Below are 72,089 nucleotides of genomic sequence, written 5' to 3' on the forward strand. Positions count from 1 at the left end.
CCTTCATATCTGAATATTGGTGGCTGCCGTGCCGTCGTTATCTACGATGGGCAACCGAAGACCTGCTCTGGTTGTGGGAAGGAGGGACACCTTAGATCCGAATGTATCCAACGTCGCATCACTCAACTGCCGCCGGCTGACGCGGACCCGCCATCGCAGCCGACACTGCTTCCCGTGACTTATGCAACAGCCGGCCGCGGTGGCCGTGCGGTTCTGGCGCTGCAGTCCGGAACCGCTAGGCTGCTACGGTCGCAGGTTCGAATCCTGCCTCGGGCATGGGTGTGTGTGATGTCCTTAGGTTAGTTAGGTTTAAGTAGTTCTAAGTTCTAGGGGACTTATGACCTAAGATGTTGAGTCCCATAGCGCTCAGAGCCATTTTTGAACTTATGCAACAGCCCTCACGACAGCTACCACTTCACCACGACAGCCGACATCCACTGTTGGGTCGCGGCTCCATCCTAGAATACAGGGGAATGACGACACACCCGCTCCCCGGCTACGGATTCAACTCCGGTGCCGCCGCCCCCGTCGACGGATAACAACATACATGACGATAGCATGGTCGTAGACTCGCTTATTGTGCCTACGGCTGCCTTTGTGCCGGAACGTCGTGAATCTTTGCCATCGTCTGACACAGAAGGACACACCAGGAAGCAACGCTCTCCGAAGCGACGGAAGCGGAGGCGTAGAGCAACTTCCGAACGGGAAGCGACACAGCTTCCAGAGGACGACGACTCCACCTTCAATGACGACGCTATCACAGAGGCAGGCGCCATTTGCTGCAGTGTGGCACCACCAAACGGAGCTGAGGACAAACCACACATATTTACAGTGGCAAAATCGGATGCCGATATGCAGGACAGATGCCGCCCACCACCTTCTGGAGTACAAGCACCTATGCCGTGTCCTGAGGAAGCTAGGGAAGCCGATCTTGCTTTGAGGTCCCCGACGTGGGCGGATGACCACGACGACGACGGCACCATGCAAGTTACGCCAACAGGGCCCACGCCATTGGCGCCGGCTCTCTAGACAGGACTGCAGGTGACATTTGGGGGGATGTGGAGGTGTCAATACAGTCAGAAGCGTCATAGGTAATTCCAGTCTTAACGGATAACTTGACACCTGCGGTTCGGCAACAAGCTTATCGTATCGCCACGCTTAACCTCAACACGATACAAACGGCAGTGAAGATCCAGTTGCTGCGTGAGATGCTTCGTTCTTCGGATGTTGACATTGCACTGTTGCAAGAAGTGTATATAGGGGCCCTCCCCGATTTCTACGGTTATGTGACATGTATGTCACCGGCGGACCGAAATGGCAGCGGTACGGCAATACTAGTGCGCGACGGAATTGCCATCGAAGACGTGACTTACCTTCCGTCAGGAAGGGGACTGGCGATCACAGCACTGGGCACGCGCATCATTAACATTTACGCTCCATCAGGAACTGACCAACGCCGCGAACGATCGCTGTTCTACTCGGAGGATATCGCCCCCCCCCCCCTCTTTATCAGCCGCGTCGATCAATATATCTTCGGCGGCGACTTTAACTGTGTGCTCCATCCCAAAGACCAAGTCCCACATTTCTCGACTTGCCAAGAATTTCGGCTCCTGGTTCGAGATCTGCTTCTCACCGACACGTGGGAGACAGTGTACGGTGACCGTCCCGGGCCGACATATCTTACTAGTCACTCAGTCAGTCGCCTATACCGTATTTATGTCTCACGCGCTCTAGCGCCGGGAGTGTTGGACGTCGAACGTTGGCCGCTTGCCTTCTTCGATCATAGCGCTTTCATATGCACACTCACTCTACGGTAGCAGCTGATATGGCGCAGCCGAGGACCCTGGAAGCTGAATGTGGCACATCTTCAAGCCCCGTCAGATTATCGCCAACACATGGCTTGATTGCGAACGTCGTCTTCCCCGATACCCTTCGACTCTAGCATGGTGGGTGGAATATGCAAAACCAGCGTTTCGGCGTGTGCTAACACAATTCGGAAAAGATTTCGCAGCTTGGCGTTGTCACACATTGGACTTTTATTACACGATGCTCCGCGAACACGCCAGCCAACCACCATCTCCAAACCGACAGATGGAAAGCCGCCGAATTAAAGGTAAAATATTGTCTCTTACGAGGAAACGTTTGGAGGGGGTCGTCGTGCGATCGCGACGTCAAGACCGAGCGGAAGGAGAAAACCCGTCTACGCATTACATCGTGCTTGACAGCCGCCGACGCCGACAGCAGCTGATCACGGAACTCGTATTGCCAGGTGGTAGGGTCGTCATGACTCAGGCGGCGGTTACAGAAAAAATGGCTCTGAGCACTATGGGACTTAACATCTATGGTCATCAGTCCCCTAGAACTTAGAACTACTTAAACCTAACTAACCTAAGGACATCACACAACACCCAGCCATCACGAGGCAGAGAAAATCCCTGAACCCGCCGGGAATCGAACCCGGGAACCCGGGCGTGGGAAGCGGTTACAGAAGCCTTTGCGGATCACTATCGCCGGTTTTACGACGAGGTGAATACAGAGGAAGTGGACGATCACGACATACTGCAGCACGTGTCGCACACCCTCGACAATGCAGCAGCGGCGACGCTGTTAGCTGAACTTACACGGGACGACATTGAGGACGCGCTTAACAAGGGAGCCCTCAACAAATCTCCCGGGCCAGACGGACTGCCGCTCGAGTTTTATTGGACTTTCAGCGATCTAATGATGCCCCGATGGATCATCATTTACCAAGAACTGCTGACCCCCGGTTCCCACGTGCCACCAGCATTCGAGGAAGGGCTCCTTATACCGATACACAAGCCTTCCAGAGGTCGGACGGTCGAGGACTACAGGCCAATTACAATGCTAAACTCGGACTATAAAATCTTCGCCCGACTACTCGCCAGCCGCATAAAGAAGGTTCTGCCCCTACTCTTCTGCATGGAGCAAACGACACAGGGCGGAGTGACCAACATGCAAACGGCAACCAGCGAATGCAGAGATTTAATAGCCATCGCCACATCCTGTCGCCTTCGAGCTGCTCTGATCTCCATTGATTTCGACCACGCCTTCGACAGAGTTTGCCACAAGTTCCTTCTGTCCGTTATGGCCTGCATGGGCTTCCCGCCTGACTTTCTCGACATCTTTCAGCGCCTTTTCCATGGAGCTGCATCCCGTGTACTGGTGAATGGACGGATTGCTGGTCCCTTTCCGATCTGACGGTCAGTTCGCCAAGGATGCCCACTCTCCATGATCCTTTACGCTATCGCACTCGAACCACTTGTCGGAGGGTTGAAACACAGGCTCTCGGGCATGTCATTGAGGGATCACACCTTTCGCTGCAGGATATACGCTGATGACCTTCTGTTACTTGTCTGCTCTTGTGACGAGGTACGCTCGGTGATACAATGGATCAATCGCTATGGATTGGAAGCGGGCAGCCTCATGAATGTGGCCAAGTCGGCAGCGATGCCCATTGGGAGAGGTCTACAGGAGGACGTTTTGACTCCCACTAGTCAACAAGATCCGGTTCTTGGGCATAACATTTACACAGGATGTGCGCCGCACGGCTGCCATGAACTATGCACGATTACTACAGGCAATACGCACAGAAGTTCGCCGGAACCTACTTCGACGGATGGACCTCCTACAGCGTGTGGAATACCTCAACCTTCACGTGGCGACTAAGATGATCCACATGGCCCAGGTGTTACCGATATCGACAGCGATGGCCCACAGACTGCAAGCAGCGTTTGGGTATTACCTTACTGCCGGACACCTATTCAAAGTCCGCTACGAAACACTCACCCTCCCTCCGCGTGATGGCGGACTGGGACTTACAAATGTACGAGCGAGAGCTACAGCGTTATACTTGTGCACAATGCTGAAATTGTGGACCCACAAAGATGCTTCCCTTACGGGACGTCTGTTAGAGGAATTGCTGCCGGCGTCTCTTCTGCCACCTGTCACGGTTGCGCACATTACACCCTCACTCTCGCACCTCTCGGCTTTCATTCTTCAATATAGTTACGTGCAGCCAGACCTTCCCAACACTCGCGCTCCCAAGGCGAGAGACGTTTATAGGCTGCTACTGAGGTCCATCCCTCGTAATGTGATTGAGAGGAAAAGCCCTACGACCCTATGGCCTGCAGTGTGGAGAGCGGTCCAGAAGCCGTTTCTCCCCACGCGGGTACGAGCCGCGTGGTACCAGGTGGTGAACGGGAAGGTTGTAACTCGACAAAGGCTGCACGCTATTGGGATGACGGATTCCCCCCTTTCCCCACGTTGCCACCTCGTGGATACTAACGAACACCGTTTAACATGTGGATCGGCGTTAGAGGTATGGCTGCTAGTGCAGAAGATCCTCACCTGCTACCTACGTATCGCGCCTCGCACAATTGAGCCACGGCTCCTCCTTTGTCCAGAGGATACTTATTTCCCACCTGCGAAGACTCACGCTCTCACATGGTTTAAAGGCATGTCCATATACTACCTCTTTCGAGATGACGAGATGGTACTTGATTACTGGGAATTTCTCCAGGACAGTCATAGCACACTTGAGTGTACACCCCGATACCGACAACTATTTGCGAACTATTTGCGCAGTGTCTTCGATAACCCCCCTCACAGTTGGGGGGTACCGGGCAGAGGATAACCGCTGACTAGAGCTCCAAACGCTGCGAAAGGTTGTACCGATTTGGAACATGGAATCTGTACGCAGATGGGCCATACACATGGAAAGGCGTGTGGGATTTGGTTACATTTTTCTTTGTTTATTCTCTATCAACACACTATTGGTTTCAAATTCTATTTCATAGTTGAGGAGGAACTCTTTTTCCGTTGTTGCTACGGATGTACATTCTAATTTTGTTTGTCGTAACTGAAAGACGCCTTTTTCCATATTAAAAAAAAAGTTGGCAGAGAAATAATTTACAATTAAAAAAATAAAAAAACAATAAAAAGAACTAAAAACCAAAAATACAAAAAAAGAAAAAAATGGTCAGCGTGACGAACTGCCGTCCTAAAGGGCCCGGGTTCGATTCCAAACTGTCTCGTGGATTTTCTCCACTGAGGGACTGGGTGTTCTGTCATCTTCATCATCATTTCATCCCCATCCGGCTCACAGGTCGCCCAATGTGGCGTCGAATGTAATAAGACCTGCACCAAGGCGGCCGGACTTGTACCGTAAGAGGCCTCCATGCCATTGACGCCAAACGCCCATTTCCATATGAATGTCAGGGCCATATGTGATCTCTTCGAAGATTTTTGCGAAGGCTGACAGAGCGCTGAAATATTTTTCGTACTCCAGCCACCTCCATACCCCCACTTGGATAACTATAATTTTTTTCAAAAATGGTTCAAATGGCTCCGAGCACCATGGGACTTAACATCTGAGGTCATCAGTCCCGTAGAACTTAAAACTACTTAAACCTAACTAACCTAAGGACATCACACACATCCATGCCCGAGGCAGGATTCGAACCTGCGACTGTAGCAATCGCGCGGTTCCGGACTGAAGCGCTTAGAACCGCTCGCCCAACGCGGCTGGCATAATTTTTTTTTCACAGATGTATTTTGCTCCTGGGTCTTTTTGACGAACTAATCAAAATTTACTCTTCACTTCTACATCTAAAACTTTTCCAGTGTCAAAAGATGTGACAGCAACGATGCCGTTGAGAATCTCAAAAACGTTGGTGTTGAGAATGCTACATCAACGTCGATTGCACCCGTACCATTTTTCTATACACCAGGAGTTGCATGGCAACGACTTTGAACGTCGTGTACGGTACTGACACTGGGCACAAGATAAATTACGGGACGATGACAGATTTTTTGCACGCGTTCTATTTAGCGACGAAGCGTCATTCACCAACAGGAGTAACGTAAACCGGCATAATATGCACTATTGGGCAACGGAAAATCCACGATGGTTGCGACAAGTGGAACATCAGTGACCTTGGCGGGTTAATATATGGTGTGGCCTTATGGCAGGAAGGATAATTGGCCCCATTTTATCAATGGCAATCTACACTCCTGGAAATGGAAAAAAGAACACATTGACACCGGTGTGTCAGACCCACCATACTTGCTCCGGACACTGCGAGAGGGCTGTACAAGCAATGATCACACGCACGGCACAGCGGACACGCCAGGAACCGCGGTGTTGGCCGTCGAATGGCGCTAGCTGCGCAGCATTTGTGCACCGCCGCCGTCAGTGTCAGCCAGTTTGCCGTGGCATACGGAGCTCCATCGCAGTCTTTAACACTGGTAGCATGCCGCGACAGCGTGGACGTGAACCATATGTGCAGTTGACGGACTTTGAGCGAGGGCGTATAGTGGGCATGCGGGAGGCCGGGTGGACGTACCGCCGAATTGCTCAACACGTGGGGCGTGAGGTCTCCACAGTACATCGATGTTGTCGCCAGTGGTCAGCGGAAGGTGCACGTGCCCGTCGACCTGGGACCGGACCGCAGCGACGCACGGATGCACGCCAAGACCGTAGGATCCTACGCAGTGCCGTAGGGGACCGCACCGCCACTTCCCAGCAAATTAGGGACACTGTTGCTCCTGGGGTATCGGCGAGGACCATTCGCAACCGTCTCCATGAAGCTGGGCCACGGTCCCGCACACCGTTAGGCCGTCTTCCGCTCACGCCCCAACATCGTGCAGCCCGCCTCCAGTGGTGTCGCGACAGGCGTGAATGGAGGGACGAATGGAGACGTGTCGTCTTCAGCGATGAGAGTCGCTTCTGCCTTGGTGCCAATGATGGTCGTATGCGTGTTTGGCGCCGTGCAGGTGAGCGCCACAATCAGGACTGCATACGACCGAGGCACACAGGGCCAACACCCGGCATCATGGTGTGGGGAGCGATCTCCTACACTGGCCGTACACCACTGGTGATCGTCGAGGGGACACTGAATAGTGCACAGTACATCCAAACCGTCATCGAACCCATCGTTCTACCATTCCTAGACCGGCAAGGGAACTTGCTGTTCCAACAGGACAATGCACGTCCGCATGTATCCCGTGCCACCCAACGTGCTCTAGAAGGTGTAAGTCAACTACCCTGGCCAGCAAGATCTCCGGATCTGTCCCCCATTGAGCATGTTTGGGACTGGATGAAGCGTCGTCTCACGTGGTCTGCACGTCCAGCACGAACGCTGGTCCAACTGAGGCGCCAGGTGGAAATGGCATGGCAAGCCGTTCCACAGGACTACATCCAGCATCTCTACGATCGTCTCCATGGGAGAATAGCAGCCTGCATTGCTGCGAAAGGTGGATATACACTGTACTAGTGCCGACATTGTGCATGCTCTGTTGCCTGTGTCTATGTGCCTGTGGTTCTGTCAGTGTGATCATGTGATGTATCTGACCCCAGGAATGTGTCAATAAAGTTTCCCCTTCCTGGGACAATGAATTCACGGTGTTCTTATTTCAATTTCCAGGAGTGTAAATGGTGCAATGTATGCTGATTTCCTACGTAATGTTCTACCGATGTTACTACAGGATGTTTCACTGCATGACAGAATGGTGATGCACTTCCAACATGATGGATCTCCGGTACATAGCTCGCGTGCGGTTGAAGCGGTATTGAATAGCATATTTCATGACACGTGGATTGGTCGTCGAAGTACCATACCATGGCCCGCACGTTCACCGTATATGACGTCCCAGGATTTCTTTCTGTGGGGAAAGTTGAAGGATATTTGCTATAGTGATCCACCGACAACGCCTGACAAAATGCGTCAGCGCTTTGTCAATGCATGTGCGAACATTACGAAAGGCGAACTACTCGCTGTTGAAAAGAATGTCGTTACACGTATTGCCAAATTGATAAGTTCACGAAGATACATGTATGACATTAGAACAACAGAAATAAAATGTTCAAGCGGACCTACGTCCTGTATTTTAATTTAAAAAACCTACCTGTTACCAACTGTTCGTCTAAAATTGTGAGCCATATGTTTGTGACTATTACAGCGCCATCTATCACAAAGCGAAAAAAGTGGTTCATATTTTTAAGTACTACACAAATATGTAATAAAAATGGGGGTTCCTATTTTTAAAAAAAACGGAGTTCATATCCGTTTGACCGATGGCAGCGCTATCTAGCTGCCCAACCATAGCGCCATCTGGTTTCCCCCTTCAAGCTAGACAAGTTTCGTTCTTTGTAGTTTTTTCGTTTGACTCTTATTTCGTGAGATATTTGACCCGGTCACGATCAATGGACCACGCAGTATACTTGTTCACTAGCCTACAGCCGTTTGTAACTGAGATTCATAAGTCAGAGTTGACTAATCGAAAAATCACTGTAACCAATCAAATTAACAGTTACTGTGATAAATGGTTTTCGCACTTGAAAAGAAATAATACATTACTGATAATGACGTGATGTGCGAAGGCGTGCGTAAAAGGTATGCCCAAGAACTTTCTATTTTTCCCAATACCGTTTGCTGTATTCCATGCATATTACTCGGTCGACTTTCATGTTTCTCTGACACTAGTTGCAATCAGAGTTCCTTAACTTCATGTACTTCTCTATCTACAAACCTGGTCTTGCTCGTTGGTCTTATTTCTTATATTACTTCCGTCCTTCTTCGATATACTCTGAAGCCAGCAATTTGTTGTTGGTCTTCGACTCTTATTTTTACCTCCTGGCACTTATACATATTATATATTATCCGTCTTTCCGTATAGGGTACCATTATTTTTCTCGTAACCTCCAACATCTGGCACCATCTGATATGTCGAACACATCTTTACCTCGGCAGATCTTGAGAAAGTGTTTTGATTTTTCTGCAGTCTTGCTTCCATTATTAACTGCAACGTCAGGACTGCCTCTCTCACGCTTTTACCTTTCTAAAGCCAAACCGGTCGTCATGTAACACATCCACAATTTTCTTTTCCGTTTTTCTATATATAATTTTTGTCAGCAATTTTGATGCGATAAGCTTTTAGCTGATTGTGCTATTATTCTCGCACTTGGAAACTCTTGCAACCTTCGGCAATGTGTTTATTTTGTTTCCCTGAAAGTCTGATGATATATCGAAAGTCTAAGACATCCTACATTAACATTGACGGTCATCTTGTACCCCCAACGATTTTAGAATGTTATCTATAACTTCTGTCTTGTTTGATTTTAAGCCTTAGAAAGCTGTTTTAAATTCTGATTCCAATACTGGATTCTCTGTCTCTTCTATATCGTCTCCCGTTTCTCCTACTATCACCCCCTTTGACACTTACTCATTTCAGTGTACTCTTTCGACCTATGCGCTTCGACCTCTGCATTTAACAGTTGAATTCCCATTGCACTCGTAACAGTGCCATTCCGTCCGAACTCTCTCCATCCGAACAGGCCTTGCAAGGCCCAACGGTACCGACAGGCCGCGTGTCATCCTCAGCCCACAGGCGTCACTGGATGCGGATGTGGAGGGCACGTGGTCAGCACACAGCTCTCTCGGCCGTATGTCAGTTTACGAGACCGGAACCTCTACTTCTCAATCAAGAAATTCCTCGGATTGTCTCACAAGGGCTGAGTCCACCCTGCCTGCCAACACCACTCGGCACACCGGATGGTCACCCATCCCGGTACTAGACTAGCCCGGCAGCTAAAATCGCCTTGCAAATCAGACTTCCTACGCACCACTATCATATTACCCATTATTTGGCTGTAATATGGGGCGTTACCAGAACACGTCAACGATTTAAAATTACAAGTAGGTAAACAGATACACCGTATCCTGGAAATACAGTGTAGACCATTGCAGCATTAGAGCCTATAATAGCAGAGATATTATTGCTTATCACATCTTTCAAGAAAACGAGGTGTACAACCGGGTCCTGGGTCGGTCCTGTTTCACGACAGACATGTCCATTGTTTTTAGGACCAGGAATCCCCGTAAAATAAATGTGTGAGTCTGTCGCGGTATGATTGAAAGTCCAAAGAAATGGTGAAAAATTAGTGACGGGTGCTGTTGCCTTTCATTATAGAATCTGAAATAAAGTATCTATTCCTTCCTTATATCCCGTGAGATCTCCATGCTTCTGTCTGAGGGTTATTATCCAAGGATTAAAGTGGAAATTGTTTCTTTTCCCTGAGTCCTGCTCCAGGGCTTCTTAAGATTCACCTTTGTGTAGCAGAGCGATTGTCGGAATTGTAAGTTACATCCCAAAAATATATGCAGTTACGACTTCCTCCGCCGCCATTACCACTTAGCCTGATATCTGGCTGCCGACCTTAACATCGTCGTCGTTTCTGACATGAGCAGCACGCCCTAGAGTATGAAATGTGTTCAGAAATATTGGAAACCCCTCTGCATCACTCTCAGTTAAATGCTACTCGCCCGAAAATGTCCGTATTCTCCAGAGGACTGAATCTCTGCCTTTCTGTACCCATCAAGGAAAAAAATAAACCCTATTGAAAACCTGTGTGTTATTATGCCTCTACAAATAACTCTCCTGTACATGAAAAGGGCAGTTCGCATCATTGTTACTTGTTTGGTTTTCTGTAGCAGCGCAACGAACTTAAAGAGAATATGCTTTGGACTTACCGTTTCTCTTGTTAGGATCTTAAACATGTTATACCATGGAGGGATGCAGGAATCGGAGTTGTTCCATTGTCTACATTACGTCCATCACAGCAGTACACATCAGCAAGTCAGTACGGTGGCGCAATCTGCTATCGTGGGGTAGACCTTTAGCCTGCAATTCACTACATCATTTTCCGACGTTTACAGTGCAATGCCAGTGGGACATAGTGGCAATAATCGGTCACCGAGACAAAGCTTAGCAAAAATCTGGTGGCCCTGTATTTAAGGTGCGTTTATTGCACAACAACCAGTCATTTCTAATGAAGATCATAACGTGACATCGAAGATTCCCCAACAGTCCTCGTAACTACATCTCTCAAAATCGCAAAAATTGTCGGCGTCATGACCCATGATTGTCTAATGGACACACGTAACGCTAGAGGGAAAATTCTGGCCCCTCCTCGCCGAGTTCCAGAACGTAGCTTTTAGCGATATGACGTTGGTGGAGATATTTGATTCATTACAGCTACACGTTTCTGACATATTGTGCGAATAACCTTTGGTTCTCTACGTTTAATCAACGGCTATTTAGAAAAGTTTTAATGTCACTCTTATATTTCCTTAATGTTTCTGCACGCTTTGTATGGGCTTCGACGATTTTTAAGCACCCAGCACAACGTTTCTGTATTCTTTTGGTGTCCAGATTCGGATGGGTTCGATAAAAGATCCAAAAACACGCATTGTACTCACGTTAGTTGGACGCGAACTGTATACGACGTTTTTCTCTCAGACTATGCCTTTTTCTCCGAATCTCAAGTAAACATCGAGGACTTGATTACGACTATGTTTCTGGATAGCATGCTATTCCATCGATAACGATTTAAATAAGAAACGTTTTGCATCAAGTTTAAACAAGTGTATTCCAAAACGAAAATACGCCTCTGATCTGGGGGTGGCATCTTGTATTAGTAATCTAAAAGTCGGCCGACCTGGGTTCACTACATGGCAATGTCAAATAAAAAAAAGGAAAGGAAGGAAAACTTTTCCATAATGAAGCGAGAACAACTACAACGGCAATGGTCTTGCTTACCTGGTAAATAGATTCCGGTACAATTAGCGGCGTTGTATCATGTTAGCGCGATTCACGAAGTTATTCATCCATGTTAGCGATCGTGTAGCCTTCCATTTGCTCTATCAAGCGAAATGTCTACTCTCTAGCGTTCTTCGCTTCTAATTCCTGGTTATCAGAAATTATAAAACTCAAATCTCGTCATTTTTAATTCCCAATTGTTTTTCTTTTCTTGTGGCTTGTCGACTTGAGCTCCTCTTATCCAGTTATGTTTGCTTCACTGCGTTCTACTGGGGTTGCGAAGAACCCAATAAATTTACACGGAGTATATTAATAGTATTTTAATGAACTAACATGAAGAGATACGTTCCAACGTAAGTCACCTTTCCAATATCCTAGCTGTTATATTCAAGATAAGAAAAGAAATTGAGATTGGTGTCATATTGACCCCAGTGATCCTCAGGAGAAACACCACTCTTAAATAGTGGTGTGGTGTAAATATAATACTGAACGAAACTTCACTGGAGCTGCGAGAGACAAAGGCATGAGGTTAAAAAATAGTAGGTTTGAAAACAAGTGTGATATGTTTCCAATTGCTTATGCGATCATATTGACACAATGGTCAAGCAGGGTATGCATTTGTTCACCAAATTAATGCTGTTAATAGCGGACATTTTTTATTTATTTATTTCTTTATTGTTCCGTGGGACCAAATTAAGGAGAAGTCTCCATGGTCATGGAACGAGTCAATACATGAAATTATAACACGATATTAGAAACAGACAAAATGAAATATAAAAAAAAAACATATTCAGGTGACAAGTCTTAAGTTTAAATAAAGAAAACCAACAATGTAACACTGGAATTTGCTTAATTTTTTAGCTCTTCCAGGAGCTCCTCGACAGAATAGAAGGAGTGAGCTGTGAGGAAACTCTTCAGTTTAGACATAAAAGAGTTTGGGCTACTGCTAAGATTTTTGAGTTCTTGTGGTAGCTTATTGAAAATGGATGCAGCAGAATACTGCACTCCTTTCTGCACAAGAGTCAAGGAAGTGCATTCCACATGCAGATTGGATTTCTACCTAGTATTAACTGAGTGAAAGCTGCTAACTCTTGGGAATAAGCTAATATTGCTAACAACAAACGACATTAAAGAAAATATATACTGTGAGGGCAATGTCATAATTCCCAGACTATTGAATATGGGTCGTCAAGAGGTTCTCGAACTTACACCACATATATCTCGAACAGCCCGTTTTTGAGCCAAAAATACCCTTTTTGAATCAGAAGAATTACCCCAAAACGTGATACCATACGACATAAGCGTATGAAAATATGAGAAGTAGACTACTTTTCATGTTGAAGTGTCACTTATTTCAGATACTGTTCTAATAGTAAGTAAAGCAGCATTTAGTTTCTGAACAAGATCCTGGACATGGGATTTCCACAACTGCTTACTATCTATCTGAACGCCTAGGAACTTGAACTGTTCCATCTCGCTTATAATATGCCCATTCTGTCTGATCAAAATATCGGTTCTTGTTGAATTGTGAGTTAGAAACTGTAAAAACTGAGTCTTACTGTGATTTAGCATCAAATTATTTTCCACAAGCCACGAACTTATTTCATGAACTACATTATTTGTCACTGTTTCAATATTACACACAAGATTCTTCACTATCAAGCTGGTGTCATCAGCAAACAGAAATATTTTTGAATCACCTGTAATAGTAGAAGGAATATCATTTATATAAATAAGAAACAGCAGTGGCCCCAGCACCGACCCCTGAGGAATGCCCCACTTAACAGTGCCCCATTGGGACTGAACATCACTACCACTCTCAGTATTGCGGAGAATTACCTTCTGCTTTCTATTCTTAAAGTAAGAGGCGAACCAATTGTAAGCTACTCCCCTTACTCCATAATGGTCCAACTTCTGCAGTAATATTTTGTGGTCAACACAGTCAAAAGCCTTCGTTAAATCAAAGAAAACACCTAGCGTTCGCAATCTTTTATTTAATCCGTCCAAAACCTCACAGAGAAAAGAGAATACAGCATTTTCAGTTGTTAAACCATTTCTCAAACCAAACTGAACATTTGACAGCAAATTATGTGAATTCAAATGCTCCAGTAACCTTGTATATACAACCTTCTCGATAATTTTAGCAAACACCGGTGGCATAGAAATAGGTCTATAATTGTCAATATTATCCCTGTCTCCCTTTGTATAAAGTGGCTTTACTACTGAGTACTTTAACTGGTCAGGAAACCGACCACTCCTAAAGGAAAAGTTACAGATATGGGTAAGTACTGGGCTAACATACATAGAACAATACTTCAGTATTCTGCTAGATACCCCGTCATATCCATGAGAGTTCTTGGTCTTTAGTGATTTAATTACTAAATCAATCTCCCTCTTGTCAGTATCATGGAGGAGCATTTCAGGTAACAGTCTCGGAAAACTTTTTTCTAAGAGTGCTATATGATTCCCTGTTGGGACTATGTTTCTATTTAGTTCACCTGCTATATTCAGAAAGTGATTATTAAATACTGTACATATATGCGACTTATCAGTAACTCGGACATTCCTTCTACACACTGATTCTATATCCTCGACCTGTCTCTGCAGACCAGCCACTTCCTTTACGACTGACCATATGGTTTTAATTTTATCCTGAGACTTAGCTATTCTATCTGCATACCACATACTTTTTACCTCCCTAATAACATTTTTAAGCACCTTACAATACTATTTGTAATGGGCTGCTGCACTTAGATTCTGACTGTTTCTAACGTTTTGATATAATTGCTACTTTGTTCTACAAGATATTCTTATCCCTCTAGTCAGCCACACAGGCTGCCTGTTTGTGCTAGTACCCTGTTTTGAACGTTCTAACGGAAAGCAACTTTCAAAGAGCACGAGAAAAGTCTTGAGAAAAGAATTATATTTATCGTCTACTGTATCAGCGCTATAAACATCTTGCCACTCTTCTTCCTTGATAAGGTTTACAAAGGTCTCTACAGCAACTGGATCATCTTTCCTAAACAGCTGATGACTATATTTAACACGTGTTACAGCACAAAAATCTTTTAAAGTTAAAATTTGTGCATCATGATCTGAAAGCCCATTCACCTTTTTGCTAACAGAATGCCCTTCTAGTAATGAGGAATGAACAAAAATGTTGTCTATGGTTGTTCTACTGTTCCCGTGCACTCTCGTAGGAAAGAATACGGTTTGCATAAGATTATATGAATTAAGGAGGCCTACCAGCATCCTTTTCCTTGCACAATCACTTATACAATTAATATTGAAGTCACCACAAATAACTAACTTTTTGTATTTCCTATAAAGTGAAGCAAGAACCTCCTCTAGCTTTAGCAAAAATGTTGTGAAATCAGAGTCTGGGGATCTATAAATAACAACAGTTAGAAGTTTAGCTCCATTAAATTTAACCACATCTGCACAACATTCAAACACCCTTTCAGTGCAGTACTTTGAAACATCAATTGACTCAAATGGGATGCCGTTTTTCACATACATGGCTACTCCCCACACCGCAAAGAGCTCCTCGAGAAGCTGCCAGCCAACATGTATCCTGGTAAAGGAAGCCTCTGAATTATCTCCTTATTTAAGAAGTGTTCAGATATACCAACAATTTCAGAGTCAACATCTATAAGCAATTCACTAACTTTATCTCTAATACCTTGTATATTTTGATGAAATATACTAATTCCCTCATTACTCGGATACCTAAGCTTTGTCAAAAGTGGTTCCTTTGTTAGAGAGACTTCCCTTAAGCAGGCATACCTATCAGCTGACTTCAATCTAAAAAAGGTGCAGCTCTAACACCCACTACTGCAGGAATTTTCCCATGAGTGATCCCACCAACCCCACCTATGCTGTCACCTATAAGCTTTGCTAACCTCCCCTTCCCATACCTGTTGAGGTGCAGGCCATGTCTAGTGAAACCCGTCCTGCTGATAGACCCCACCGACACCATTGAAATGTGACCCATGCTTTCTGTCATCAGCGCACCCCCAAGTCTCATGCTATTACGCCTGACGGTTGTATTAAGATGAGGCCGATCGTGACGCTGAAACAGTTCCACGAAATGCACAATCGTGTTGCCAGTCTGAGTGGCTATCTTTTCCAGGTCACCATCTATGTCATACTCCCCATCCCTATCAATACTATTACCAGCCCCACCCACTATCACTACCTGATCCTCTTTAGTAAAATCCCTACATAACCCCTCTATGTTAACAGTCACCTGAGCCAATCCTGCATTAGGCTTCACAATGCTGGTGGCCTGGTACTCACTCCCCAGCACTTCCTGCAACTGCTGGCCTACACCTCTGCCATGAGAACTACCTAACAGCAGAACCTTCTTCTTCGACTTTGCAACTGTTCTAGCCACCGTAACTACTGAGATCTGCTGCATACTTCCTACATCTACAGCTACTAGAGATTCCTCTCCACTAGACTCTGACAGTTGGTCATATCTATTGTAAACACCAATAGTAAAACTATCTGAAAATCTTCGTCTCCTAGCAGATCTCTTGCCAACAGCCAGCTCCCATTCCCCAACCCCCTTCTCCCTCCTCATCCTATCTAGCTCCTCCTGTGCGTTTTTCAACTGCACCTGAAGGGCACAGATCTTACGCTCCTGCTCCTCTATTAACTTACTCTTGCTACATAACCTGCAGTTCCAGGAGAGGATCTCACCAGAATGCCCACTGGCTTCCCCACTGCATTCCCCCCAGTGAAAATACTTCGAACAAGTCTCACACCGCAATCCACTACTCACGAACCTACGGCAAAGCCCACACTTCTCACTCATGGTAAAATTTTACTTTTTCTAAGTTCCGCTACTACAATAAGAAGATGTTAAAAACCTGACTACAATAATCACAAACTTACTCTACAAGGGAAGTAACTACTATTATTAACAGTATTAATAAACAACAAATGTGAATGTAACAAAAGACTAATAGAGAAAGAGAATCAAATGTCTAATGACACACTAAGGAAGCTGAAAACAGTTCCCAAAAGGTTCTTCTGAAATTATTTCACCAGAAAACACAAAAAACACCGGTTGAAGACTACTAAAGTTCCTAAATAAACCACTATACACAAACAATTAATTAGTATGAAACTTCCTGGCAGATTAAAACTGTGTGCCCGACCGAGACTCGAACTCGGGACCTTTGCCTTTTGCGGGCAAGTGCTCTACCAACTGAGCTACCGAAGCACGACTCACGCCCTGTAATCACAGCTGTACTTCTGCCAGTATCTCGTCTCCTACCTTCCAAACTTTACAGAAGCTCTTCTGCGAACCTTGCAGAACTAGCACTCCTGAAAGAAAGGATACTGTGGAGACATGGCTTAGCCACAGCCTGGAGGATGTTTCCAGAATTGGTAGAGCACTTGCCCGCGAAACGCAAAGGTCCCGAGTTCGAGTCTCGGTCGGGCACACAGTTTAAATCCGCCAGGAAGTTTCATATCAGCGCACACTCCGCTGCAGAGTGAAAATCTCATTCTGGAATTAATTAGTACTTAGCTTTCGTTGCGCCGCTACAGCTGCAACTGGTCAGCGCGGAATCTAAACACAGGTAAGAGGCTACGTTGCTCGATACGAAACACTCAGATATATCAGGTCACAACACAAGAAAGGCAGAGGTGAATGAAGAAACCACTAATAAGTCACTTATATAGTAAATATTATCACAAAAACCGTTAAAACAGGTATCTAAAAATATATAAAAAACTTAGAGAGCGATCTCACACGCAGTCACTCGCTTATGACGTCACACCAAAGATATTCGGTGGAACAATGATCTACGTCAGAAACATTCATAAGTCAGTGTCTGTAAATCGAAAAATCACTTCAATCAATGAAATTAACGGTTACTGTGCAAAATGGTACCGCACTTGATAAGAAATAATATATTACTGATAAAGAGGCGTGCTAAAAGGTATGCTTCTGTACTTTGTATTGTGTTCAAAATACCAGTTGCTGTATTACATGCCATGCATATTACTTGGTCGACTTTTACGTTTCTCTGACGCAAGTTGCGCTCCTCTGCTGGTGTAGGTCCCCTAAACGCAGCGTGTAGAATGGTTGTGTGCAACATTGCTATGTCGGCGATTGAGAAGCAGAGTTCTGTAATCCTTCATAAAGCTGAAAACACAAATTGATAGAGTTCTTCCAAACATGGAGCACGCTTTCTTTTAGCATGAGGATATCTGTAACAGACGAACACCTTGGGCTCAATTCATCGTTCATCCTCCATACAATCCCGGGTTGGCTCCATCCGATTTTAGTTTGGTTCCAGAGCTTGAAGAACCCTTTTAGTGATTTCACATTGACAGTGACGAAGCAGTGCAGGCAGAGGTAACGTTGTGGCTCTTTTAACGAAGTCAGGCATTCTACAATGGCGGTATCAAGAAACTGGTCACTCGTTCGGAGAAATTTGTTCGTCGCTATGGTGATAATGATGAGATATAAGTATGTAGACTGGAGAATGAAGAAGAAAATTGATAATAAACTTTATTCTATTTAAAAAGCTTTTAGATTTTTCACGTGTATAATTCGTAGGCATTAGTTTTTAGCACGCCTTGGTTTTTATGTTTCAGTCTAGAAGAGCCAGAGACTGAGACGGTACACGATCACTTTTTTTACAGCGATAATGCAAACTTCTTTCATGGCGTTGTATTTCACAGATTTCTCTGCGTAATAGCTTGAAATAAAACTGTTTTGCTTACCACCTTGGTCCTCCATATAGAACATCCAGAGAAGATACCATGTATTCTGTGCTGCAAGTATTTCACGCTTTATCCAGGAAAGACAAGGCCAAGCCACTGTGTCAGTCTTAAGTCTCTGCTGTGTCCACCAGTGACATCGTTTCAATCAACGTGTTAGGGCGGGAATTGGGTATTGGGATGGTACGAGGTTAGCATGAATGGATGAATTGCGTTTTGTATGATTAATATAGAGTCAAAATTTGCGAATAATAATGTGAAGCTGCAGATAAGGAAATGTATTCAAAGACTGAATTATAACAGCTGACGGCTTGAAAATACAGTTTTATTGCGTCAGTATAAAACTATTACAAGGCCAACAGAAAGATAAAAAACAGGGAAGACCATGTTTTTAAACACAAGTTTTTGCCGTCAGTTTCTCGCCTAAATGTAATGCTGGTGTGACTTATTGCATGTCGTGAAGCAATCTGGTGTGATTTACTGCATGTCGTGAAGCAATCAGAAACTATGATGAAAGAGGATTAGTCGATTCCTCCAGTTCTTGTTGCTAGAAAAAGTGGTAAGTTCTGTCGCAATTGAGATTTCTTGCTTTCTCTGAATATTGTAGATTCTTCAGTGAGCAGGCCAGCCATCTGGTCGTCAGTCACTCGCAGACGAGTCAGTCTCTTCAAGATGACCCAGCAGGCTTGCAATACTCCTAGTTCTTGGGACAATCTGACAGGGTTGGTTTGCATAAGCTCTTTGGTTTCACCACGTAAACTACAACAAACAGAAGGAAATATGTTTTATTAAAGTTAGAAACTATTAATAGAATTAAATACTATTTGATATTTACTACTGATAACAATGTGATAGGTTATCACTTTTTTTACATGGCACGAATTTCATTTTCAGCACTGTGGAAAGATTATGTTACGGTCGCATAACAGTGAGAATGTGAGAGAACTGTGGTAATAGATGCCCTAGAGAGAGTGTCGTTTCCACATGTACCAGTGATAGTTCGTGGGGATGTTGTATTGATTTAGCACCTCCTCGGAACAGTAACTACCTTCTTTTGTTCATGCGTTTTAAATAGATAGCCCTGTGTAAGCGGCTTCCTATTCATACTGGCATTATAGTAGACGGCTCTTTGGCACATGGACCACGCTAGTAAATATCAAGCTTGGTGCATTTAGAGAGAGTTAGGATGTCAATCGAACGAAACTCTTCAAGGAGGGTAAGGCTGCCCACGTGCGCGGGAGTCAATACGCCAGAAATCTATACTGTGATATGATAAATCTTCACCATCTCAGGGCCTCAGTTTCCCATACAGTGGCCGGCTGTGGTGGCCGAGCGGTTCTAGGCGCTACAGTCTGGAACCGCGTGACCGCTACGGTCGCAGGTTCGAATCCTGCCTCGGGCATGGATGTGGGTGATGTCCTTAGGTTAGTTAGGTTTAAGTAGTTCTAAGTTGTAGAGGACTGATGACCTCGGACGGTAAGTCCCATAGTGCTCAGAGCCATTTTCCCATACAGGAAACGGATTTGAAGAACCCATAATTTGGGAGTTGGGCAGTGGTGAGCGCCGCCCGTCCCCTATAGCAGTAACTCCTTGCCCCACGTGAACGATCTGATGTGGTCTTAAACCGCCCTGGATTGATCCAACGTGAAGCAGTGCGAAGCGGTTACTCTGTTCTACGCGCTCAGTGCAGACACGATATTCTCCCGTCCGCACACTCGCCCACCCAGTCCAGTACATTCACTGTGGTCGAACGAAAAAAATTTGATGAGAAAGTTATTACAATTTCCGAAAAAAATTAATTACTGAATGCATATGTACTTAAAGAGCATATATTATATTTGACATATGAAATACAGAGGTTTATGTGTGTGTGTGTGTGTGTGTGTTTGTGTGTGTGTGTGTGTGTGTGTGTGTGTGTGTGTGAGTGTGTGTATGTGTGCGTGCACGTCTTGACTTTAATACTCCTGATCGTTTTCTACCTTACGTAACCTGCAAATGATGGACACAGTTTTACATTTCAAATATTCGGTGGAGTTTTTGGGCCCTGTATTTGATTCAAAGTAATCTTGCGGGCCAAACATGGGCCTCTGTGACTGCAATAGTTCATATCCCATGTATTTCTGTGCTGCAAGTCTAAACTCGATTGCTTCCCTCGGTGGCTCAGCCAGTAATGACAGGGTACAGGTGTGACAATCTCGGCGTTACCTAGCTGGGTGCTCACCAGCGTCGCGAGTCATCAGTTGCCGTAACTTCTGAGCGTGCCTCAACGACTACAGTTGTGATGAAGTAGGCACGTCGTATGTCATACAAGGCAGAGATCTCACCTTAACTGCACGGCTTCCGAGATGGGTCCTAACCATATATTTAAACAAAGTAAGAAAAGCAGTCTACAGGCGTGGTACGTTCCCATGAGTCAGATGAAAGCTGAGGCGAGACAGTCGACCTCTAGAAAACTTGTCATACGCGAGATCTTCAGCAGAAAATCGGTATTTTGTCCTGATGGGCTGTATTGATCCATCGGTACTTGAGAAAATAACTTTGTTTTCCGTTTCTCAAGCTAGCAATTCGCAAAGTGGGTTGTTTGAGCAGAAGAGATAAAAATATCCAAATAAGAAAGGTGATGTAGATAGTGCTCCCAGTCGAGTATCTGGGAGAATATAACATAAAACATCAATAATACAGAAAATTTTTACAGTATTAGAAGGCTGGTTTGCTAATTTGTGAGTGTTATGTGTACTTAAAGGTTTCAACAGTTTGGATGGTACACGTAAATCTGTTAATCGACAAAGAAAAATACTCTTCTCGTCGACACTAAAATAGTTCACCAAGTGCCAAACCCGACAAAAAGTACAGAACTTCGAGAACATCCACTACAGGTGGATCTGTACTTAAAAAAATTGTTCATTCAATTACAAATGTGGTGGCATAGCGAGACACATTGAACATAGGCACAGAGAAATTGCAGAAAGAATGACTATATTGCGAATGTACGCAATGTAAAGACGTCAGTTCACAGAGGAAACAGTCACGTATGCGTTAACTTGGGGCACATAATTCGGGCATAGACTTGTGAAGCTGCAGAGAGGAAGAAGCTGAGTTTTAAGTTGAATAAGGAAAGGAATACAGACATCCATTCATATTCATGAATGAGAAATACGGGGAGTTTTCACCTTCTCGCATTGCCCTTCCTGAACAGAAGTTATTTTCTTTGTAGCTTCGGACACGTGCCATTGGATCATATTCTTCAAATATAGGCTGTACCCAGAGGAAGTTTTTGATATCGCCATTAACAGCATAATGTCCACAATTATAATTTCAGGATTGCACCCATGGTCTAGGTGTAGCGTCTTTCATTAATAGTCCAACATTGGTCATTCCGTGTTAGAATCGTCCTCACTGCTTAAATTTAGAATAGCAATAGCGGCCGAAAACTTCCGGCGTAAAGTCACCCTCACCCTGCAAACGGCTTTGTCAAAGAGAGCGGAAGTGCCAACAGAGCTTCAGATCTCTCTATTTCCCCTGGAGTGGCAAACTGCCCCTACAAGGCGGAACACTCAGCAACGTTAAGTGGCATGATCATGCAGAAGACAATGGTAACCACTGCATTAAGAGCAGATAATGCGTATCTGCAAGACATGTGGCCTATAACTGAGAAAGTGCCCTCATAACCTCGCCATTGGGAAAAGATTCCTAACAAGTACCGCGCTCAGATCTCTGGGAGGGGACTCCGAAACGAGAGGAGACCTTGACAAGTGATTGAAAAACCAAAGAAAGAATAACGCTCAACGAATCTGGACGTGGAATGGCAGAAGATTCAACGTGGTAGGGAAGCTAGAAAATCTGAAAACGGAAATGCTAAGGCGCGCTAATGAACAGTGGGCGTCACGGATGTGAAATTGGAAGAGTACATACGCTTTCTGGTCAGATGAGTGTACAGTAATATGAAAAGATGCAGAAAATTGTATTACTGGATTAGAATTTATTATGAATGGGATGGTAGGACAATGAGTGAGTTACTGCGAACATTTCACTGATAGGGTTGCTCTCATCAGATTCGACAGCAAACCAACGCTGACAACAATAGTTTCGATATGAATGCTTCGTCGCAAGCAGATGAAGAGGTAGAGAAAGTATATTAGGTTTCAATTGGTAATTCAGTATGTAAAGGTATATGAAAATCTTGAAGTCATGGGGGATTGGAAAGTGGTTGTGCAGGAAGGCGTACAGGATAGGTTTACGGTTAAAAATGAGCTTGGTAGTAGGAACGAGACCGGAGAAAGATTAATATGTTCTGCAATAGGTTTAATAACGTAAAGACTGTACAAGAATCACACATGGAGGAGTTAAACTTTGAGAAGGCTGCGAGATACATGAAAATTTCAGTTAAATTAGGTCATGATGAGGCAGATATTTCGAATTCAAATATTGGATTGTAAAGCGTAGTAATGACGATGAGTTGGCTAAATTTGAAGAGACAGGTCAGGAAGAATCAGTGCACAAGTAAGTGACATACAGAAGTAGTAAGGAGTGAAGGGACTCCTCTGAAGTTGTTTGAGGCTATAGATACAACCATAATGAAAAACTCAGTAAGTAGTTCAGCTGAAGAGTAATGGACATCTCTGAAAGGGGCAGTCGCAAAATTTGAAGAGAGAAACGTAGGTAAAAGGAAAATAACTGCGAAGAAACAGTGGATAACAAAAGAAATACTTCCGCTGATCGACGAAAGAAAGAATTAAAAATCCGTTCAGTGAAATTGAGAAATGCAAGTCACTTAGGAATGAGCCAAATAGAGTATGAAGGCAAGCTTAGGCAAAATGCCTCCACGAAAAAGATGAAGAGATCAAAAAAAGTAAAGTTTGCCGGAACGATTGACTCAACTTTGACGAAAGGATTGACTCAACCTATAGAAAAGTAAAAACAACTTTCAGTGAAATAAAAGAAGCGCTGCAACAATACGAGTGCAACAGGAATTCTACTGTTAAATGAAGAGGAGACAGAGGATAGATGGAACGAGTACGCAGAGGGCATCTATGAGCAGGACGACTCACGTGATGACAGAACAGGAAAAGGAACAGAAGTCGATAGGGAAGGCTTAGGGGATAGAATATTAGAAATTATAATGGCCTTGGAAGACGTAAATCAGATGGGGCAGAAGGGATAGATAAAATTATATCAGAATCTAGTTGATGTGTACGAGTATTATAAGGAGACTGGTGATATACAATCAGACTTTCCGAAAAAAAAAAACTTCCGAACAGTTCCCAAGATTGTTAGAGTCGACAAGTGCTGCAATTGTCATACAATCAGCATATAAGCTCATGCACTCAAGTAGCTGACAGGAATAATATACAGAAGAGTGTAAAAGTAGACTGAAGATATGTTAGATTACGGTCAGTGTGCATAGGAAAGGTAAATATGACAGTTCTGAGATTGTGGTTGACAACAGAGGCAAGCTCGAAGAAAAATTAAGACATGTTCGTAGGATTTGTCAACGTGGTAAAAGCGTTCGACATGTTAAACGCTGTAAGATGCTTCAAATCCTGAGAAAGAAGGGGTAAGCTGCAACGAAATATGGTAAAATACAAGTACAAGAACAGTAAGAATGGAAGACGAGGAACAAAACTCTGTGATTGAAGAGGATGTAAGAGGAAGGGGTAATCTTTCACCCCATCTGTTCAAGATGCAAAACGGAAATAAGAGGAAGGCTCATGTGTGGGATTAAAATTTATGGTGACAGGAAAAAAAAAATAAGATTACCTGACGACATTGCTGTCCTCATTTAAAATGATGAAGAATTACGGGAACTGTTGAATGGAACCAACGGTCTAATGAATGCAGAATATGGATTGATAGTAAGTCGCAAAAAGGCGAAAGTAAAAAGAAGTAGCAGAAAAGAGAACAGTCGGAAACTTAACTGGCTATCACGATCGAGATGGCGTGAAGGAATTTTGCTAATCAGTCAGCAAAAAACACATGACGGACTAGAGAATGAGGACATAAGAAGGAGACTAGCGCTGATAAAAGGGTATTCTTGGCCAAAACTCTGCCAGTTTCAGGTGTTAGTTTAGGGATGAAATTTCTGAGAAAGTACGTTTGGAGCATAGCATTCTGTAGCAATGAGAGCTGGACTGTGAGAAAACCGGAACAGAAGGGAATATAAGCATTTATGATGTGGTGCTACTGAAGAATGTTGAAAATTAGGTGGTCTGATAAAGTAAGACATGAGGGGGTTCTCCCCAGAATATGCGAATAAAGGAATGTATGGGAAACACTGAAAAGAAAAACAACGGTATGATAGAACATCTGCTAAGACATCAGAGAATGACTCTTGTTACCGGAGAGAGCTGTAGAAGGTAAAAAATGTAGGTGTGGACAAAGTTTGGGATACGTTCAGCAAATAACTGAGGACATAGGTTGAAAGTGCTACTCTGTGATGAAAAGTTGGACAAAGGAGAGAAAATGGTGGTGGACCACAACGAACCAGTCAGAAGACTGACGAGTCAAAAGAAATCCAGTTTAGTGCTCCCTGTTCGTGGCTTATTTCTCAATTTTCTGTTCGTCATGAAGTCTCAGCTCGACACTATGTCTAAATGTTTGTAGAGAAACAATTTTATAGACTATAATTTTTCATATTGTTTTTTTAACTAAACTGAAACATTTTTACTCTAGATTACTGTAGCAAATCAGTTACATTACTGAGCCAGCTTTTTGGTGATAAATGGAGATCTCTGGAACATGTTAGGGAAGTGAAAGCAAGGTGCCAGGAAGCACATAAAATCATAAAGTGCCTTAGTGCCTACAGTTCTCAAGTCCTGCAGCTTTACATTGAATTTCTTCGGTTCTGTCTTGGATACGAATGCCCTGTATATGGACTAGCAAGGCAGACATACATAAAGTTAGACGTTGTCCACAATGAGATATGAGACCGTCATTATGTATCTAAAGAACCAGCTTGATTTCTAACATACGCGACAAGGCTGAGGAACCATGCTCTCCACAAGCCTGCATTTTCTCATAGCGAGACATGCCGTGTAGATAACGGAAACATTACCATTGGATAAAGGAGTTAATTCACATTTTGATCGTCTGTGCAGAAACTGGCAGCGCACAAAAGTATTCGCGGTGCCTGAGTAAGAGGAGGCGTGTTCATTCGGCTCTTTTAAATACACAGCTTTATTTGCCTTCTTATAGTGTAGTCTACAGCGTTCACAGTACACCTCTTCTGGGAGTGGCATACTGACTAACAACCTCCAATTTGAGCCCTTTAAATATACCATCATCGTATTCCTCATCATGTCGGGTTGTGAACCGACCGGCACTCTGTCCGGACGTATATCAGCTGTATTTTACAATCGGATGGCATATACTAATCGAAATGTTCGGTGCCTGTGTTAGCCTGTTGATCAGTTACAGACTCTGAGAAGTATGTAAACAATGCTTCCGTAACCTCAATACTGCTCAGGATACTATGTGCGAAAAGAACAAGATAACCAAAATGTTAATAGTTTGGAGAGAGAGTCAAAGGAATTTAATGGTGAGCCCTCTCATCTTCATCTGCTCTAGAAGATTCCGATTTTACTAGAGTTTTAGGAATTATTCTCTGTATCTTGTGCCACTATTGCTCCGTACGATCCCTGTCGAAGTTAACTGACTGTTGTGATCTGAGGTGACCTGCTGTTTATTAGTCGACAGCAATATTATTGTTCCTGGGAGAGAAGGCGCTTCGGTCTGCTAATCGTGAGATTTTATCGTAATATTTCACGATGACACTATGAACCACTTGACAGTATACGCACAGCTGTGCTGAAATGCGTTTTCCTTAGCCATCCCTTTACTTGTTTACTGTAAGGTCACCGCCTCTTTCCGGTGGCGGCCACGGAAAGCCAAGTGCAATAATATCGTGGTTGTGTTGTAACAAATTCACTACATATGTAAACTTCTTCGCTTGATTTGTATACATATCCTTCCTCATATTCATTACACTACGAGCACATCAGGAACGGTAAGACAATGGTACAGCTCAATATGTGCTCATATCTGTTTGTCTACATCTGCCACTTGTTAGTTCAATAATATCTGTTCTACGAAGCTTTTACACAAATGATCACTAAGCAAGATTGTTGGTATTCTTATGACTGCTTAGGTCTCTAAATACTCGACACAACTTCGAAGGACACGTACACACGAATTAATTTTTCATTTTAAGTTATTTCTACAGGCGAGTCTATAAGCCATTAGAAGGATATACCTGCGCTTTTTGGCTTACGCATAACCTTTACTTTCGTGCTAATCAACGCATTACAGACACAATTTCTGACTCGATGGAAATCTCAACTAGTACTACGACTACGCTATTTTCCACTCCTTCTACCTCGATATTCTGGTGTGACATAATTAACTTGCTTTTACCAAGTTCTGCTTTCACGCTTCACTGGCTCCCAAATACTATGTGTGGCCTGCTGCTCTTTATAAATGCCTCAAATACGGGGTAATTTTTTACAATGCTTGTGCGGATGATTACAAAAATGGCGTATCATCGCCTGTCTTAGGCACACAGGTTGGTGGCTAAATTTTGAACTTTTCCAATCTTGTATCCTATTTCTATTTTTTTTTCATGAACGTATAACGAGTATTGATGATGTACACTAGTTCCTCTGTTGACCTTCAACAAAGTACAACGAAAAGTGTGCCTTGCCTATCATTTTACAATGCTTTACTGTATCTAGATCTAGGTAGAAAGCTAGCAACATATTTACTTCAAAATAAACCACGCGGTACTCGTGCTAACATGCGTCGCCCATTAAAATATCTCTTTGCTAAATGTTGAGACTATAGCCTATGGAGAACTTCATGTCGCGTTACACAACATAATCCAAACAAAAGTACTCAGTTTCTAAACTGCAGAAAGTTAAAAAATTCAGAAGATTTAAGAGTACAACATGTAAATGGAAAAAGAGAATTAGATATATGCAGGAAATTGCTTGAAATAGTTTTGGTGAAGATTTCGATGAGTTTGCAGTTTCGTAAAGTGCAGAATGTTGCATTGTTCACGGGGAGGTAACAATATACTGCTTCCCTAGATGGTTTGATGTAACTCATATTCTCACATTCACTTTGGAACAATTCATGAAATATTATACTAAACAGTCCGTGGTAATCTTGTCAATCATGTATAGAAAATCTTGTTGTTTAAAGTAACGTACCCTTCGGTAGCAGGTTGTAGCAAGAATACAGCTTCAGTGAATTAGCATACAAGTAGAACTTGTTGTCTGCCTGGACACAAATGGTATCCTCGTCTTCTTCCGCGTACGACGGCGCCGACAGTCTCACCCCAGCCGAGAAGGTGGCGGACGGCTCTTCCGCACCCTGGATGGTGGCATTGGTCGACTCTTCTGGTTGTCCGTGCACCACCGCAACTGCGACCAGTGCTGTAGAAAACGATGAACAGTATTACAGCTCGTAACTTTGTCCACTGCCTGTTAGTGTAACTTCACCATCTAGCGCTCTGATACTACTGCCTGGTACTGCGACTCTGGCAGGTGCCAGCCTTAAAATACCGAGATGCAATGCAACTCTGGTGACTCATGCCACTACTCAGCCACTTGCTAATGTATTGTCTCTGGATGTAAATGGTTCTCTATTGTCTCGTAGTCTCTAAGTTGTACATGATATCCAATGTATCTGATATCGGGGAAGCTATAGTAGGAGAATACCTCATATTTGTGACATTTATGTAGAATGTTTTTAGACGTACTGTACCAAAACAGGAGAATGTTTTCGGTACCTAAATGCAGATATAACTCAAGATATCGCTCTTAATGGAACAAAATCGATAATTGGAAAGATAATTTCAAAGGTACGACGTGGAAATGTCACATGGCCACTACAGTTCAGAATACACACGGTGTAAAAGAAAAAGTATTGCATATTTTGAGAGGTTGTAGTTCGGATAAAACTATGAGAGAAGTCCAGTTCAAATAGAATCTAAAACGCTTACCTTAAGAGCTTTGAGCAGTTGTTGAAACTGTAAACCGTATTCACAGTTCTGGATAAGTGCACTTACATTACTTCTAACAGATTCAGTACGTGTTGTGAACAGCTAATGAAAACCATTTACGTTGTAGTTTTTTTCTGCAATTTCCAGCATAATGGAAGCCTGTTATTATAGACGGTGAACAGCAAACACCATTTCGAGCACGTCCTTTAGCGACGACTCACAAAAGCAGGTCGTATGTAATACCCGATGTCCCATGTATTTTTCAGCTACCGCCTAAGTTTATAATCATTTCTTGTATCTGTATGTATTTATGAATTTTGTCATTAATTAGATTTTATCAAAAGGTAATATATGCTGAGTGAATAAATAAGGAATAAAAAAATATTAATTGCATTAAATACGCTGGCAGTGTCAAGGGAATTAAGTTGAACTATTACAAAGAATATATTTCATGGAAAGATAACGACGTTGGCGCGAGAGCATGCAGTCCTAGAACTAAGGGCAGAGATGAGTTGCGAAGCATCTCTTGTGTGGTACAGACGTGTGTGTTGGCTCGCAAATGCCAAACGGAAATTGTTGTGGAATTGTGTTATAATACGTATGTGGCAAGGCGAAATATAAATAAGCCAGCACATATATGTACACAGAACACGATTACAAGAAAATGTTGGAATTACTGAAGACTGCTGTGTGCATATATTTTATTCAAGCTGCTCTCTCATCAAGAAGAGTCTACCGTCAGTAACGAATTTCGTAATAACCATTACATCGTGCCAGAAGCAACTCATCGCAAAGTAAGATCTAGCAAGTATTTTGATTGCTCTGTGACAGGCATGCCAGTGTAATAGTAAATTTTTGGGACATATTCAATACAAACTTTACAGACTCAGGTCGTTAACCAGGAACAGCGTACTGCCCTCAAACCATGGCTTCTGCTACGGTCGCAGGTTCGAATCCTGCCTCGGGCATGGATGTGTGTGATGTCCTTAGGTTAGTTCGGTTTAAGTAGTTCTAAGTTCTAGGGGACTAATGACCACAGATGTTAAGTCCCATAGTGCTCAGAGCCATTTGAATCATTTTGAACATGAGTCACATAAAATATTTTTTTAGTCAAGGCACAATATGAGGATTATATGCTGCTATACAACAACAAAATAATGTGGTCTCATTTTTCTACTTATTAGTTTATTGCATTCTGTGGATGATTCGAGATAGCAACCAGCTTAAGTAGACTTGATGTGTTTCACAGTAGTGTTAAGGTAGGCATCTCAAAGACCATGTGCAAAGGATTTTTTCTTGTTTTTGTGCTCAAATCATCTCTCAAAACAAGGACTACTTTCTTTTAACATACTGTATATAAGTGATGTAGTGGTAATGATGGTAGCTCCATGAGATTTTGCGCAGTGACGCTGTAGTCTGTAGCGATGCTGCAACGTCACAAGACTGTAGGGCATTTGAAATCTGCAGGGGATCGACAGTTGGTGGAGGTGTTGGAAGTTGACCTTGAAGTAACTGAGTATAATCCATTGCGCATAAAAACATGAAGATATCCCCTACTGTTCAATTACACTATTAGCGATTCATCACTGGAACCAGAACATACGTGGCAGTATCTTTCCGAAGCGGCCTGAAATGGAAATGACCCCAGAAAACCGGTTGCAGTGAAAGCGGTTGCCAGTCTCAGATCTTAGGAAACCTCTCACGGCAATAAAATTCTTCCACGAAAGAATTTCCTTAGCGATACTCACTCAACAGTTTCGCGAGTTGTGCTCGTCCGTCTGGCGTCGAAAGCAAAGACAAGAAAACAGAGAAGACATAAGGAAGAGCGGGGCGTTTAGTTAGTAAGTGCGAGAGCTTAAGAAGATACTGGAAAAACTTCAATGTGATAATTAGCAACTAAAACAAGATTACTACGATTATAACTAACTCTGTGATATAACAGGATGGGTTTCGTTTCCCTCACAGCCTTCACGTTTACTCTTTTTAAGACTATATGGTATTTCGTCCATGAAGTGAATTTTTCTTTATGTGGAACGGACTTTCTCTAGAGTTATCGTTGGTGTAGACGAGTAACTGCTCAGTATACAGTCGTTCGTTAATTCCTGTATTCAAAGCTCAGTCATTCCATTGGTTTGGTATCCTTCATCTCTCCTTATCTTGTGTTATCCTTTTCGCCTAGCAATCCTGTAAAATGCGGGATAGTCTGTTTCACGTTATTTTTATCTTCACGTGGCAATACTGGTCCACCCGTCTATTGCTCGTTACAATTCCTAGTTAGCTAGTCATGTGTATATAAGTACTAAGCTGTGACGCTTAATATTCGTAATCACTCGAGTCATACTCTCAGACGACTGAAATTGTTTATCTAGACAACACGAACACTTTCGTCGAGTATCTATGCGCTAACACTGATCGAGACCACAAGCAAATGGAAAAATCTTCCTAGAACCATCTCAATACTCAAAACTGTTTCCCATTTGTATTACGTCGTTACTTGCGGCAGTGAAAAATTTTCCGCCGACAATAGAAATAGATTTTCACACGAATTACTACCTCAGGACTTATATAAAGAAAAGGTAAAAAAGAAAGTTAATCGTGAACGAAAATTTATAAATTCTACCAATACTTACCAACAACAAACAACAGAGCAGCCTTCATTGTACTCGCAAAGAAATACTACTGCTCTCGGTCTTACATTTTCATTTATATATGTTTAAACACCCGATGACATCATTGAATGTTATCGTAACTTTCCTTTCTGTGATTGCAGCAACAAGTAGCAGATTGACTTTCCTTGTCCTTGTCAAGCTGCATTATCGTTCGCTGTGTCATATTTATTGCCAACGCTATTGCAACAACCTTGTTAAGAGGACGGGTTATCATACTGCACCGTTCACTTCCTTCTCATTCGATGTAGCATCACGGGGTAGGCGCGCGGTCTGGGTCACCTTGTCAGGGTCCGTGCGGCTCCCCCCGTCGGAGGTTCGAGTTCTTCCTCGCACAAGAGTGTGTATGTTGTCCATAGCGTAAGTTAGTTTAAGTAGTGTGTAGGCTTAGGGACCGGTGACCGCAGTAGGTCCTATAAGACCTTACCACAAATTTCCAAATTTTATTCGATCTCATTGTAAAAAGACGAGTGCACTTCACTTCCTTCTCATTCGGCGTCGTTGTAGTAGAGCCGAGAAAACAAAAGGCGGATATCCTGGTAAGTTAACTGCCACGGCTCACCAACACAGCTGAGTTGTCATGTCACACACATCTTAGGGGTAGTATTTGTTAAATTTGCCGAACAAAAGAGAAAGTGCGAGTAAAAATGTGAGTTCCTTGAAATAGCTTCTTTAAAATTAGAACAACAATATTTAGACGCAGGCTCGAAATAAAGATTATTTTTCTATCAAAAAAGCCTCTTATAAAGAAGTACGGCTCAAATCCTGATGCAAGGAGATCTAGTCATGCCATTGATAATTTCTACTACTCATTTTGCAATCCAAACAGCTTTTCGTTTTTAAGGGGAAAGCCTTTACTTAGAGGAAGGTATCATTTTGATTGTGACGGGAATGAAACAGACTCTTTATCGAAGCTATGCGAAGCATGGAAGTCGCGACGACTACTTGCTTGGGCTAAGTCCAACTACACAATCAGACACGAAACTGCAAATACCTGCTGAAAAGCCGGAGAAAATGCTCGTGACGACTCTTCGGAGATCAGTTTCATGCATGTTTTACGTGTCCTATTCAATAGAGCGCTCCCAGATTTAATCTAGTGCGACATTCGGTTTAACGATATGTGTCAACAGGGGCAGTGAAACTCGAAGAATAGCGAGTGCCTGAGCAGCGACAGCATGGCCCTGTCATGAATGCTGGCCGCGGTGGTCACGCAATGAACGCTCGTAGGGAGACTATGTTCCTGACCATCGTGTTTGGCGTATTACTGGGGCATCGTACTATATGTGCGTCTGCAGCAGCAATTTGATAGTTTGTATCGCAGTGTTACAACGATCTATTACAAATCCAGATGACTTCCTTAGTCACACGATCACCATTGGTCCAGGGACAAGGCAGCAATGCAAGGTGCGGATTCACTCACAGCTGAAAAAAAAGATATCCAGCCATCATCTGGCAAGGTGTTGCCGAGCCTGTTTTGGAACTAACACGCTGTGAATTATGTAATCTATCACCTTTCTTCCCCCTAAATGGGTTTTGTTGTTTTAGATTTGTCCATGAGACTACAATGTTGTCGATGGAAGGACAAGGCTCATTGTCAATAAGAAAAGAGAAAGTGTAATCATAAAAACTACAAGGAAGACGTCCTACTTATTTCTTCGCTTCACTTTACCGTCTTTCTCATTCGATTGTGAGGAAATTATTCAGTAAAAAACATGAAAAGATACAAATCTTATAGCAACTGCTGTATAATGAACTGTTTCCTTTTCTTCATTCTTGTGGTACTCCCGAGTAAAGTAAAACTTTGCGCATGTCTCGAGAAGTCAATAGAGAATAATTAAGTTGTAGCCTACAGTTTACATTTGGTTCGTTTCGTGGAATTCATTACTGCATACGAACTATAGCTAACATCTCGAAATTGTTTTTAATGGTGGAAAGGACAGCCATACCTTTTTCCATAATCGAGACAACAAATTGGAGGTTTGTACGACAAGGTTGGTAGCTACGCTCCACACGCAACGCTATTGCCGCTTGCTGTGGCCTACTGTGTGGAGAACAGAGTTGCCTAGTGTTTCTCTTTCATGTGTTGCCAGTACAAGTTTACTTAAATGAAAATTATGCGGGAGTCATGAGCCGATAACATTAATTTGATTTTTTTCATTCTACACTTTTTGATTTCAGGAGTAAAAGAATCCGAAAGCTAAATTTTGAGCAACTGGACGAAGCCGAGGCAGACACGCCCGGAATTTTCTTATGTTCATGGGCTTCTTCCACTTCTACAAACTCCTTTTCTGCACAGAGCTCACCACCCACTTTTGCTGTATCAACGGTGACTGATCTCACTTAAGATTCAGCAATGTTTCTTTCGACTACTTCTCAAGCGCATTGTATCCTTTACTTACGTATATAACACAACGAATGAAATGTCATAATAGGTGGTCTTACAAAATTAAGTTGTTCATAGCGGCATATTAAATGTGATTGACACATTTTGCCAACTAACTTGACTGTAATGAATAACTTTTCGGTTAGAGGAAGAGGAAGTCGAAAATTTTGTTTTACCAAATCAGTGTAAATAAATAGGTCTTTAGACACTGTCTTTATTTTTGATTTCGTTTTCTCACACAGGTAGCATGGTGTAATTAAAATATAACATGTAGCATATGCACAATAACAAAACGATTACAGTTCATATTTTATGACAAACTTAGGAGATGTTATCGAGTGGTTCAGCAGATGAAGACGACGCCATGATGATCCAACGACCGGATGTAGGCAACCGTTGTCGGCTGCTCCAGGACCTATCGTGAAAGACAGCATCTGGACAGTGAGGCTGATGTCCGAAACAGTAAGGAGGATGATTTTGGTTGCATATCAAACTGGCGTCACTTAGTCGTCCATCGCAATATGGTTTCTTGCAACTGTTGTGCAAATAAACCAGAAAACTATATTTAACACCTTACACAGATTGTGCTGGAAGAAGTGCCATTGGTAACACACAAGTATGTTTTCAAATAAATATAGCAATAACAAACAACGACTTAAGTAAAAGAATTGGATCCATGAGCATCTTGGGCAGACACCTTCATAGCACTGCATAGCGTACAGCACTCTACAATTTAAACAGTCATTTATCGCTTTGATCAAAAAGTATTTTCAGGCAGCTGTTAATTGGATCGGTATACTTGCTGTAATGCATGATGCACACTTTGCTATCTTACAATACATTTATTCACTACCATCTTCCAAGGTGGAACACCTTCACATTGGGAAAATATCTACTGTAACATCACTGGTTAAACAGCAAGCATGTCATCTGAAGTTGTTACAATAGATATTTTACCACTGTAGGGATGATACATGATCAGAGCTGGCAAATGTGTGATTCTTTTCTCTATGTTCATCGCTATGAATCAGCAGCGAAGGTCAACAGTAATATCGTGAAATTAATGTTAACAACATACATCGAGACAGTGTCTCTCATTTTTCAAAATGGTTCAAATGGCTCTGAGCACTATGCGACTTAACTTCTGAGGTCATCAGTCGCCTAGAACTTAGAACTAATTAAACCTAACTAACCTAAGGACAGCACACATATCCATGCCCGAGGCAGGATTCGAACCTGCTACTGTAGCGGTCGCTCGGTTCCCGACTTTAGAGCCTAGAACCGAATGGCCACTCTGGCCGGCTCTCTTTTTTCATCTAAATTTCCAGTATGGTTCAGACAATAACGACCACGCACACAGTACTTCACATCGACAACTAAGTAGCAGATGCCATTGGCAGTAGTAGTGGAATGAAGCTAAACCTGGGCCATTTTGTCTGAGCAGGTTCCATACATTCAGAATCAAGTATACAATCCAGGGTGAATTATCCTCCACCCCTTCCTCTTAACCTATAATTATGCTAATTGATTTATGAACCCCTAGAGTTCATTTATGGCCCCTCAGGGAGAATTTACCCTTCTGAGGAACCCCCACCAAAGCCCCTCTCTCTTCTCCTCTCACAGCCTCTGAGAATAGAGACACTTTTTTTTATCCACCTTACCCTTACCCAGTTCAGTTCAATGTCACTTTCTCACTGTTCTCCCACCATCCCCCTGGCAAACCACCAGACATACCAGACAACTCCACATTCCCCTCTTCTCCCCTATCAGGATGTTGGTGGGAAAAAGACTCACTCTATTCTGAGAGAGGGACATAAAGTGACTTTATTTATATACTTTATTTTTGAGGGTGTTGGATTCCCATCCACAATCCACTCCACCTTCGCCACACCCACGTTTCCCAATAACATGTGTACGTGTTGCCTCAGATTTGAAGAGTGACTGCTCTGGTCCACAAACAGCCCACCCCACCTCTGCCACCATTTTGAATGGGCAGGAAGAAGTTGGAGTGGAAGGTACTGTCTTTACTTTTGGTGGGAAATGTGTTCAGTTAACGAGGTGGTGGAGTAGGACATAGAGGATTCCCTGTAAGCGTATGCTTCAGGACTGCTTCCTTAGCCTCCTACGAAAGGGATGGAAAGAACTGAAAATAGATGAGCATGGGTGGAACACTTTTTAGCAGGATGGAGGTGTTGCTCATGTTATTTGAAATGGCCAGTCTGTCCACAGTGCATGAGACAGCGTTGTTCTATTCCATAATCACAGATTGAAGGAAGCAGAGGTGCTCACCTCGGTGTATGGGCTCGACTTTTGCTTCCCTTTCTACAAATACATTCACTTTTTCTGTGAGGTCTAGTCCTCATTACCACCCGAAATTGATGGAGAAATGTCCTAAAGGCACTGTCAGAATAACTGCCTCCTACCGATCTGGAAATGTATACCTGCAGGGGATGTTGTATACAGACACATGCATAAGTGGTCAGAACGGACAGGACAGTCAACAGTCACAGAAGTGTAGGAACAGTTACCTGCTACCGATCTGCAACTGTATAACTACTATGAAACTTGCGTACTCACACACAAAGAAAGAAAATATGTTATGTGGACATGTGTCCGGAAACGCTTACTTTCCATGTTAGAGCTCATTTTATTACTTCTCTTCATATCACATTAATCATGGAATGGAAACACATAGCAACAGAACGTACCAGCGTGACTTCAAACACTTTTTTACAGGAAATGTCCTCCGTTAGCGAGGATACATGCATCGACCCTCCGTCGCATGGAATCCCTGATGCGCTGATGCAGCCCTGGAGAATGGCGTATTGTATCACAGTCGTCCACAATAAGAGCACGAAGAGTCTCTTCATTTGGTACTGGGGTTGCGTAGACAAGAGCTTTCAAATGCCCCCATCAATGAAAGTCAAGACGGTTGAGGTCAGGAGAGCGTGGAGGACATGGAATTGGTCCGCCTCTACCAATCCATCGGTCACCGAATCTGCTGTTGAGAAGCGTACGAACACTTCGACTGAAATGTGCAGGAGCTCCATCGTGCATGAACCAGATGTTGTGTCGCATTTGTAAAGGCACATGTTCTAGCAGCACAGGTAGAGTATCCCGTATGAAATCATGATAACGTGCTCCATTGAGCGTAGGTGGAAGAACATGGGGCCCAATCAAGACATCACCAACAATGCCTGCCCAAACGTTCACAGAAAATCTGTGTTGATGACGTGATTGCACAATTGCGTGCGGATTCTCGTCAGCCCACACATGTTGATTGTGAAAATTTACAATTGGATCACGTTGGAATGAAGCCTCATCCGTAAAGAGAACATTTGCACTTAAATGAGGATTGACACATTGTTGGATGAACCATTCGCAGAAGTGTACCCGTGGAGGCTAATCAGCTGCTGATACTGCCTGCACACGCTGTGCATGGTACGGAAACAACTGGTTGTCCCGTAGCACTCTCCATACAGTGACGTGGTCAACGTTACCTTGTACAGCAACAACTACTCGGACGCTGACATTAGGGTTATCGCCAACTGCACGAATAATTGCCTCGTCCATTGCAGGTGTCCTCACCGTTCTAGGTCTTCCCCAGTCGCGAGTCATAGGCTGGAATGTTCCATGCTCCCTAAGACGCCGATCAATTGCTTCGAACGTCTTCCTGTCGGGACACCTTCGATCTGGAAATCTGTCTCGATACAAACGTACCGCGCCACGGCTATTGCCCCGTGCTAATCCATACATCAAATGGGCATCTGCCAACTCCGCATTTGTAAACATTGCACTGACTGCAAAACCACGTTCGTGATGAACACTAACCTGTTGATGCTACGTACTGATGTGCTTGATGCTAGTACTGTAGGGCAATGAGTTGCATGTCAACACAAGCACCGAAGTCAACATTACCTTCCTTCAATTGGGCCAACTAGCGGTGAATCGAGGAAGTACAGTGCATACTGACGAAACTAAAATGAGCTCCAACATGGAAATTAAGCGTTTCCGGACACATGTCCACATAACATCTTTTCTTTATTTGTGTGTGAGGAATGTTTCCTGAAAGTTTGGCCGTACCTTTTTGTAACACCCTGTGTATATGTGTGTGTGTGTGTGTGTGTGTGTGTGTGTGTGTGTGTGTGTGGGTATGGATATAAATTGAGCCTGCCTTTTAAGATGTAAGTTCATATATTTATAAGCTGACAAACCTCATGGAAAGGTGTTCTTTTATTTTTTTTAGGAAAGCCTAAGAAAGAATCTGCTTCTGATTGTCTCTCTGTAAAAGCTTTCGTATTTGACCATAATTTTCACGTTGCAGTCATTTCATGAGACGTATGTCAGAGGTTGTAATGTCTTTGTCCACAACACTTGGGAGAAGCGGTACAGAGATAACCTCTCAACTCTCCTTTCGTCAGAGTATCGCTTACTTACTATATTCTAACCTATCTTCCAGTTCTAAAGTTATAGCATTTCAATCAAACCTGACTGTCACGAGTAAAGGAATGCCCCCAGCAAGTCACTGACTAATGATAAGTCTCTCGAAATTGCATCACGGTTCTACTGCACTGTTACCTCTTTTCAATGTTAATGTCGGATAGCTGCTGTATCAGGTCATTGACCTGGCCTTGCAGAGTGATGACGTTGTCTGCAAGCTTGTTTCCTTTAGTTCCAACCTCAGCCGACTTCTTTGAGGCTTCCGTTGTAACTGCCTGGCAACTTTCGACTCGTACTGTGAAGTCTTTGTACATCTTACCTTTGTTCTATATCACGTTGTTCTGTAATTTATAAGCTTCCATTTCCAGTTTCTCCTGTTTTGTTTCTTGAAGAGAAATTCTCATCATTTCAGCCATCGAAAATTCTCCCGCTTGCTGTGACGATGATTGCTGTGCCGAAACGTCACTATCCTCGTCTGCCGTTCTCTCCATTCGCGAATCGGGTCTGCCTGTTCCCATTATCGAACGCAGTGGGTATGACTTGACAATTGTGTCATCACCGTCATCCACACTGTTTGTCGGCTTGCCTCTGTCATCTGCCGTGTTTATTTTCAAGTTTGTGAGGTAACTGCTCAAAGAAATCATTCGCGGCACGCCAGTAGTCAGCTCCCAGATGCACACACTCCGAAGCTTCCTGATAGTCAAACGTCGCACTGCGGCAGCAAACAATTGCAGAGCTATACCGGCTAGAAGACAAGATGGCACCTAGTTTGGAAAATAAGTGACAATCACCTACTAGACACTGGATCCTGCTATTATGGCATCCATCTTGTGTTTTTAACCGTAGCAACAATGAAGATGCTAATAATGCTAACAAACAAACCTTGCATTAAGAGATGATCAGAAGTGAATTATAACTACGTAGATAAGCAATTCTGCAATGAAATTAACAGCGATAGGATAAAATGAAGCAGTAAGGAAAGAAATTCCGTAAATCAGTTTTTCTAATACAAGACGTGAGATTTTACGCGTAATATAAACAGTACTTACATCTGTCGTTTTGCCCACTGCTGTTATTTATCGAAATTTTTAATAGTTCCACGGTTCTGTTCAGTACTTCCTATATGGCTTCCCGATGTCCACCGGATGATGTTATGAAGCAATAACAGAACAGATTATTTTTTTTATCGAGTCCCTGGTCAGGCACCACATCTAGTATGATAAAAATAAATTAATTAAATTAAATGTATTTAAATTTTTTCAATTTTAATCTAATACTTATATAGCTTTTGTATTTCATACTAGAATGTTGTGTTCCCAGTTTGGCACAGCTTTGCCACAGGAAACACGAAACAGGTAGAAGACGTCCGTCTTCTGGTCGGCTCCTGATCTTTGTCAGAAGGAGGCTAGTTTTTGATTACGCAAAGGCCTTTATTATTTGGAAAAGAACAACCGGGATTCCTTTACGTAATCAGTATGAATGTTAGAATTACCAAAGGGACCTTTAACAATAAACAATAAAAAAATTGCGTTTGCAGTTGAAATCATTAATAAATGGTTGGGCTATGAGTTGTATAGAAAACAAGGAGCGGCCTTCTGTCTACGACCAGGATGCCGCAGTATTCTCTGCTATGGTAAAGACTGTTTGACATTTATAAAAATAATATGACATGGAGGTAAAAAAGAAAGGAATAGAATAAGAAATCTGGTAAACACTAAATTTATTCAAATATTTGCCTCAAGCAACTAGGGCTTATTTATAAACTGTATAACTAACATAAGCAGTTTTCTGACTGTGCTGGTCCGATAAGATTTCAGCCTGTCCTGTGATCGCTTCTTGGCTGGCGTCTTTATCACAAATTACACTCTTTACTTTTCTCCTTCCTTCGAGACAATTCTTGCACCGTTCAACACCTTCATAACAATAACTTCCCGATTTACACTATCGAACATAAATTACTTGAATTTTATTAATTGATAACTGTTGTCTGCAGGCTGGAAAGACCGCTCACTTTTATCGTTTAAAGACGACCTTCTTTATGCTTTCACATTACAAGAAGAAGTACAGCAAAATCTGAAGATCTACAAAGGTTTTTAGCGTCATATTTTTTATTTAGATCGAAGCGGAACGCTCAGTTCAGCTTCTGTTAAAATGTTTCTTTGACTGCGCTATCGATGTATTAGCGTTCAGGCTAGATGCGCATCTCAGTTACGTAAATTATATAAAACAAATGTCTTTCAAAGAATAGGTCTCATCTCATAAGTTGATCATTTAATACACAGCTAGATGAATGCCTTCCCAAAGGTACTCACAGCTTTCAAACGACGGAAAGCCCAATAATATTACAATATAGATGCGGTGTTGTGCATTTTCTTTCCCAGTGGGAGGAATGTCGTAGTGATCCCTTATTAGTTAGAGGGCCTGCACAACCGACATGCGAGATGGGTTGCCGACCCCGCTTTCAGTGGTGCGGAGAGAAACATCGCCAGCGGACAGAAACAAGAACCGACTTTCCAAATGAAAATGGAACTACTTCGCCAGACAACATGTGACTCTGTTCCACCAATAGGAACTCATGGCTCGTGTAGCACTCTGCCGACCTGGCTTTATAAGCATGCCTAGACCGTCATGCAGGTGGCCAGACATGGAATCTGCATCTTTCCACCATCTTTCTCATCTACAAATCCTTGATCCGACCCATCCTTTGTTATGCCAGCGTTATCTAGATTTCCGCCCCTCCCAGGTTTTGTAAAGCCCTCCAAATCCTTGAACGCCATGCACTCCGCCTCGCCTTCCGCTTCCGTCTTCCGTCCCCCACATGCATCCTCTATGATCTCATTCCCTTTCCCCACCAACTCCTTTCCCTTGAACACAATTGCACCCTGTATATTATCTGCCGCCTCCATACCCCTCACCTCCTGGTGTCTCCCTTCTTCTCCAGCCCCATCCCATTACTGTGCCTTTACCATTGTGTCCCACCCTCCACCTTCTTTCCCAACGCAACTTCCAGCACTACCCCACCTGGATGATGAGCTTCGTCCTGACGTTTACCCTTCCTACCAACTCTAACCCCACCCACCTCCTGACTCCTCCTCAGGGACCCCTCTCCTCCCCTTTCCTTCTCCTAAGTGGCTTTCCGCCTCCTACACCCCCTTCCTCTTCTGTGCTCCCCTTCAGTGTCTCCCTCCTACTTTGTCTTCCTTCTTCATCTCGCACCCTGCCCGTCTCCTGCCTCTTGGTGTGCCCCCTGTCCCCCCTTTTCCTCTTCCTCCCGCCCTCCCACCCCTCTCCCCTATTAGTTTCCTCCTCTCCGACCTCCAGTCCTTCTGCAGGTCCCTACCAGCGGTTTTTGTTCTTTGTGTGTGTTCCGTCGATTCCAGTGGTTTTGTGTGTTAAGTGTCTCGCTCTGTGTGATTATTATGCTGTGGCCGACTTTTAACTTGTGTTTGACTCTAGTGATTTTAAGTGCGCCACGAATCTGTGTTCTTTTAACTTTATGTCGATTTTTTAACTATCCATCCTGTGCATGCTACCGCATTAGTGTTTATTTTAACTTCCATCATCTCAATTTGCTATATTTCTTCTGTATCCCTTTTATCATACCCTTTTTGGTAAGTTTCCCCTTTCACATATGCTGTACAGTCGTTTGGCTGAAGAGTGGTGGACTGTGCAGCTGCTAGCTATCCTCTGCCCATGGGGAAGGGGAATAAAATTACCATAAAAAAGTCAGGCAGGCAGTGTATACCAATCACTAGGAACAGCTCTGGCCAGTACTTACGTCGGCCCTAGGATTGTATTCGCCTGCTGTAGCATTGTAGTAGCACATGGTATTTTGTTTTTGGTAGAGTAGATGTTGGTCAGGAGTTTCTTCCATTGTCTTGTTTCCTTATCTGGTTTTCCACCAAAAGAGCTGTGGTGTTTTTTGGTTCTTCTTGCCTTTAAAACTTGGTGTATGCCAACAGGCGTTTTTCTTTAATTATAGTAAAGTGTGTTCAAACTGACTGTTTGTTCTTTCCTGACGACCACAGGACACAATACCAATCATCGCCCTTACAAACGAAAACTTAGAAAAATAATCGACCATCAATTGCCAGATAAAGTAATCCATTCAACTGTATCGACTTATGCTTCCGAAAATTTTTAGCACCCAAGGAAAGTGCTCAGTAGAATCGGAAAGTGACATTATAATCAGTTCCGCTTACTGATTTGTATAACAGTAGCAGCCGGTTCTCGGTAGCACAGTATTTTTCAGCGTTTGATCTGAGCCAAGTGTATCATCAAGTACCGATTGCAGAAAAGCCCAACTCCTTGACTGTTTCCTGTAGGAACTGTAAATTGAGAACAACAGAGTCCCTTCTGGATTCTCCACGGGGCCCATAAGCTTGTCCCAACTTTTAGATTCTATTTTGAGTGATTTAAAATTCAGGAGTGTGCAGTATTATTTAGATATTATTTACAGCAAAACGTTCGAAAACCACCTGGACCATCTGGAGCAGATATTATGTTGCTTGTCTGCAGCAAGATTAGACATTAAACCATTAAAAGTTAACCTGACGAGGAAAAATACCCCTTTCCTAGATCATTCCGTTTCGGCAGGTGGTGTCAATATAGACCAAGATCGTACAAAAGCCATCCATCGATTTCCATTGAAGAAGAATAGGAAAGAAATTGAGAGGTTTATCAGCATGGCCAAATTTTTCCGAAATTCGTAGAGAACTTTGCCGAGTGGGCAGCTCCCCTCAGCTGAGGAGAAAGGGAGAGATTGTTAAAGGGGATGAATCTCAGCAGGCACTGCTGAGTTTATTAGTTTGCAAATGAGAGGATGTAATAACGATAACTGTATATTCCAAACGACTACAAACAAGACTAATGCTCAAGATGGGAGTAGCCAGCTGTTCACAATGTGTAATGTAGTCAGACTTCACGAACATGTACAGAGTATCTCCTCCCTTGATCCATCAAAACTTCACAATTGTATGTTACCCAAAAGCCAGTGCGTAAGGTTGCGTTACATATCACATGCAGATTGAATATAAACTCACTTGAGGGTGATAAGCATATCATAGTGATTCTGCCCCCTAACTTAGATATTAGTTGTTCCAGGATAGGAAACATGCGGTTAATTTCCTTACTGGCGACCTTTGTCTCAGGTATCGTAAAAAAAACTGATCAAGCTGATATGATTAAGTTTCTTTCCCTCTCCCTCATCATTTACCTGAAATTTTTTTAGATCCGCTGTAAATTGAAGTTGATAGTATTTATGTGTTAATCTTTAAGTTTTCCTTATCTTTTATTTAGCTAAATTAGAAGCGGCAGGATCGAAGAAGATATCTGTCACTGCAGCCGGGACAATTCGTTCCTGGCCACCACAGGAGTTGGTCGCGTACTTTGCCGCCCTTGCTGCAGACTAATTTCTTTCACAATTTCACTTATCCGGGCACCAGGACAAGCACTTAGTTTTCTTCCGTGTTCGCGCTTCGATCGGTCTCCAAGGTGAGCTCATCTCCATGCAGTGCAGCCGACTACGAATATCAGCCATCGTCAGCACACTGCCTTGCGCCGCACTAAGGTAATTGAAGGAGCTTCTGCCTTTGGAATTCAGTTGATTTTTCAGCAGCCCAGATTTCGAAGTGAGGTTTCTAAGAACCACTTTGTTTCTAGAACCACTTTGTATCTTTAGGTAAAATCATAGTACTGCACCCGAGTACCTACTTGTTTATCGATATTACATACATCAAAAAAGTTTTGCATCTCTCCGGTTCCCAGAACTCCTAAAGATAGACATTGACTGTGGATATTGTATCACAAATACAGCCTCTTTGACTGTTCAGAGATATCACTAAACCCACCCAGAGATGTAAACAACCATGCATTAGCAGCGCCTATTAGACAGAAGGGGCCCGACAGCTCATCGGCTTCAGTCATTCCACCAGGGAAGAGATACACGGCTCGTGTTGTCTGTAGTTCAACCATGCGTATACGGTCAATACTGTGGTTCTATCACGTCCGCATTGTTACTTTGTGCCAGGAAGGGCTCTCAACTAGAGAAGTGTCTAGGCGTCTCGGAGTGGACCAAAGCCTCGTTGTTCGGACATCGAGGAGATACAGAGAGAAAGGAACTGACGATGACTTGCCTCGCTGAGGCCGTTCAAGGGCTACTATTGCAGTGGATGACCGCTACCTACGGATTATGGCTCGGAGGAACCCTGACAGCAACGCCACCACGTTGAATAATGCTTTTCGTGCAGCCACAGGACGTCGTGTTACGACTCAAACTGTGCGCAAGAGCTGCATGATGCGCAACTTCACTCCCGATGTCCATGGCGAGGTCTATCTTTGCAACCACAACACCATGCAGCGCGATACAGATGGGCCCAACAAGCTGCCGAATGGACCGCTCAGCTCTGGCATCACATTCTCTTCACCGATGAGTGTCCCATATGCCTTCAACCAGGCAATCGTCAGAGACGTGTTGGAGGCAATCAGGTCAGGCTGAACGGCTTAGACTCACTGTCTAGCGAGTGCAGCAAGGTGGAGGTTCTCTGCTGTTTTGGGGTGGCATTATGTGGAGCCGACGTGCACCGCTGGTGGTCATGAAAGGTGCCATAATGGCTGTACGATACGTGAATGCCTTCTTCTGACCGATAGCACAACCGTATCGGCAACAAATTGGTGAGGCATTGGTCTTCATGGACGACATTTCGCGCTCCCATCACGCACATCTTGTGAATGACTTTCCTCAGAATAACGACATCGCTCGACTAGAGCGGCCAGATGTTCTCCCGACATGAACCCTATCAACATGCCTGGGATAGATTGGAAAGGGCGGTTTGTGGACGACGTGACCCATCAACCGTTCTGAGGGATCTATGCCAAATCGCCGTTGAAGAATGGGACAATCTGGACCAACAGTGCCTTGATATACTAGTGGATAATATGCCACGACGAAGACAGGCATGCAACAATGCATGAGGGCGTTCTGCTGGGTATTAGAGGTACTGGTATGTACAGCAATCTGGACCACCACCTCTGGAGGTCTCGCTGTATGCTGGTACAACATGCAATGTGTGGTTTTCATGAGCAATAAAAAGAGCGAAAATGATTTTATGTTGTTTTATATTCCAATTTTCTGTACAGGTTCCGGAAATCTTAGAACCGAGGTGAAGCAAAACTTTTTTGATGTATGTATTTGACCTGTTCGCTGTGCTCCCCATTATTATTACTGAGAAGTGCAATAGATTCCACGCAGTGTCATTTGTACCGGGTTATTGCTAAAAACTCTGTCAAGTGAGGTCTATTTACATGTTTCATTTACGTTAGTATACATCATTGTTCCTTGTGGAATTAAACAGTCACAAAAAACAGAATTGTTTCCCTTCATCATTTTTGGAGAACAACTTTGAACATTAATTTGATGAATCACTTATATAAGAAGCTAGCCAGCCCACATAGCAAATATACTGCTAGTTTCCAGGTATACTTATATGATTGTGAAGTCTGCATGGAACGATAGTTAGATATTATTCATGCTTGTAATGGTTGACTTAAATATTAAATGTATATAAGATTGGCTACAACCATTTCTCCCCCCTCCCCCCACCATGGAACTTGGGTTGGTGGAGTGGCTTCCGTGCCTTAGCAATAAAGATGGCTGAACGATAGGTGCAAAAACATTGGACCAGTATTTGTTGAAAGATCAGACAAACCTGTTGTTCCTGAAGAGGCTCAAAATGGCTCTGAGCACTATGCGACTTAACTTCCGAGGTCACCAGTCGCCTAGAACTTAGAACTAATTAAACCTAACTAACCTAAGGACACCACACACATCCATGCCCGAGGCAGGATTCGATCCTGCGACCGTAGCGGTCGCTCGGCTCCAGACTGTAGCGCCTAGAACCGCACGACCACTCCGGCCGGCTCCTGAAGAGGGGAAGATGAGTTTTTGCAGAGGAAAATGACTCCAGGCACATATTATAAAATATAAGACGTTTCCAGGGACAAGTAAGGACTATGACCACTGTTTATTGTTTATGAACTGTAGATTAAAACTGAATAAATTGCAAGAAAGGTAGGAAAGGATATGACACCTGGAAATTGGTGAAAGAACCATAGGGAGCATTAGAGGGAGCATTGTAGGGTTCATTAGACAACAATTGGTTAGAGCAGAGGACAATCATAGAGGAGAAGACAAATGGGTAGCTTTGAGAGGTGAAATAGTGAAGGCAGCTCAAGATACAATAAGTAAAAATACAAAGCCTAGTAGAAATCCTTGGATAACGCAGAAGTTACTGAATTTCTTTGATGAGAGGAAAAAAAAAAAATTCAGCAAATGAAACTGGTCAAGGAGAATACAAACACCTAAAAAATGCGCAAGACAGGAAGTGCAGAATATCTAAGCAGGAATGGCCACAGGACAAATCTAAGGATTCAGAAGCACATGTCACTATTGACAGATAGATACCACCTACAGGAACATTAAAGAGGCCTTTGGAGAACAGGAAAGCATCTCTATGAATATCAAGAGCTCAGATTGAAAACTAGTGTTAAGTAAAGAAGGGAAACTGTATGGTGGAAGGAACATAAACAGGATATATAGAAAGGAGGAAAACTAGCAGGAAATATCATAGAAATGGAAGAGGATGTGAATGAAGATGATAAGATACTTGAGAATAATTTAACCGAGCTTTGAAATACTTAAGCTGAAACATGGCCCCTGGAGTAAATACATTCTGTAAGGACTACTGATAACATTGGAAAAAACCAACCATGAGACAAGTCTTCCACCTGGTATGATGCTTGGGACAGGTGAATATCCTCAGACTCCAAGAGAACGACTAATGCAAATTCTTTACAGAAAATTGCAAAAAGGCATCCCTACTTTTATAGCACATGTAGACAATGAGAAAGCTTTTGACCATGTTCACTGTAAAACAGCAAAAAGCTGTTCAAACTGGTACAAAAACCAGAGAGCATGTGAGACGGGAGTGGAACAGTGTTGCAGCTTATCCGAGGTATTATTCTATCTGTACACTGAAGAAGCAGTAACGGAAAGCAAACAAAAGGATTAGAGGAGGAAATTAAAGTTCAGGAAGAAGGCGATGAGTTTGACGATCAGGTTTGACGATGAGTCTGTAATTCTGTCAGAGTCAACTAAGGAATAAGAAGAGCAGTTGAACAGAACGGACAGGGTCCTGGAAGGTGTATATAAGATGAACATCAACAATGGTAAAACAAGGGTAATTAAATTGGGTGATGATAAGGGAATATTATTAGAAAATGAGACAATGTGGTAGATGTGTTTTGCTATTTCCGCACCAAAATAACTGATGATGTCGAAAGTGGAGAGGATACAGCAGGAAAAGCATTTCTCAAGGAGAGAAATTTGTTAACGTCGAATGTAGATTTAAGTGTTAGGAAGTCTTTTCTGAAAGTAATTCTGTGGAGTGTTTCATGTACTAGAATGTAGCCTATCAATTGATCCCTTCTTCCAGTCAGGTTATGCCACAAATTTCGTTTCTCCCCAGTTCTATTCCTTACTTCCTCATAGTTACATGTTCTACTTACCAAATATTCATTATTCTTCTGTAGTACCATATTTAAAAATCTTAAATTGCCTTTTGTCTAGACTATTTATTGCCCATGTTTTGATTCATTTCAGAACCTGATTAGAAGAAGGAATAAGTTAGTAGGACAAATTCGGAGACATCGAGTTATCACCAATTTAGTGCCAAAGAAACGTATGGGGGTAAGATCGTAGATGGACACCTACAGATGAATGCAGTAAGCAGATTTAGAATAATATAACTTGGAGTAGTTATTCGCAGATGAAGAGACTGGCACACGACGGGGTAGAGAGGAGAGCTGGACAAAACCAGTCTTTGGACTGACGACCATAACAACTACTACTCCCACTGAGCAATACTCTTTTTTTGTACCCATTTCGAATTTACAGTTACTCTTCTTACATACTCACTATATTTAACTTCCTTACTCTATACACAGGATGAAGAAAAAACTTCGGCATGTAAGTTCTCATCCAGATTCAGATCAGATCGGGTGCATCTGCAAAAAAACATATGTATGACAATGGTTTACTGTCAATACAATCACATCGCTCAGCACATCGCAATCTACATAGTGTAACGTTCCCTGGCAGCACACACACTATTAATAAACTAAAATTTAATTGTACTATATACGCCGCTATGAAGCAATTTGTATATACTGCAATTATTTAACAAAAGATATTATTTAATTTTGTGTAAAGGAGATTCGTTATTATTGTAATATTTTCTGTAGTAATATTCTCGATGTATTTATGACTGTAATATTTCTATACTCATAATGTAATTACGAAATGTGTCAATATCTGCGATAACAAAAATGTAAAATACAGCCGCATATTGCAAAGAGACATTAACGGTTGATGGTGATATAAATAGGAACACATAGTGTGCATTATTTGTCTTCTTCCTCGAGAGCTGAGAGAGAGAGGAACCTGTGACGTAGCATTTTATGAATGGGTAGACTTCATTTGTCTGTATCTAGATTTAGCCGCCATTAGAGGAGAAATTACAAACTAATGTAAGTTGAATTATTGTTGTGGTCTAAATACATTATAATTTATCAAAAGTGTGTATTACTAATGTAAATTAGCTTGCCCATGTCATCTATAATATTTCTTTAAAGAATTTTCAGCATTTTTAGCAATTATCGCTGGTGCCGCGAACAATTTACAGCGGCGGCACATTTAAAAAATTGTTCCGCTAAGAAAAATTTAACCAAACTCGTAAATCGGGAGCAGATAAAAATTAGCAGTGAATTAAGAAAATGTTTTTTCTTTTACAGCGATCCTGAGACTGACGGAATTTATTACTAGTTTCACATTTGTGCATTCATAGGTGGATAGTTAACGCTGAAATTTAACAATTTGTTGGTTCTTTGAAATAACTTAAATGTATAGTGAAGTGTGTTTTATCAATGATAATTAAACGTCGGCTTGACAATATTTAACCATTTCCTGCTAATAGAGACAGTCTTGTGTTCCATAGCTAACGCCGGGAAAGAATTCAGTAAATATTAAAAAAAAACACTGCATTTAGAAAATGTGTGCCAAGGCTGAATAATGTAAAAGATATAATTCTCAACTAAATATTCTTAATCAGTTAATATGAATTTATCAGCATGAGTGGGTTGACTAAGTTCACGTAATTGTAAATGTACTTAATTCTGTCTAAATGAATTTTTATTACCACACATAAATAAGAGGTTCTACAACCAAGTTCGTACTGAAAGAAAGATAAAGAGAAATAAAAAAAAACAATTTAAAAAAGGTATCTATTTATTTTTTTAAATTTAATTTAATTTCATTAAATTGGCGCCCAACGTGGGGCTCGAATATGCAGTATCCACAAAATACCCATGAGATAACTAGGGAATTTTTGTAGTCGCACTTTGTTGGAGAACAATTAATAATTTTTCATGCATTGTATGTATTGCCTAACTAATATTGTGTGGTAATACCTGTATATGATTTTTTGCATGACAACACTATATACCCAGAGGCAGGCTGAAGAAGAGAGCTCATTATATCGAAAAATTAATTACCTACGACAGTACCAGGGGGCAGCTGCACCCAAGATAATCACCGAAAGGTAAAGCTACAGTGTAGTTGTCCTGTAGGTAGTAGAGTAGCGTCGATGCAGTGTTCTCGGATCATTAGTGGTGTGCTTGTTGTTAGTGTTCTTTTTTTAAAAATAACAGGACATTTGAGTAGCTAGTCATCGAAGTATATAATAAGTGTGTTTCAACAAATGACCATTTCTTGTGTGATTATGTCAGTGAAACCTGAGTGTTAGGATATTTAGTTCAGATTTTGTTTCTTTTGTTGAATATGGTTAGATTGCGTAGTCAGAAAGATATAAACATGGATAATGAACAACAGTTAGCGAGCAGTGATACCGAGTTAGAAAGTGGGGCACAAAGTAATGTTAGTGGCGTAGTTCAGGAAGTACAATGTGAGAATCTGGGGGCAGAAGGGCAAGAATTATGGCCACTGCCAGCCAGTGATTCAGTTGAAAGTAGAAATACTGTACCACCCACAAGCACTAGACACGGACCAGAGAGTGGTGAGGTGTCAGAAGTGCAATAATTAAGAGTTATGTTCGAGCGCATGCTCAGTATCCAAGCTACGTTTGTGCATGAACAAGCAAAGCGTGACCAGAGATTGGTAGCTGAATTTGCACGTATGCAAGCAGAACGCGAAAGAGAACGTGATGCTAAACAAGCAGAGCGTGATCGACGCCAGCATGAGAGAGACTTGCAGTTAATGCAATCTTTGGAAGCTATGCAAAGTGAGATTGTTAGTTTGAGACAAAACTATGAAACCATACCCAAAGCGGTGCAAGAACTGAGCGAAAGAGTAGATAATATCCAGGTGGCTAATGCCAGTATCGTGGGTGAAATCAGTGTACTGGCTAACAGGATGGAACAAGAAAATGACACAAGTCAAGTAATTGAGCAGAAAATGTCCGAACAAGTGCACAAAATTGAAAACCAATTTATAAAAAAAATAGACGAGAAGGTGCACGCCGCGGCGCTTGAGGCCAAAGACGTGGGCTCCAATGCGGATGACACAAGTCAAGTAATTGAGCAGGAAATGTCCGAACAAGTGCACAAAATTGAAAACCAATTTATAAAAAAAATAGACGAGAAGGTGCACGCCGCGGCGATTGAGGCCAAAGACGTGGGCTCCAATGCGGAAGTGCAGGACCTAAAAAGGGCGGTGCACGCTGCCATTCCGCTGTGGCAGCGGAATGTCAACCGTCGTCTTGCGGAGCTGGAAAGCAGCTTACTGCACGGCGACGCACAGGCGTGTGTCACGCCAGCCAGGTCCAACAATGATAGGCATATAAGTACAGCAGTGAAAAATTGCGACTGCGAGACAGAACAGGCAACCAATGTTAGCGAAACAAATAAATGTCACTCCAAAATAGTGATTGAAGAATGCCTGATTAGAAACCGACAGTTTCAGATCTTTACAATGGAGAAGAAATCTGTTCACCCTGTAGTATTTATCAAGGGATTTAGAAACATTTTGCCTAGCGTTTGGAGTCATACACAGAAAATACAGTTCGTTATGTCTTACATACAAGGAGAAGCTGCATTATGGGCAACCGAAGCAGCTGATAGTTGCGACACATATGAGCAACTTGAAAAGGCATTCTTGGCCAAATATTGGTCAACATGTATTAAGGAGAGATTACGAAAAGAGGTATATAATCCAGAGCCGTATTCTCCACGATTAGGCAATTTGCGAAAAATATTTTGAGAAATACATTAATAAGACCCGTTACTGGGACGAGCAGATTTAATCCCGGGATTTGATCAGACTTTAGAAATCACACTTGCCGATACACGTAAAGGAAAACTTATACACGTACCGGAGAACGACATGGAACATTTCTTGTCTGTTCTGGACTCAATTGACCTGATTCAGGAGGATGTTAAAGCAGCCTCTGAACAGGCTAGAAGTAACGGAAACGGTTACAGAAATGGTCTAAATAACATGCCTCCACCAAATAATAGAAACGGCGGAGGTAACAATAGGAGACAAGATTATGTACAAAACGGGAATAGAGGTAGAGACCGGAACGGCAATAGTCCGCCGGTGAATAATGACCGGAAAAGGAGGTCCGAGGACCGATATGAAACAGGCCCACCAAGCAATAGTAGATGGAAAAATGCCAGGGGGCCGTGGAACACTAATACCTACTACGATGCAAACCGAACTTGGCCACAGAACCAGAGGCCCAGCCCGGGCCGGCAAAACAGTGAAAGATATGACAATAACCGACCGCCACCACAAAATGCGCCAATTGCGCAACCGTGGCGGCCGACGCAACACAACTTACACATGGTGGAGGACAGCGACACAGAGCAGCCACACCCATCCACCTGTAATAATCCAACAAACCAGATTCAGCCGAGATACGCTCTCCATCGTCGGCTGAGGTTGGGAGTGAGAGCAGCCCGACACAGAACAAAACATCGAGAATCTGTATCCTCAGGTATAATGACGGGGTACATATGGGACATGAATTAATAACTGAACCACCCACGTGCATAAAGGAGCACAAAGACAAAGTACAATCGATAATAGAGATCAAAATTAACAATATTGATGTGCAAACAATCGTAGATACAGGTGCTACTGTCAGTGTCATGAGTATGGACTTATTCAGAGTACTGGGGAAAGAAAAGCGTATGCTGACTTTCCCTGTGAACAATTGCAAAGTCACTGGAGCCATCAGTGCACAGCGACAAATAATTAAACTCCAAGTGCGGGTAGAGATGTATATAGGGGGAGAAGCCATAGCGTGCTCAATCCTGGTAGTAAAGGGTTTAAAGGTAGCCTGCATTTTGGGGGTAGATTTTTTGAGAGAAAGGGACGCAGTAATCGACCTTTCTCGGGGAAAATTAAGTTTGATGAACGCGGGTAGGAGGATAGAATTGTCCATGCTCAGATCTGAAGAGGTACCTGCGCCTAATTGTAATGCTATTAACATAAAATGTAGGAATCAGTCGATACTACATTTAGACAATCATTCTCTAGGACAAAATCTCTATTACCCTGACGTACAAAGTGATCAATTAAAAGCAAATGTGGACGCACTTGTGAAAAAAGTATCACAGTCCGAAAATCTGAACTCGATGCAACAGCAGGATTGGTACAGTTATTATCTAACTATGCAAATGTATTTTCAGAACAAACAGGAGTTGTTATGGGATATCAATACAATATCGACGTGAAGCCTCACAAAACCGACTATTGAGCCTCATACTCCATTCCTTAGTCCAAGGAGGAAATAGTATCTATCTCTTAGCTGATCCCCACTCAGGAAGAGTACGGGGACTGTATCCGCGTGAGGATGTGAAAATATTCCTACAGTAAATGACCAGTAGTCCTATGTGTTATGTGTAAAAAAGGTACACCATTCTTTTGGAAATGAATGAACGTTAATGATGTGTGATCTGTAGAGATAATGTACTAGTGTAGAAGTATTTGGTTATGAGAATATGATTGACTTTCTCTTTTGTTTATGAAAATTTGTGCTATGTCTTCTTTTAATTCGCGTTAGCTTAAACATGCTCTAAATGTCTGCACAGATAACCTGATTAGTGTAATTATTTGTAGTGTTAAATTGTGACAGAGATCAGTCAGGAGGAACATTTTAGTAGTGATTAGTTCGTGTACTGCATAATATTCTATATGTGTGTCAAACTTAATCTTTTCTATTATATATATATATATATATATATATATATATATATATATAGGGTGTCCCAGCTATCTTGTCCACCCAAAATATCTCTGGAACAATAACAGCTATTGGAAAACGACTTTCACTGGTATCAATGTAGGGCTGGGGCCCATGAATGTACATATTTGGAAACATTATAAAACGAAAGCATATGTGTTTCTGAACACAAACTTATGTTTTTTTAAATGGACCTCCTATATTTTTTCTTCAGCAATCCATAGCATGACAAAGCACATACACAATGGCGTTGATTGCATCGCAATATTCCCATTACATCCCGAGATTTTGAGACGCGAAGTTGACGCTTGAAACACCCGACCTGCGCTGCTAGCGCACGTCCTGAGGCTCAGGCGTGAACCCCATGCTGCCCGTAATTGCGATGTGATTGACATGCGTAATGACACTTCCTTACTTATCAAGAGGTCCGAAACGAGTAATACGGTCTGCTGCCATCCTGCAGCATGGGGTTCACGCCTGAGCCTCAGGACCTGCGCTAGCAGCGCATGTCGGGTGTTTCAAGCGTCAACTTCACGTCTCAATATCTCGGGATGTAATGGGAATATTGCGACGCAATCAACGCCATTGTGTATGTGCTTTGTCATGCTATGGATTGCTGAAGAAAAAATATAGGACGTCCATTTAAAAAAACATAAGTTTGTGTTAAAGAACACATATGCTTTCGTTTTAGAATGTTTCCAAAAATGTATATTCATGGGCCCCAGTCCTACATTGATACCGGTGAAAGTCGTTTTCCAATAGCTGTTATTGTTCCAGAGATATTTTGGGTGGACAAGATAGCTGGGACACCCTGTATATATATATATATATATATATATATATATATATATATATATATATGTGTGTGTGTGTGTGTGTGTAGCTGTCAGATTGACAGATTCGAACCCAGAATAATATCAATAATATGAGACCCTGAGAACTTTATTTTCAAACCAGTGTTATCAAAGAGAATAATGCACCCAGTAGTGACCCCAGGGCACCATGGGAGGCAAACTTATTGCAAATTTAAGTAACGCAAAGTTACGCACAAAGAAGCTTCAATTCAAGCATGTGCAGATCCAATTAGTAAAAAAGAGCTAGCCTGATACAGTCCAAGTCAATTTTAGCCTACAGAGACTACACTGTAGTTACGTAGGACCTTGCAAGTAAAGTGAGACATGATTTCAAGGGAGTTATTGAACAAAATGCCTGAATCCGGCTGGAATGCACAAATAAAATCTACTCGAACATAAATATAGATGATTTTTGGGCAAACTAATACGAAATTTTAATATTTGTTACCATGTACGCAATTATCACACACCTTGGTAAAGAGCGAACAAAGAAGTTACGAATGTGCTGTTACAAAAAATTGCACAACGGACATTGTAACTGAAAAAACTTAAACGAAAGTGCAGTATTGTGTGGCAGAGACAGACAGTGACTGTTAAACCTGCAGCGATACGTAACGAGGTTGTTTTGAACAAACAATAAGAAACTGTATCATCGCCGTGTGTGCAAGTGGACAAGGAACTAGCACGACACGAACAGTGAGTCGATAACAGACGGTGGACCAAGTTAGTGTCAAACTATAACTCTTTGTGTGTCAAGGGACGCCAGAAAAGCGCATTGACTACAGAGATACATTTTGTCCTAAGGTGAAAACTTGCGTGTGACTAACGACAAGTCATGACTTGGTGAAAAATATATTGTGTGCCCGTAAAAGTGTTACTGTGACAATGAAACATTATGCAAACCAGACTAGTGAAGGCCTACTGAATAACAACTGCCAATAACTGTATGCGTTCTTTCCCACAGCAGGAAAAATGCCCATAAGGATAGTACACTGTTTGTGAACTTGTTGCATGTTTGCTGGAGCACTGCAAGAAGATGTCTCACGGGCGAGCTGATATACAACGCGCATCCGGCTACCTCAGCCATGCAGCGGCCGCAGCAGCCCGTAGCAGACCAGACAGCCACACGCCTCTCCGCGCCGTAGCTGTCAACACCGGGGGCGGTGACCTACACGGAGCCGACGCACCGCGTCGAGCGCCGCTCAACAATCAATCCACACCGCTCACCAACTACAGCATTATTGACATATTCAAAAATATTTACACGAACTCATAACATGTCAATGAACTCGATTTTTGATAAACAGTGAACATTTATTATGTATACCCGTAAACTGACAAGAGAAAATGAACACTAACAAGATTTGTAACACGTAGGTAGTGGGAACATTATGAAAAGTGACGTTGTGCTAAATGATTTCAAAAAACTAAGTGATATATCCTAGGACAAGTGACCTTGCAGTATATCGTAAAAATGATAATTACGAGTTGTTGATCAAACACAACAAACTTTCGTTGAACTGTATGTGACTGTGATATTATGTAACCGTTGATGAGAAACTGCTAAATCAAGTCGAAAGAATGACTGTTAAGGAGACAAGATTAATCATGAACCAACTGGGATGACTGGGCTCCAGCACAGTTTTGCCCAGGTTTCCTGTCTGCCTTCGCCCAAATGGGGGAGCCATGAACATATATAACCCTGGGAATAATTAAAAGAGCCATTCCATAAAAAATACAGAATTGTAGAGAACGTTACTGGTGCCATTGTGTCAAAGTATAGAAACTCTTTGCCAAATGCTGCCAGGGGGGAATGTAACGTTCCCTGGCAGCACACACACTATTAATAAACTAAAATTTAATTGTACTATATACGCCGCTATGAAGCAATTTGTATATACTGTAATTATTTAACAAAAAATATTATTTAATTTTGTGTAAAGGACATTCGTTATTACTAGAATATTTTCTGTAGTAATATTCTCGATGTATTTATGATTGTAATATTTCTATACTCATAATGTAATCACGAAATGTGTCAATATCTGCGATAACAAAAATGTAAAATACAGCCGCAGATTGCAAAGAGACATTAACGGTTGATAGTGATATAAATAGGAATACATAGTGTGCATTCTTTGTCTTCTTCCTCGAGAGCTGAGAGAGAGAGGAACCTGTGACGTAGCATTTTATGAATGGGTAGACTTCATTTGTCTGTATCTAGATTTAGCCGCCATTAGAGGAGAAATTACAAACTAATGTAAGTTGAATTATTGTTGTGGTCTAAATACATTATAATTTACCAAAAGTGTGTATTACTAATGTAAATTAGCTTGCCCATGTCATCTATAATATTTCTTTAAAGAATTTTCAGCATTTTTAGCAATTATCGCTGGTGCCGCGAACGATTTGCAGCGGCGGCACATTTAAAAAATTTTCCGCTAAGAAAAATTTAACCAAAAAATTAGCAGTGAATTAAGAAAATGTTTTTTCTTTTACAGCGATCCTGAGACTGACGGAATTTATTACTAGTTTCACATTTGTGCATTCATAGGTGGATAGTTAACGTTGAAATTTAACAATTTGTTGGTTCTTTGAAATAACTTAAATGTATAGTGAAGTGTGTTTTATCAATGATAATTAAACGTCGGCTTGACAATATTTAACCATTTTCTGCTAATAGAGACAGTCTTGTGTTCCATAGCTAACGCCGGGAAAGAATTCAGTAAATATTAAAAAAAAAACACTGCATTTAGAAAATGTGTGCCAATTATGTAAAAGATATAATTCTCAACTAAATATTCTTAATCAGTTAACATGAATTTATCAGCATGAGAGGGTTGACTAAGTTCACGTAATTTTAAATGTACTTAATTCTGTCTAAATGAATTTTTGTCACCACACGTAAATAAGAGGTTCTACAACAAAGTTCGTACTGAAAGAAAGGAAGATAAAAATAACAAAAACAATTTAAAAAGTAACATTTACAATCCCCCCCGTACATTTTGCAAAAGCAAAATCAATTCACATTTCTTTTTTTTTAATTTAATTTCATTAAAATAGATATGTGTTTATACTACAGAAACCGTACAAGCCATCGTACTTCGCTGAACAGGCTTTCGGAACATCAAACCCTTATCCACCATGGAGCGGACTACGTTTAGAATCCTCGTCAGGTTGGTTTCCTATTATTTTAGACGTCCATTCCACATTTCTCGTTGTTTAAAAGCAGTACATCATTTTGCCACTTTACAATAGCCCACCACATGACATTGGGATCCAGTAAACTGTAAACTTATGTCCACTAACCGCGCAGCGCACAACCATAATTGGTCCTGCCAAATTCATGTAGAGCAGCCTCCCGATGCAGTACACAAACGAGGAATACGTCGATATGATTCCTTTCCTTTTTCGCTCTCAGCAACGCCTTTGGAAAACTGGTAATCTTCGTCCACAAGTGATGGTCAGACGTCGTCCAAGGAGTAAAAGTACTCTACCAAAAGAGGATGCAGTTCTTGAGTCCATTCACCAACCACCCAGGCAAAGTACCCGTGACATTGGAAGGCAGTTCCTGATATGTTTTTGAACTGTCACACGACAAACTGCTTTTATATGTCAACACATTAACTCAACATCCAGCGACCAGACGCCCGCACTCGACGCTCGCAGTTTTGTGAATGACATTTGCACCAAGTGGAAGATAATGCACATTTTATTATTAACGTTGTCATGTACTGTCATTATTGATTGGAACTCAGCCCAAGTGTCACCTATGAACGTGGCATTCAGGCACGCTTTGGCGTAAACCTATGGGCTAGAATCGTAAGAGTATTTCTTTCGGGCCCTTACCTATGATGGACAAGTTGAATGTGCTCATGTATTGTACAACTTTTTGGAACACATTGCCTGACTCATTAGAAAACGTTCAACTTGGTGTTCGGCGACAGCTACTGCTTCAGCATGATGGTGCACTGCTACGCTTTGGGATGAATGTGCATAACTATTTAAATGAAAATTTTCCAGCGAAATGGATTAGTCGTACAGATTCAATGTTCTGGCCTTCACATTCTCCGGACTAGATTTTTATCGGTATGGACACTTAAAGGATCACGTTTTTGGGTTGTGTAGGATCCAGCAAAGTATGATCGAGGGACTGGTGAAGTGTTTGCCATTGCGAGGTGGCCTCTTTCAACGTTGCTCACATGTGTACATACGGGTTCTGTGAAGATAAGCCTGGATGACAAATGTACAGAAAGAAGTTATTGTGTGGGGCACATGAGCAGTCTAGTGTAGCCTGCCTATTGTGTTTCCTGTGCCTCATTAATACAGACGACGGTATTGTATCAATTATTACTTTCTGTTGGCTTTATTTGTTTCATGAACGAAACAAAGCGGTAAGAAGTTCATGTTATATGTCTAAATGTAGATAACAGTGACAGAAAAGAATACAAAAGATACCGCATTGTGGAGGTGTAAAGTGGATACAGTTTGATGCTTTAACTCTAAAAAAAGAATGTTTCTTGAGTCTGAATATTTATTCCCCACAGCACTGGCTTGTCTCACTGGGCTAAGGGGCAGCTGCGGCACTGCGTAGAGTCTGTGCTGTGTGTTCTCGACCACGCTGCTTGCAGTTACAGCGTCGCCAGAGCCTCGTTTTCTAAATCGCATTCCTGTTAAACAGACAAATGGGACAAAGTTTGAGTAGACCGAGATGAGGAACCGCATACTGACAACCAAGTGTGGTACTTTTTCTTCACCCTGTGTGCTTTTGGATACTCTTATTAAGCATCGGACCTGTTTTGTAGCCCTTTGAGATTTACGTTTGATACTAAAATAAAACGCAATCGATCAAAACAAAGCAGTTTCCTATAACCAATACCGAAGAATAAGACAGTGGATACTCACACAGCATCGAACTTTCTGTATTAACGGTATTATTTCTTATAAGTAATACTTTCAATAATGAATTTTCAGCTTTACTTGTAGAAAAAGAACAATGTAAAAAAGGCTATTTTACGTAAATGATTTATTGTCTCGTGAGGCTGGAGGCATTTTCACTCGTTTCCCGTGGAATTTCACCGAATGGAAAAGCAAAATAAGAAACTAATCCAGGGTGCAGCATCCAATCCATCATGATGAATTACAGGAGCAACATCAACGATGATGACAGCCATTATACTATCAAAACCGAACAGATTGTCGTTTCATAGCGTATTAGTGTTCTCAATACTGTTCTGAAAAAAAAAAAAAATTCTTTCGTGTCATCATTTTGTAGATTGCGCTGATACTCAGTTTTGATGTATCGATGTGTATTCGAAGATAATCTTATCCCCACATTCCTGTACCAATCAGACATTATCAGATTCCCTTCTGAAAGGAAATATAAGATATAACTAGGTAATGTGAAGATGAGAAAGGGAAACTTTACCAATAACGAAGCGAGAAGAACTACAACGGCAATGACCTTGCTTACCTGGTAAATAAATTCCGATACAAGTAGGGATGTTGTAATATACTGCGCGATTCACGAAGATTTTCATCCCTGTTAGCGATCGAGTAGGCTTCTGTTTGCTCTGTCAAGCGAAATTTCTACTCTCTAGCGTTCTTCGCCTCTACTTCCTGGTTATCAGAAATAATAAAACGCAAATGTGGTAATTTTTTATTTTTTCTCGTGGCATGCTGACCTGAGCTCGTCTTACCCGGAAGATACTCGTATGTTTCTTTCACTGCGTGCTACTGGGGTTATGAAGAACCCAAGAGATTTACACGCAATATATTAACAGTATTTTAATGAACTAACATGAAAACATACATTACAGCTGTTCCAACATAAGTCACCTTCCCAATTTCAGAGATGCTACATTCAAGAAACGAAAAATAGTTTAGATTGGTGTCATATTGACTCCAGTGGCCCTCAGTAGAAACACGACACTTAAGTAGTGGTGTGATGTAAATACGAAACTGTTCAGAACACTGGATAAAAATGACTTCGAGGGACAAAGTCATGTGGTTTGAAAATAATAGTTTCGAAAACAAGTGTTATATGTTTCCAGTTGCCTATGGGATCATATTGACCCCAGTGTTAATATTACGATTAAAGGTGTATGCATTTTCTAATTATATTAATGCTCTTATTAACTGAAATTCATAAGTCAGTGTACACTAATCGAAAAATCACTTCAACCAATGAAATTAACATTTATTGCGCAAAATGGTTTCGCACTAGATAAGAAATAATATATTACTGAACTGCAATCAAGAACAACTACCTACTGAATTCCAGTCAAGAACAACTGCCAAGATGAGAAACATAGAAGTAGATATCCTCGGTGTAACAAAGCAGCTTAAATCACTTAATAAAGGCAAGGTCTCCGGTCCAGATTGAATACCAGTTAGGTTCCTTTCAGAGTATGCTGATGCAAAATCTCCACAATTAGCTGTTACGTACAACTGCTCGCTCACAGAAAGTTCCGTATCTAAAGACTGGAAAATTCCTCAAGTCACACTAATACCCAAAAGGGAAAATAGGAGTAATCCGCTGAATTACAGGCCCATATCACTAACGTCGATTTGCGGTAGGGTTTTGGAACATTATAAATTACATCGAAGAAAACGATTTGTTGACACATAGCCAGAAAACATCGTTCTTGTGAAACACAACTAGCTCGTTATAGTCGTGAAGTAATGATTGCTATCGAAAGGGGATGTAAAATTGATTCCATATTTTTAGATTTCCGGAAGGCTTTCAACACCGTTCCTCACAATCGTCTTCTAACCAAACTGCTTGCCTATGAAATATCGCCTCAGTTGTGCGACTGGTTTCGTGATTTCCTGTCAGAAAGATCGCATTTTGTAGTAATAGACGGAAAGTCATCGAGTAAAACAGAAGTAATATCCGGTGTTCCCCAAGGAAGTGTTAGAGGCCCTCAATTGTTCCTGACCTATATTAACGACATGGGAGACAATCTGAGTAGCCCTATGAGATTGTTTTCAGACGATGGTGTCATATATCGTCTTGTAAAGTCATCAGATGACCAAATAGAATGACAAAATAATTGAGATATCTGTATGCAGGGAATGGAGGCAATTGACACTGAATAAAGAAAAGTGTGAAGTTATTCACATGAGTACTAAATAATTCGAGTACGCGATAAGTGACACAAATCTGAAGGTTAATAATTCAACTAAATACTTAGTTACTACAATTACAAATAAAGTAAATTGGAATAATCTCATAGACAATGTTGTGGGTAGAGCAAACCAAAGACTGTGATTCATTGGCAGAACATTTAGAGTGTGCAGTAGGTCAACTGTGCTTACACCACGCTTGTCCGCCCTATTCTGGAGTATTGGTGTGCGGTGTGGGATCCGCATCAGGTGGGACTGACGAATGACATCGAAAAAGTACAAAGAATGGCACCTCGTTTTGTATTATCGCGAAATAGGGGAGATAGTGTCACAGACATAATACGTGAAATGGATTGGCAATCATTGAAACAAAGGCGTTTTTCGTTGCGACGGGATCTTCTCATGAAATTTCAATGACCAGTTTTCCACTCCGATTGCAAAAACGTTCTGTTGGCAGCCACCTACAAAGGGAGAAATGATCATCACGATAAAATAAGAGAAATCAGGGCTCGCACACAAATATTTAAGAGCTCGTTTTCCCCTCGCACCATTCGACAGTGGAACGGCTGAGAGACAGCTTGCAGGTGGTTCATTGAACCCTCGGCCAAATGCTTTATTGTGAATATCAGAGTAATCACGTAGATGTAGATGTACGTTACTGATAAAAACGTGATGTGTGAAGGCGTGCTAAAAGGTATGCCTACGAATTTTATATTGCGTGCAAAATACCAGTCACAGTTTTACATATCGCGTATTAGTTGGTCGACTTTCACGTTTCTCTGGCGCAAGTTGCCGTCCTCTGCTGGTAGAGGTTACCTAAACCCAGCGTGTAGAATGGTTGTGTGCAGCATAGCTATGTCGGTGAGTCAGAAGCGGCGTTTGGTAATCCCTCACAAAACTGAAAATATGAATTTGAAGAGTTCTTCCAAACATGGGGCACTCTTTTCTTAAACATGAGGATATCTGCAACAACCGTACACCTTGGGTTCAAATCATCGTTCATCCTCCATACAATCCTAGCTTGGCCACACCCGATTTTCATTTGGTTCCCGAACTTGAACACTTTTATGGATTTCACTTTGATAGTGACGAGGGAGTGCAGGCAGAGATAACGTTGTGGCTGTTTTAACAAAGTCAGTCACTCTACAATGGCAGTATCAGGAAACTGGTGTCTCGTTGGTAGAAAGTTGTTCGTCATTGTGGTGACTATGATAAGATATAAGTGTGTAGACACGGAGAATAAAGATGAAGAATGCTATTAAAGTTTAATTTATTTAAAAAGCTTTTAGATTTTTCACATGTATAATTCGTGGACATTACTTTTTCGCACGCTTTGGAATTTATGTTTCAGTCTAGAAGAGCTAGCGTTTGAGATGGTACACTATAACTTTTTTTTACAGCGATAATGCAAACTTGCGTCTTGGAGCGGTATTTCACAGATTACTTTGTAACCTTACAGTAAAACTGTTTTACTTTCCGCCTTGAACCGCCAGACAGAACAGCGAGAGAAGACACCATGTATTTGAGCTGTGCGCGGCTCGTGTACGTGCCGTTTATTGCTTGACATCTCGTCTTCGCGGTTCTGCCATCCCGTTTCTTATTCGATTTACTGGCGTTATTAAGTTGCTGGCTTGCCTGCCTGTGAGTGGCAGCAGCAGCGCTTATCGATCGAATGGTTTTAGTATTGTTCGAGTTGTTAGTGGAAGTGTTTCGTGGAACAGTGTGTAGCTTGTGTGGTTTTGACTGAGCAGCTATTTTAATGCTGTCTCCGTGCTGCATGCTGCTCAGTCAGTTGGGACGGAGCAGCGAGAAACTCCCCGGGGTGCAAGGCCAAGCCGGGACTGCTGGCGGCATGCACGCACTGTCGGATCGTGAGGCGCTATCTGCGAGAGCGACAAAGTTCTTTGCCCACCGAACCTGGACGCTGAAATTGAGTGATCAGTTAACCTGTTACAGATCCTCAGCTATTGTGACATCTGTTTGTTGATTTGCGGGTTGTTGCTTCCTGGGCCATTCGGGCTAGCAGCAACATATTATGTGTTGGAGTCAGCGAAATCCTGCAGCTGTCTTCCTGTATTGTGATTAATTATTAAATTGACTGTTACTTACCAGTGAAGTGCACCAGCGGTATTTTCTCTCCTGTGGTCATTAACGTCCCACTTACCTGTCCTGATGCTTAACGTACTTTTCCAGCAATGTGCCTTTCCTCATTGTGTTGATGCTGTCCGGCATGGCATGTAGTACGACAGCCTTTTAAGTTGTTTGGTTCATGTTTTTCTAGAGCGGTTATTGTTACCTTGGCTGTTTTCAAACGCCAATTTCTAAAGCCGTAGGAGACATTTTAGTTTGAACTGCTTTGCGAGGTCTTCGGCGGTGTATTAATTCAGTTCTTTTTTAAATTTTACATAAAGGCCTTCAGCTATCTTAAATTAAAGTTTTTCTTCGTATCCTCGTCCTCGTATGATATTTTCCATCATTGTGCCATTGGTCGGACAAAAGGGAATTGGTTAAATTGTTGGTTGGTCCTTGGGCCATCCCTAGTTTGGGTTGCCTTTGGATCATTTAACTTCAACTATTGGTTGTCTGTCTCACCTCACCCTACGTTTGATCTGCCTTCTCAGGCCGACCCTTGGAATGCTTCTGAGCACCATTTGTTCTCTTTGTTTTAGATCGTGATTTTAATTTTGGTTTGAAGTATTGTGCTTGGTCTTTGGCTGTGTATTAATTCAGTTCTTTTTTAAATTTTACATAAAGACCTTAATCCTTCTTAAATTAAAATTCTTAAGATTGATTTTATTTTCTTCCTTAAAATTTTTTCTATCTGAAATTGTTTGTAATCCGGGCCCTAAGCCATTAGTTGTTCGATGTGTTATGTGTAGACTTCCATCGAGGATTTACGTAAACACCTTTTAATAAAACATTCAGCCATGTGTATTCTTTAAAGGAAAATTTTTTATATGATGGAAGGGATTTATTTTAAATTGTTTTTCTGACTTGTTGTTCAGGGCTTTAGCCATTGTTTCAAATTTGTTTCTGGCCTTCAGCCATGCAATAAGTTAATATTTCTTTAATTGGGCATTCAGCCATTCAGTTGTAAATTTAAAAAGGAAATTATTAATGTGTTTTAATTATAGTTTTCCTTACGACGTGTAGTGTAGGCCTTCAGCAGCTAACTGTATTCCACTGCATGTTTCTTTTTAAAAAGTTTTACCTTCTGTTTTTGATTGCTTTTGATTTCTAAGCCAGGCCTTTAGCCGTTCTTTTCTTTGGTGTGGTTTTGGGCCTTCTGCCCCGAAAGCATGTCAAGTTTTCTTTAACTACGCTTTCACCAAATTGTCTAATTGTGATCTTTTAAAGCAATTCGTAACTAAGTGGTTCTTAGAATAATAAGGTTGTGTGTTTGATTGTGCAACTCACAGTAACTGTTTATGGCCCCACCCACAATCATAGCCTTGTCCTGTGTACTCTCTGAGTACCTACCAACCAGGTTTCAGTACTCTGTGTTGCAAATATTTCACGCATTATCCAGGAAAGATAAGGCCAAGCCACTGTCTCACTCGTAAGTCTCTGCTGTAGGCACCGGGGTCCTCGATCCAGCGAATGTGTTAAGGTCGGAACTGGGTATTGGGATGGTACGAGGTTTGCATGAGTGGATGAACTGCATTTTGTATGTTTAATACACAGTTATAGTTCGCCAGTATTTGTGTGAAGCTACAGGTAAGGAAATGTATTCTACGATTGAAATATAACAGTTGACTACATGAAACTACAGTTTACTGTGTCAGATTACAACTATTACAAGGCCAACAGGAAGACAAAAAACAGGCAAAACCACGTTTTTAAATACTAAATTTTGCAGTCAGTTCTAAATGTATAGCTGATCTATTGCCATCGGAAACTATCATAAAGGAGGTTTAGTTGATTCCACCGGTTTTTGTTGTTAGAAAAAGAGGTAAGTTCTGACGCTGTTGGAATTTCTGGCGTTCTCTGGAAATTGTAGATGTCTTCAGTCAGCAGTCCAGCCATCTGGTCTTCACTCAATCACAGGCTAGTTAGCTCCTGCAGGATGAGCCGACAGACTTGCAATACTTCTAGTTCGTGGGACAGTCTGACAGGGTTGGTTTACATAGACTCTTTGGTTTCACCACGTAAACTACAACAAACAAAAGGAAATATGTTTTAATAGAGTTAGAAATCATTAATAGAATTATATGATATTTCATATTTACTATTGGTAACACAGTGATAAGGCAACGCGTATCTTGTATGGCATGAAAAAGAAATACATTCCCATGCTTCTTGACAGAGCATATGGGAACGATGCGGGAGACCTGCACCACCGTACTAGGCAAGGTCATAATGGAGGAGGCTTGACGTTGCCTTCCTTCGAACGTAACAGGGATGAATGATAATGATGAAGACGACACAATAACCCCCAGTCACCTCAGGGCATGTGAAAATTCCTGATCCCTCCGGGAAGCGAGCCTGGTACCCTGTGCTCGGGAAACGAGAACCGCGAGACCACGAGCTGCGGATATACAAGGCGTGTTTTTCAAGTAAGTACCGTTTGAAATTAAAAAATGATGTGGTAATATATCTCAATAATTATATTTTTACATGAAACCCTGTACCTTAATCTACTTTTATAAATAATTTCCGTCAATATTGAGGCACTTGTCATAACGTTGTACCAGTTTTTGAATACCCTCCTCAGAGGAGTCTGCCGCCTGACTTTTTAACCACTGCATCACCACTGTTCTGACTTCGTCATGGTCTTGAATACCGCCCAGGTGTTTCTTCAAGCACAAGAACAGATGGTAGTCACTAGGCACCAGAATGGGGCTGTACAGAGGATGATCTAGAGTTTCCCATCGAAAAGATGTGATGTTATCTTTGGTCTGATTCGCCGCATGCGGACAGACATTGTCTTGCAGCAAAATGGTACCGTTGCTGAACTTGCCACGTCTTTTTTTCTGAACTGAACGGCGCAGATTGTGGAATGTCTTACAGTAAGCTGCTGCACTGATTTTCACATTATGGGGCAGAAATTTCACAAGAAATAGTCCTTTTCTGTCCCAAAAACCTGTGCACATTACTTTCCAGGCAGAAATTGTTTGCTTAAACTTCACTTTTCTGGGTTAATCTGAATGCCGTCATTCTATGAACTGTTGCTTTGATTCTGGTGAGGCTTAGGCCACCCAAATTTCATCACTCATAATAATTTGGCTTAAGAAATCATCACCAATGTTGTGGTACCGCTCAAGAAAAGTCAATGTACTGTCTAAACGTTTGGTTTTGTGTACATCTGTCAACATTTTCGGTACAAACGTGGCGCAGTTTTCGGTAATTAAAGTGCTCATGCACAATGGCATTAAAAACACTACAAGAAACATTAGGAACGTCATCCCGCAAGTTGGAAATCGTAAAGCGTCTGTTTTCTCTCGCCTTATTGTCCACTTTCTGCACCAAACTTCCATTAACGACCAAAGGACGCCCACTCTGTTGTTCATCATGCACATTTGTGCGGCCATCTTTAAATGCTCTCACCCACTTTCTTATCATTCCATCACTCATAAATTTTTCTCTGTAAACTCACAGGTCTCAAGATGAATATCGATCGCTTTTAGGCTCAAAAATGGCTCTGAGCACTATGGGACTCAACTGCTGAGGTCATTAGTCCCCTAGAACTTAGAACTAGTTAAACCTAACTAACCTAAGGACATCACAAACATCCATGCCCTAGGCAGGATTCGAACCTGCGACCGTAGCGGTCTTGCGGTTCCAGACTGCAGCGCCTTTAACCGCACGGCCACTTCGGCGGGCGCTTTTAGGCCTTAAGCAAATCTTGTAACAGCCCGTACTTCACAGTCAGCGGCACTGACGATTATCGGAGGCATCTTAAACACTCAGTACACAACGTAAACAAGGAAGAATCAGACTGTAATGGCGTCGGTGCGTAGACAACAAATGTAGGTACGCAGTGCGCATGCGCAGCATGCCGACCGCAGTGCTGGGGCCGCGTTGTGGCAAAACGTTACTTACCTATAAAACGCGCCTCGTACACTGCATGGATTTCATTTTCAGCGTTGTAGAAAGATTATGTTATGATCGCATAACACTGTGAATGTGGGAGATGCGAGACAGATGCACTACAGAGAATGTCTTTTCCATATGTACCAGTGATAGGTCTTTGGGATCTCGTATTGATTTACCACCTCCCCTGAACAGTAAGTACCTAACTCGTTCACGTGTTTTGAACAGGCTTTCCTTCAATGGAGTGGGAAATACCTTGTTTGCTCTGGACCCTAATATTTATGAAGGCATGTGTTAATAGGCGGTGACTGTAGTTACGAGTACCGTGATGGTGGTGCAAGCCTCGTAACTGCTGCCAAGCGCCGTGTTAGCGGCTTCCTATCCTTACCGCAGCCTGAGACAGAATAGGAAACGCGTCGCCCTGTGTTCCGAGGAACGGTTAGCCCACAGATTTTGTACGATTAGACTGCGTCATAGTCCCTCCTAGCTGTTATCATTGCCCAATAGTCATTAAAGGTTCCCTCCGTGTCCTTAGCGCAGTTACTATAGAAATTTTCTTACGAAATAGGTCTTCGTCTCTCTAAATATATATGGTCATATTTATCAACGTCACTAACAACCGCTCATTTGAGCCCTTTAAAAAAACCATCATCGTATTCCTCTCCGTGTCAACTTATGCATCGACCGATATTCGGTCCAGACGTGATTCTACATCAGCTGTTCAAATGGCTCTGAGCACTATGGGACTTAACATCTGAGGTTATCAGTCCCCTAGAACTTAGAACTACTTAAACCTAACTAACCTAAGGACATCGCACACATCCATGCCCGAGGCAGGATTCGAACCTGCGACCGTAGCGGTCTCGCAGTTCCAGACTGCACCGCCTAGAACCGCACGGCCACTCAGGCCGGCCAATGTAAGGTCACCGCCTCTTTCCGATGGCGGACACGGAAAGCCAAGTATTCAATAATTTCTGTTTTAGAATGCTTTGACCCAAATGATTATGAAGCCAGATTGTTTATATTCTTACGACTGCTAGGGCTTTTAAGTACACAATGTCAAAGGAGACACACACAGGACTAATTTTTCTTCCTAAATTACGTCTACAGGTGACTCTGAAGTCCATTAGAAGGTTATACCCACATTCTTTTGCTTACACAAAACCGTTAAGTCGTATTAACCACGCGCTGAAGAAACAATTTCTGATTCAATGGAAATCTCATCTAGTACTTCGACTGCGCTATTTTCCACTCCTTCTAACTCGATATTTGGGTCTGACACAATTAATGTGCTGTTACCAAGTCCTGGTTTCAGGCTTCACTGGCTCCCTAATACTCCCCCGAGGGCTTCTGCTATTTGTAAATGCCTCAGATTCTGGATAATTTTTGCAGTGCTTCTACGGTTGTTTAGTAATATGGTGCATCATCGTCTGTATTAATCACTTAGTACACTGGAGATCTCTGTTGCTGCTATTTCTGTGTGTGTGTGCATGAATTTAATCACAAGGTGATCTATCGTACTAGGTGGCGTCCGGTACATTTGCTTAGCATTGTACAGTTCATCTAGTTACTCGTTTTGTACGTCAGTTGGTTGCTAAGTTTTGAACTTTTCCAATTTTGTATTCTCTTCCATTTAGTATAGACGTATAACGAGTATTACAAAATTGTTGAGGCTTTCGTGGTCACTTGTTGACAAACTGCCTATTGGCATCTGTCTCGGGGTCCTCGGCCGACGTTCATCTGTTGATTTTACTGACGACTACCTAAGATCCATAAGAACAACGTTCCACTAACGCCGATTATTAGCGCTCCTGGCTCACCGACGTATATACTGGCAAAAGACTTGGCCTCTCTGCTCCAGCCGCATGTGGGGAAGACCGACACATACATAAAGGACTCAGGGGATTTCATTGAGAAGCTGAATAAACTGAAACTTGCACCAAACGACATCATGGTCAGCTTTGATATTGTTTCTCTGTTTACGAAAGTGCCACTCAGTGACGCTCTGGAGCACATCAGTTCCATTTTCCCACAAGACATCACAAAGCTCTTCCATGCTTGTCGCACAAGGAGCTGTTTCACGTGGTACGGCAATTTCTACAAACAGCTGGAAGGCGTCGCCATGGGTAGTCCTCTTAGTCCAGTGGTGGCCAACCTCTTCGTGGAACATTTCGAAGCACAGGCACTGGACTTGGCGACTTGCAAACCTAAGGTGTGATACAGATACGTCGATGATACTTTCGCTGTGAGGAGCCATGGTGAAGAACAATTCGGTGACTTCCTAAGACGCTTGAACAGCCTCCATGCCAACATAAAATTTACCATGGAAGTAGAAAAGGACAAAAATCTGCCATTTCTAGATGTGCTGCTCACAAGGGATGGCCAAAATCTGGGACACAGCGTGTATCGAAAACCGACACACACGGACCGACACCTGCACAAACTATCAAACCACCACCCGAGCCAGAAAAGAGGAATGATTAATACGCTCGTAACGCGAGCAGGGCGAATATGTGAGCCGCAGCACCACAGACGCGAAATGCAACACCTGGAAAGTGTTCTGAGGAGCAATGGTACTCCAGAAGTTATATTACAAGTGTTACAGAGCGAAACACGCGGCGATGTAAGGAATCAGAAAAAGAAATGTCGGGTACGGCCTTTCTGCCATACAATCCCAGAGTGACGGACAGAATCGGCCGTATATTGCGCAAACACGACGTGAAGACGATTTTCAAGCTGACAAGGAACATGAATGAGTGTCTTGCATCGACAAAGGAGAAAAGGGATCCACTTGCTATGTCGGGAATACACCGTATACCATGCACATGCGGGAAAGTTTATGTCGGAATGACTAGACGCTCAATCAACACCAGGATCAAAGAACATAAGCGACATTGCAGGTTGGGGCAGGTGGAGAAATCGGCCGTGGCAGAGCACAAACTGAGTGCGACCGACCACGTATTAAAATTCGCCGAAACGGAAGTTCTGGCTGTAGAGAAGCAACAGTATGGAACCGCGCCACCGCTGCGGTCGCAGGTTCGAATCCTGCCTCGGGTATGGATGTGTGTGTTGTCCTTAGGTTAGTTACGTTAAAGCAGTTCTAAGTTCTAGGGAACTGATGACCTCAGAAGTTAAGTCCTATAGTGCTCAGAAACACTTTTTTTTTTTTTTTGTAGAGAAGTACTATCACACTCTCTTGTTCAGAGAAGCTGTAGAAATACAAAAACACGCGAACAGTTTCAACAAGAAAGAGGAAAGCCTTAAGGTAAACGGATCCTGGTTTCCCGTACTGCGGCGAACGACCGTCGCAGGTAGCAAGAGGAGAGCCGCACCAGAAATGACAGAAGCCCTCGGACGTCGGTGCGACAGGTAGATATAGTCTGCGGCTGTGATCTCGGCTCCAGTTCACCACCGGCAATAGAGGGTGAAGCTTTGACAGCCACTCGTGCTGGCGAAACCTCAGTAAAATCATTGGACGAACGTCGGCCGAAGAACCTGATACTGAAGCCAATAGGCAGCTTGTCAATATAAATACTAATATGTATTTGCTGTTTAAATGGGAGGTAAGGGTAACCACTTTCCCTTGATGGTTTGATGTGACTAATTTTTTCACATTAACTTTGGAACCCTTCACAAAAATTTTTTGTCATCAGTCTTCTAACTGGATTGATGCGGCCCGTGCTAACCTGTTCATCTCAGAATAGCAATTGCAACCTAGGTCCTCAATTATTGGCTGGATGTATTCCAATCTCTATTTTCCTCTACAGTTTTTGCCCACTACAGCTCCCTCTAGTAACAGTTGTCCTATCATCCTGTCCCTTCTCCTTATCACTGTTTTCCACATGTTCTTTCCTCTCCGATGCTCTGCAGAACCTCCTCATCCCTTATCTGTCCATCTGCTTTTCAACATTCGTCTGTAGCACCACATCTCAACTGCTTCGATTCTCTTCTGTTTCGGTTTTCCCACAGTCCATGTTTCACTACCAAACTACGCTGTACTCCAGACGTACATTCTCAGTAATTTCTTCCTCAAATTAATGCCAAGATTTGATGTTAATAGAATTCTCTTGCCCAGGAAAGACCTTTATGGCATTACTGGTCTGCTTTTGATGTCCTTGTTCCGTTCGTCATTGGTAATTTTACTGCCTAGGTGGCAGAATTCCTTAATTTCATCTACTTCTTGACCATCAATCCTGATGTTTAGTTTCTCGCTGTTCTCATTTCTAACTACTTCTCATTACTTTCGTCTTCCTTCGATTTACTCTCAATCTATACTCTGTATTCATTAGACTGTTCATTCCATTCAGCACATCATGTAATTCTTCATCACTTTCACTCAAGGTAGTAATGTCATCAGCGAATATTTTCATTGATATCCTTTCACCTTGAATTTTAATACCACTCCTGAACCTTTCTTTTATTTCCATCATTGCTTCCTTGATGTACAGATTGAATAGTACGGTCGAAAGTCTACAACCTTTTTAATACGAGCACTTCGCTCTTGGTCGTCCACACTTATTACTCCTTCTTGGCTGTTGTTCATATTGTATATGACCCGTCTCTCCCTGTAGCGTACCCTTACTTTTTCAAAATGTCGATCATTTTGCACCCCTTTACACTCTCGAACGCTTTTTACAGGTCGACAAATCCTATGAATGTATCTTGATTTTTCTTTGGTCTTGCTTCCATTAGTAACCGCAACGTCCGATTTGCCTCTCTCGTGCCTTTATCTTTCCAAAAGCCAAACTGATCGTCATCTAGCGCATCATAAATTTTCTTAATTTTTCTGTATATTTTTCTGTATATTCTTGTAAGCAACCTGTATGCATAAGCTGTTAAGCTGAAATTCCGATCATTCTCACAATGTCAGCTCTTTCCGTCTTCGGAATTGTGTGGATGACGTTTTCC

General features: G+C 42.3%; 2 protein-coding genes and 1 non-coding gene across 3 annotated transcripts in view; all 3 read right to left on the minus strand.

The window, feature by feature from the left end:
* Positions 1-16,775: 16,775 nt before the first annotated feature.
* On the minus strand, positions 16,776-16,850 carry Trnal-caa. Its single transcript has one exon. It is a non-coding gene; the product is annotated as a tRNA-Leu (tRNA).
* Positions 16,851-18,671: 1,821 nt separating this feature from the next.
* LOC124777043 lies at positions 18,672-31,142 on the minus strand. The gene is made up of 3 exons (XM_047252308.1): positions 30,988-31,142; positions 27,564-27,788; positions 18,672-19,119 (listed from the first exon to the last, which is right to left on the minus strand). Exons 1-3 carry the CDS (start codon positions 31,013-31,015, stop codon positions 19,058-19,060), a joined length of 315 nt encoding a protein of 104 aa, XP_047108264.1. The 5' UTR covers positions 31,016-31,142; the 3' UTR covers positions 18,672-19,057.
* A 33,763-nt stretch (positions 31,143-64,905) lies between these two features.
* The window catches only part of LOC124777330, a 14,410-nt gene continuing 7,226 nt past the window's right edge, over positions 64,906-72,089 (minus strand). The window contains exon 3 of the mRNA XM_047252691.1: positions 64,906-65,301. Within this exon, the coding sequence (XP_047108647.1) occupies positions 65,240-65,301 (62 nt within the window). The 3' untranslated portion in view covers positions 64,906-65,239. The remainder of the gene's footprint in view (positions 65,302-72,089) is intronic.

The sequence above is a fragment of the Schistocerca piceifrons genome, chromosome 2, assembly GCF_021461385.2.
Source record: "Schistocerca piceifrons isolate TAMUIC-IGC-003096 chromosome 2, iqSchPice1.1, whole genome shotgun sequence".
NCBI classification, from domain to species: Eukaryota; Metazoa; Arthropoda; class Insecta; order Orthoptera; family Acrididae; genus Schistocerca; species Schistocerca piceifrons.

Excerpts from the sequence above, each read along its gene's own strand:
- LOC124777043 (XM_047252308.1), bottom strand. The coding sequence starts at position 31,015 with ATGAAGGCTGCTCTGTTGTTTGTTGTTG. Across the intron at positions 27,789-30,987 it reads TGCTCTGTTGTTTGTTGTTG|CACTGGTCGCAGTTGCGGTG; the intron begins GTAAGTATTGGT and ends CGTTTTCTACAG. Across the intron at positions 19,120-27,563 it reads CTACAACCTGCTACCGAAGG|TTTACGTGGTGAAACCAAAG; the intron begins GTACGTTACTTT and ends TGTTTGTTGTAG.